At 32.9% G+C, this 72,089-nt stretch overlaps 3 protein-coding genes, 1 long non-coding RNA gene, 1 other non-coding gene and 1 pseudogene across 7 annotated transcripts; 4 read left to right on the forward strand and 2 right to left on the reverse strand.

The window, feature by feature from the left end:
• Window positions 1-13,524: 13,524 nt before the first annotated feature.
• Window positions 13,525-15,401, reverse strand: LOC108480564 (protein SMALL AUXIN UP-REGULATED RNA 12). 2 transcript variants are annotated; one of them, XM_053030257.1, is made up of 3 exons: window positions 15,040-15,401; window positions 14,060-14,617; window positions 13,525-13,967 (listed from the first exon to the last, which is right to left on the reverse strand). In XM_053030257.1, exons 2-3 carry the CDS (start codon window positions 14,528-14,530, stop codon window positions 13,953-13,955), a joined length of 486 nt encoding a protein of 161 aa, XP_052886217.1. In that variant the 5' UTR covers window positions 14,531-14,617; window positions 15,040-15,401; the 3' UTR covers window positions 13,525-13,952. The 2 variants fall into 2 exon arrangements, with proteins under 2 accessions (XP_052886217.1, XP_017639090.1); XM_017783601.2 differs by having other exon boundaries at window positions 14,060-14,576; window positions 15,040-15,398.
• Window positions 15,402-17,311: 1,910 nt separating this feature from the next.
• Window positions 17,312-20,976, forward strand: LOC108480983 (adrenodoxin-like protein 1, mitochondrial). Its single transcript, XM_053029371.1, has 8 exons — window positions 17,312-17,369; window positions 17,893-17,936; window positions 18,176-18,243; window positions 19,145-19,225; window positions 19,888-19,994; window positions 20,126-20,175; window positions 20,285-20,367; window positions 20,489-20,976. The coding sequence occupies exons 1-8, from the start codon at window positions 17,312-17,314 to the stop codon at window positions 20,601-20,603; spliced, it is 606 nt and encodes a 201-aa protein (XP_052885331.1). The 3' UTR covers window positions 20,604-20,976.
• A 933-nt stretch (window positions 20,977-21,909) lies between these two features.
• LOC108481708 (respiratory burst oxidase homolog protein E-like) lies at window positions 21,910-42,424 on the forward strand (annotated as a pseudogene).
• Window positions 26,261-30,693, forward strand: LOC128293900 (uncharacterized). 2 transcript variants are annotated; one of them, XR_008284025.1, is made up of 2 exons: window positions 26,261-26,391; window positions 30,469-30,693. It is a non-coding gene; the product is annotated as an uncharacterized LOC128293900 (long non-coding RNA). The 2 variants fall into 2 exon arrangements; XR_008284024.1 differs by lacking the exon at window positions 26,261-26,391 and adding an exon at window positions 29,685-29,731.
• A 5,890-nt stretch (window positions 42,425-48,314) lies between the features above and the next one.
• LOC108481707 (uncharacterized) lies at window positions 48,315-49,336 on the forward strand. Its single transcript, XM_053029473.1, has one exon. The coding sequence runs from the start codon at window positions 48,554-48,556 to the stop codon at window positions 49,121-49,123; it is 570 nt and encodes a 189-aa protein (XP_052885433.1). The 5' UTR covers window positions 48,315-48,553; the 3' UTR covers window positions 49,124-49,336.
• Window positions 49,337-56,488: 7,152 nt separating this feature from the next.
• Window positions 56,489-56,595, reverse strand: LOC128294743 (small nucleolar RNA R71). Its single transcript, XR_008285050.1, has one exon. It is a non-coding gene; the product is annotated as a small nucleolar RNA R71 (small nucleolar RNA).
• Between the last annotated feature and the right edge of the window lie 15,494 nt (window positions 56,596-72,089).

A 72,089-nucleotide genomic window follows, 5' to 3' on the forward strand; every position in this document is an offset into this window, starting at 1 on the left:
GGCCCCCTATTAATGCTACTGGACAGCAACTGTGTGTTGATTGTGGTAAATGCCACCAGGGCGAGTGTTGGAAGAGGTCTAGGGCGTGTATGAGGTGTGGATCATAGGATCACCATATCAGAGAGTGTCCACTAAGGGCTGATCAGATGCAAGCTCAGGGTACTAGTAATACACAGCCACAGAGGGTAGTACAACTGTGACAGCCCTAATTTGACCCTAGTCGAAAAGTGATTTCGGGACCACAAAACCGAGTCACAAAAATAATTAACCGATATATTCTATGTTTATTATATGTGTAAATGTATGTGTGAAAGTTTCATGCTTTAATTTTGTCATTTGCATGTGAAATTTATTAAATAGGGCTTATATGAGACATTTTGAAATATGATAGTTTATTTTTGTAGTGGCCAAATAATTGATAGTGTAAATAAATGGGTTTGCATGTCTAATACCCCACTTTAGTAGTAGTGGCCGGCCATGATAATGCTGGTAAGCAAAATATGTGTTGTATAATAATATTATATGATAATGGTTTAATTTATGAAATAAAATAAGAAAGAGTAATAGAAAAAGCAAAAGAAAAACAAAATATTGGTTTTCATCTTCTTCCTTAGGAGCCGAATGTTAAAGAAGAAAGGGGGATATAGCATTCGGTCATCTTAAGCTCAAAACAAGGTTAGTAATTCATGTTAGATTTTGAAATTTTAGCTTAATTTAAGTTAGTTACTAAGTTCTTTACTTAGCCCATGTTAAAATTTTGGATTTGGGTGGTGAATGAAGCATTCGGCCATGGTTGATAGTGAAGAGATTTGATTACTTTCTTTATGTTTTGATGAATAAATGTTGATGAGAGAAGTTTGAACTAGTTAAGAATTTAACTTGGTAGTATTTATATGTGTAATAGCCGAAATTGGATTTGCTTAGTTACTTGCACAAATGTTTTGTATTTAAATGCTAGAAGGTGAGTATTACCGTTTAGATGATTTGAAAAGAATAAGGTAAAAGTTTGAATATCTAAAGGTTCGGTATTATACATGAATTCTAATGGTATGATTTTAAATAATGTAAGAAATGGAATGTGAATAATGTTGATGCATAGGTGAAAACATTATGTTCAGCTATGATGGTATATTAATGTGTAATTAATCCATTTTGATAACATTATATAAAGTGATAAATAATAATGATTAGAAGTGTATTGGTTAAGTAAATATGATTTTTATTTTATTAAGTGATCAATGTCGTATGTGGTTGTGATTAGTTTAAGTGACTAAGTAATGTGTTTTGTTTCATTAAGGTTAAGTATATTTTTGGTATATGAGTAAGTGTATATCATGTACGTATTTATGTTTTGAGATGGCTGAATATAAATGGCAAAGTTTACATTAGGCTTATATTAAGGATGTAGTCATAAAATACATATATACCATGAATACATGTACAATCGGTTATATGGATTTTTATGTATATCACTAAGTTAATATGAATGCAATGAGTAAATTGTAGTAAATTTGCTTGGGGCAGCAGCTGTAACGTGAAATTGGAAAATCACCATAAATTGTGGTAGTGGAGTTAGAAGCTGATTAAATTATGTAATTAAAGCTTAATGAGTCTAGTTTCAAATGAAATCAACGAGAACATATTTTGACTTCTGTACAATTGGAAATTTGATTCGTAGTAAAGGGTGGTCGATTAGTCAAACAAAGTGAAACAGGGAAACTTTAAGAAAAATCTGGTATTGATTGGCTAAACTAAAAATTATGAAAATTTTAGGGATAAGAGATATATGAGTTTATTTTCAAGGAAATTTTACAGTAATTGATTTGGAGTTTCGTAGCTCCAGTTATAAATAATTTAGTGATTGTTGCTCAGGAAGACAACTTATAGTGAAATTGTGATTATGTGGTAAACAATGATAAAAAAAAAATTGTTAATGAGTTGCTTATTGTTTTCTTATAAATTTACTATGATCTATATGTGTGAAAATCGAATATGTATATATATTATGTTTTTGAAGTAATGCTTGAACAGTCGAATAATGACTAGTTTAAAATTGTTGAATTTAAGCTCAAGAGCATAGAGGGGCAAATTCGGATAAGGAAAAAGAGAAAGTAGTAGAATAGCCGATCCGAGACTGTTCGAAAATATTCGAGGTAAGTTTTAAGTACTTATATATATAATATTATTCGAAAATGACATGACTGATTATGAGAATTTAGTGCTACTTGTTAATTATGTACATGGCTGAACGGAAATTTGTATTGAAAAAAAAAAAGTGATATGATTTCATGATCAAATGGTAGTGTTAGATGAAAATGAGAAAGATTTTACGTGTAAACTATTATGTATTTAATCGTGAGTGATGAAATGTGATAAAAGTGAATGAGGTATAGAATGATTTATTTAAATGATGATTATACCTAAATAGGTGTGATGGTGATGTGTAAAACTTGTTGATTTGAATGTTGTACAAGATTATTCGCCTTGGAGCCTAGCAGCTATAATGTTGGTGAGACATTATTCGGCCTTTGAGCCTAGCAGCTATAATGCCGATGAGATATTTTTCGGGCCTCGAGCCTAGCAGGCAAAATGCCAGTGAATAAATTCGGGTTTTTAAAACCTAGCAGGCTGAATGCTGGTGAATTAATAAAAGTTTAAAACTAAAATGCCTCATGTTAGAACGACAAATGAATTTATTCAATACGTTAAGTTGGCAAGGTACGTATTATGTATTTATATGAGAGTATGATTAAATTGAACCATAAGAGTATGGTTTGATACATATGTGAATACATGTTATGTTTATATCTATGATTATGATATATTCGGTCACAGTGTGAAGGTACGTGGAAATGTTCGATTTATTTATGCCATATAAATTCGGTTTGAGTGAAATTAGAATGCTACGTATGTATTATATGCTTGTGAATATTCAGTCAATGATAATAAGTATATAAGAAATGACCTTTTGAGAAATTGAATAATTGATGTATAATTGAGTTTATCTGTAGTATTACTTAAAACTTACTAAGCTTATGAAAGCTTACTCCGTTTACTATATTTCTCTGTTTATAGATTATTGATTCCAGTTGCCTGCTCGGGGAGAGGATTGTCAGCAACCCGTCACACTATCTATTTTTTTTTTGGTACTGCTATATTTTGGTGTTGGTATGGCATGTATAGAATAGACTTAGGTGAATGCTATTTTCAGATGTTTTGTATATATTTGCCATGTGAATATGGCAACTTTTGAATATCGTTATAAGTTGAATTTTCTATCTTTGATGGTGTTGGCTATAAGTATAATTGCTAATTGAATTAGGCAAAGGTGTATGTACTACTGTTGAAATTCGGATTAATAATTCTTCATAACCCATTCCGGCGACGGACACGGGTCATAGGGGTGTTACAACAACAGCCACCGAGAGGCCGTGGTCAGGCTAGAGGTGATAATGGCATGGGCCATAGGCAGAGAGCACCAAGCAGAGGTGTTGGATAGACTGAGGCGAGACAGCCGGCTCTAGTATATGCTGTACATCACTGAGAGGATGGAGATGCTCTAGACATCATCACAGGTATGTTCCTTATTCATAATGTAATTGATAGATATAGGATCCACTCACTCCTATAGTAGCCCTTATGCTATGTATCCTGGCAAAAATAAGATGTATCGAGAACTTCGTAAGTTATATTAGTGGCAAGGATTGAAGCGAGAGGTTACTGATTTTGTGGCTAGATGTCTGACATGACAGTAGGTTAAGGCTGAGCATCAGTTGCTTTCAGGTTTACTATAGCCGATTAAGATTCCGTTATGGAATGAGGAGCGAGTAACGATGGATTTCGTTAGTGGGTTTCCTTTAACACCCACTAAGAAGGGTTTAGTATGGGTCATCATTGATCGATTGATCAAGTTTGCACACTTCATCCCAGTTAGGACAGATTATTCTTTGTAGAAGCTGGCGAAGCTTTATATTTCTAAGATAGTGAGACTGCATGGGGTACCGATTTCGATCATCTCTGATAGGGATCCTTATTTCACATCTCAATTTTAGAGGAAGTTACATGAGGCTTTGGGTTTAAGGTTGGACTTCAGTACTGCATTCCATCCTCAGACCGATGGTCAGTCTAAGAGGGTGATTCAGATATTGGAGGACATGTTGAGGAGCTGTGTTATTGATTTTCGAGACAGTTGGAAGGATTATCTGTGGTTAGCGGAGTTTGCCAATAATAATAGTTACCAGTCCAACATTCAGATGGCTCCTTACGAAGCACTATATGGTTGTAAGTGTCGCACTCCCTTATGTTGGACTGAGTTGGGAAAGCGACATGTTTTGGGTCCTGAATTAGTTTTCGAGACAGAGGATAAGGTTAGATTGATTTAAGATCATTTGAAAGCGACTTCTGACAGGCAAAAGTCTTATGCGAACACGAAGAGACGCGAGATTGAGTATTCTGTAAAGGACTCCGTATTTCTCAAGGTTTCACCACAGAAGAAGGTTTTGAGGTTTGGTCATAAGGGCAAGTTGAGCCCTAGATTTATTAAACCTTACCGTATTTTGAAGCGAGTGGGACCGATTGCTTATCAGTTGGAGCTACCTCCGGATTTAGATGGTATTCATGACGTGTTGCACGTTTCCATGTTGAGGCACTACTGCTCTGATCCCACTCACATTTTTCCTGTTGAGGAGATTTAGGTTAGGCTAGACTTGACCTTTGAGGAAGATTCGATTCAGATTTTGGATCGTGACGTAAAGGTTCTGAGGAGGAAGTCTATCCCTTTGGTGAAGATTCTATGGTGCAATCATAGCACTGAGGAGGCCACGTGGGAGCCTGAGGATGTAATGCGTCAGTAGTATCCTCATTTATTCTGATCAGGTAAATTTCAAGGCCAAAATTTTCTTCAAGGGGTAAAGTTGTAACGCCTCAAAATTTAAATTTTTATTTTTTCTAATATGTGACACAAATATCTGTCTGCTTGAGTGGTTAAGTGTTTTGGGTGTGTATGGGAGGTCTCAAGTTCAAGCCATGACTTGGGCAAATTTTGGTATTTTTATGATTAAAGCCCAATCTTTTATCAATAGGCTTTTATTTAATTGTTGATAAGCTTATATCAGAATAGGCCTACTGGTCTAGTGGTTAAGTAGGGCATTGGTATGCTGGTGGTCTTGAGTTCAAATCCCTGTGCGTGCAAAGGTGCTATTTTTGCTATTTGTGCTGTGTAGGAGTTTGCACTGAACTAAAATGTCGAGTAGTGGGAAGTGTGGGGAGCGAATTAAGGGATTGGGTTAGTGTTTTAGTTTAACCATTACTCCCTTCTCAAATTTGGTTTTCTCCCTCTAACTAAAGGAAATTTTTTATCTTTTTCCTCATCTTTTCCTGCCGAAATTTTGCCTTGCTTCTCTCCCTTTTTTGATTTTTATTTTGCTTCCTTCCTGTACAAGGGTTCTCTCCCCCTTTTCGGTAAGCTTCTATTTATAAAGTTTCTATTTGTTGCTTTTAAGTTGGTGATTAATGGGAGTTCGTTAACGTCAGTTTCGGGAAGATTTAAGGACTCATAATCGATTGTTGGAGATTTTAGATTAGTGAGAATCGCAGTTGTTCAATCGAAGGCAAATATAAACCGCTCGATAGAGGTGTATTTTGGTTCGGGTTCGGTAAGTCACCCTCGTCTCTTCCGTCGCGGTTGATAATGATTACTTAGTAATGCGTTTATTCTTCTGTTAATGGCATATGAGGAGGCTGTGGGTGATAAATTGCATATATCGTGTCTTGGTATCGTTTTTGGGGAGCTATTGTTGGGGGTAAGCCGAGTTTTATTCATTCCTAAGTATTGACTTCGCTTGAAAAACTGCAAAAATTGATATTGATATTTCGATTTTAGGCCTTAGAGTACTTAGGAGTGGCTTTTGCGTCAAAAATGATACAGGTGTGTATTCGATTGCACAGAAAATGAGGTTTCGACTAAAGCCAAAAACCTCCCTATTGATGCCACACAGGCGTGTAGTCGCCTGTATGGTAGGCCATGTACCATAACACGAGCGTGTGATCGATAAGGCCAGGCCTTGTGCACAAGACATGACCGTGTGATGGCCAGGTAGGCCGTGTGCAACACACGGGCTAGATTGATTTGGGTCGTGTGGGCCACACAAGGGTGTGGAAATTTGGGGTAGGCCGTGTGATCTACACGGGCCAAGGCCAATCTAGGCGTGTGGGCCACACGAGCGTATGGGTCCACGCGAGCATGTGGGTTCACATGGGTAGGCCACATGGGCGTGTAAGCCCATTTTTATTGAAATGACGTTAAGGTTGCACAAGTTGCCCAAGTCGACTATGAACCTTCCGTAGGGTCGGTAAGCACTACTTAGACCCTTAACTGTGTGATAATGATTGTGTGAATTATGTACTGAGCATGTTATATACAAGCATATATAGTGAATAGAATGTGTATCTGAAAAACTTGTAATAGCATGGCTTTCATTGTATGTTGCATTGCATTGGGTTAGGTTGATATTATTTGGAGAAGGTGTACTGAAAGGCTTTTAAGCATGATATACTAGTAGCTCAACTACAAATTACTGTTTTGTGCCGCATTCGGTACTATCTAGAGTGTAGGGATGGGTGGGTTGATTTAATCCCCACATGGAGTGTAGGGTTGGACGGAGATGGTGTGTAGAGGCTGGTTAGGTAGGACTTTGTTACTGAAAACTGCATGACTGATACTGATACTGAGATGGGTTAAGACCCAAACCGTTACTAATATTGAAAGGGGCTTAGGTCCAAGACTGTTTGATTGTTCACTGTGATTACTGATTGTTTGTTGTTTTCTACGGGATTACACACTGAGCTTATGAAAACTCACCCCTCTTTGATTAATGTGTACAGATAATCCTTAAACCTAGATGGATCGGTGCAGCGGAGGACTCGATGATGACTACAATTCTGGACTATCATGGTTTTAATTTATGATTATTGGTTTTATTTTTAGTCTATTTTTACTGGTTAAATTTTTGTGTTGTAATTGGACTTTCGTACTTTGGTTTGGTTTTGGGTTTTACTTATCTTTCCCTTATGGATTACAACTGCTAGTAGTAGGAAACCTCAGTTTTCAAAAGAAACAAATGATTTTTAGAAACGCCCGAATGTTTAAACTGTTTTAAAAGCTTCCGCAACGAATAGCTTTTTGAAACTATCGAATAAATGAGTAACACGATTTTGGAACTAATAAGATATTAAGATAAGTAATTCAATGGAAATGGTTTTGTCGTGACGGCACAGTTTTCAAACACCCTATCATGTGACATTGCTAGATCCGGCCATAACGTCTAGGCCGAGTTTGAGGTGTTACAATTTTCCTTGTAGATTTTGAACTTTTGAATTGTGTTGATCGGATCAATGGAGCTCACACCTACCATCATCTCTATTCAATAGATTTTAAAGTTTTGAAATATGGTTAATTGTGGCATGTATGTAGGATGCTCATTTTGTAAATGTTTGGACATGTTTTAGTACTTTGGTTATAAATAAACTTTTGTGCAAAGTTAGTATTTATACAAAATGCGTTGTTGACATATTGGTAATATGAAGTTATGGTATGTTTAATGGCATATATGGATGCCCATTTGGTAACAAATTTGGCATGTTTATTGTTAGTTAAATTGTTTGAATAGATGAATTTTTTTAGTTGTTAAATGTTGTTTATATGTGATGCCAACTAGAGCATATTGGTTAGGCACATAGGTTGATTGATTTTGGCATGTTTGATTGTATTTTAATGTATGAAAGTGTTTGGAAATGGTTTGTCTTGCTGTGTAAGAAAGGATTGTTGAATTGGCTTGTATTAGGGGTTATTTTGGTAGCACACGACCTGGGACACATTTTTTCACATGGTTGTGCGCCAAACACAGTCGTGTGTCATTTTAATTTGAAGTGCAGGATTGTTCACACGGTCTTAGAGAGTTACATGGCCTGGCAACACGGCCTTGTGACCTTACTTTGAATACAAACACAATCTGCAACACGACCATTTGACCTCACTAAAAATATATAAATGGGTTGGCACACAATCTGCAACACGGTCGTGTGACCTTATTTTGAATACTCATACACGTGGACACACAAGCTGGGACATGGCCGTGTGACCTATATTTCAATTTGTACACGGTTGGCTACATGGCCATGTTTCTGAGTCAAACGGTCTGGGCTTTTTTCACATAGCTTGGACACATAGTCGTGTGATCCCTATTTCTAAAATTTTTCAAGTTTTTAATATTTTTCTATTTTGATTTAAATTAGCCCCAGGTTGTTTCGAAAACATAGCCTCGTAAGCTTGATTTAGGGTTGTAAATTGATTTTGATATGAATGAAATGAAAATTCAAATGTTGTTATTTAATTTATTAAATGAATGATTTAACGATGTAAATTGTTCTGATATGTGCCATAATACTCCATAACCCAAATCCAGCGACGGAGATGAGTTAGGGGTGTTACATAAATAACAAGTTTTACAAAAGTTTTTCAAACTCATATACAACAATCAATAAAAGCCTGAGATATAAACTCACTAGCATTAGGAAAATGAATTTTCGTAATTGCATAATCTGAAATTAATTATTTAAACAAGAAATCTCGCGAATGACAATAGATGCATCTACCAAAATTATATAATATCAAAATCATCTATATGGTGGCCGAATAAGCACCAATTCATTTCAAAATGCAATACATTAAATCACAACTTTCACTAATGAGTTTCTAATATTCAATTTTCACTAAGAACAAGCAACATATGAGGATTCTTTAAATTAAAGAATCTTTTGGTTCTTTAATGATTGTATATATGAATTCTCAATTAATTTTCTCATCATATATGATCCAAAATAGTCTAATTGGTCATGCCAATTAATAAATGTGCAACAACCCATTTTTCAGTTGTGTCAAAAATAGCGGTTTCAAAGCCAAATTTCTAATGTTCAAGTTAGTAAATATTATTATTTAATTTTTACGAGGTTATTATAAAGGTTAATTAAAGTTTGGCCTCTTAATTTTGTCAAATGGATGGTTAGTTAAGGTACAAGGACTAAATTGTAAAAGTGGTAAAACTTTATCACTATGGATTTTTAAATTGTCGAAGGATCAATTGAGCAATTGGACCATTATTATTGTCCAAACAATGGTGGATACAAGTTTGAATCCACCAAAATGGTTAATTATGATAAAGATCAATTTAATTAAGTTTAATTAAACTAATTAAGATTATTTAATTATTAACTTAGGTATATGAGACAAATTAAAATGAAAACAAAAATTTTTATGCTCATCCTCATCATCTTCATGAAGCAAAAGAGAAAGTTAGGGTTTGGGAGCTTCAAGCTTTCGGTTATTAGTAGGTGAGTTCAATTTAGTCATTTTCTTGTAATTTTTATGATTTTGAGGTTGTGGGAGCTTGATTTAGCTCGCCCATGTACCAAGTTTCAAAAAATATTAAAGTTTCTAAAAGTTTCCATTGACGAGTTCTTGATGAAATTGGTGTTGAATGGTTAGATGTTAAGCTTAAATATGAAAAAAAAAAACTAATTTGTAAAGTGAAAATTGTTAGTTTTGAACCTAGGGACTAAAGTGTATAAATTTTGAAATTGGTGTAAAATTTCTATAATTATGAACAGTAGAGGGCCTTAGAAGGATGTAATTGAGTCGGTTTCAAAGTTGAATCTCAAATTTGAAAGTTATTGCAATTTCAATTTTAATGACTAAATTGAATAAAATGTATAACTTTAGGGGGCATTCAAATAATGAAATTGATCTAAAATATGCTTATAATATAATGATATAAGATGTGTGGAATTGATAAATGAAACTGAATTATTATCTAGATTAAGATCTGAACCAAATCGAGGATAATCGAGGAAAAGACAAAATTAATGACTAGTCTTTGCAATTCAACTTGTTTGCTGACTTAATCATGTAAGTTCATATGGTATGATTGTATTTGAATTGTTATGTATTTAAATTGAGAATATGTGTATATTTTTTTGAAATTTGGATTGTTTGTGGTTTGGTACAAAATATGATATATGGACTAAATTGTAAAGAATTTTTCATATATATGTGTGTTGAAAATGCTCGAGTGAACTTAGTAAAGGTCTTGTGTACACTGAAACAGATTGATTACCGAGATCTAGAATTTGTTGCGGACTCGAAGATACATGTGACATAGGTTTAGCTTGGACAAATAACCTGGTGTCGTTTTAAAGATTTAGCCTGGATGGGTAACCTTATATGTATAGTTTCAGCTTGGCCAAGAAATCGAATATGTCACTAAAGGTTTAGCTCGAACGGTAACATGACACGAATATATATATTCAACTCAAACGAGCATTTGGTATATCCAAGATATTTGAGACACAGGTTTAGCTCAAACGAGTAACCTGATGTCGTTTTAAAGGTTTAGCCCAAACAGGTAACCTGACATGTGTTTATATTTACAGCTCGGACAAGAAAATGGTGCATCAAAGATATTTGTGACAAGTTTAGCCTGGACTAGCAACTTGATGTCAATTTAAAGGTTTAGCCTGGACGGGTAACCTGACATGTATATGTATTTAGCTCGGATGAGCAATTTGTGTTTCAGGATTCATGAGTATGATATGAATTTGATATTCAAATGGTTAAAGGTTGAATTGATCATGATTATTAAATTGAAAAGTTAGTTTTTAGTTAATTGAATCGATACATGTTTGAATTACCGTTTGATGTGATCATATGTCAAACCACCTTTTTTATATATGTTGCCATGTTTAAGCAAACTTTGCTAAGCTAAGTAGCTTATTGTGTTTTACTGTACTATGAGGTAAGTTTTTTTTTTTAATACTTATGAACTTACTATGCATTCAAAATGCTTACCCTGTTGTTTTCCTTTTTCCTGTATATTGTCAAGTTGCGGAATGTGTCGTACGGATTTACAAGAAGATTCCAGTTATGTGGCATGTGAATAGGTGTCCATATATAAGTTAACTTGGGAATGATAATTTTGGTTTGAACTTTAGTTAATGTTGATTTTAGGAATACTATAGTTTATATATTTGCGTATGTATGTTTTGGTAATGTGGTAAGGTACATATACAACACTTGAATGAAAAATTTGTGTGTGAAATGGTATGGTAAAATGATGGAATTAAATGGCTAAATGTATGATTGAATAGGATGAATTTGTATAAGATGAGTTGATATGTTTGATACCAAATTGTGGAAATGGTTGATTGATATATTGGTCAGTGTTATAGTATGCTTTTCTGTAGGAAAAGTTGTGCACTTATGCATCAAATGGCAATATTGAAGGGTTGACATGAAATACGTACCAAATGGCCTAATTTTTACCAAAAACAGAGTTGTTATCTCGACGAGTAACTGTCATCATCGCAACATCAGTTGACAATATGTGATGTCACGACTCGAAAGTCTAGACGTCACAACATGACAAACTGTTTGGTAAAGTCATGATATAAAGGAAGCGACGTCACAATGTCGTTCCTGAATTTTTAAAACTTTACAATTTGATCTTATTTCATACTCGGGTCAACAAAAAAGCTTTCATAAGCTCTATTAAGGCTCGAATTTATATATGTATCATATTATAAATGTGTTTAAGACATAAATGTATGTTTGAATGATTGTTTACAATATCATTGACAATAGTTCCTCCGACAACAGATGTGGCATCCTGTAGCTCAGACACGACGATCAGGTCAGGTAAGGGGTATTACAAAATGTATTTGTATCAGTAAACTTCCGTTTACTTTAACATGCATTTCAATTGTACTAATAATGTCAATATAAATTGTGACAATTGATAATTTTATTGTCATTCAATATAAATTGTGACAATTGATAATTTTATTGTCATTCTTTTTACTTTGTATCCACATATAAGTACTATTATGTCATTTATTACTGGAAATGTCTAAATCAATAATAAGCCTATAATGCTACTAACTCAACAATATATATATAATTTCCAAACAATTATATGCAATATTCACTTCAAGAAATATGCCAAAATCTTCAAATGTCCAAATTGACTTTAATGATTAAAAGTGACTATAAAATTTATTATATTTATTGCAGACATTTACTTTAAGGAATGTGCAAAAACAATTCAAACCATAATGTAAGCATATATCATATTGCTTACCAATAAGATCATATAGATTTCATCCGCTTCAAGGAATGATTAATTAGTATAAATCATTGATCATTCTATTTTAAGAAGGAACATTTAACAACATTTTGAATTATCCATCTTTTATCAATTTGCCAATGATGACAATAGGTTCCATTTTCATAATTGTTATGTATTGCTACATTCACTTCGGGGAATGAAGCAGAACCAACGAAACAAATAACTCGTTATTTTGTTTAGCCATAAGAAGGCATAAAATCAATTAAAAAAACTTTTAAAATCCTTTGTACAAGAGCTTTGGATCATCAATTAACTAGAAAGAAATAGTTAAGTCATGCACGGAGTTTATTGTAAATCAAATGTATGGATAAAATTTACATCCAAAATATCAAACCTGATATAATACTAATGTTAGCAAAAATTTCATAAATCATTATAGACATACATGAAATTTACCTCAAAATCATACACTGCATGTTCACTAAAACTTTTCCATTTATAAGTGTTCATATCATTTCTCTCTTTAATTAAAAAATCAAATAATATAAAGTGTATGAATTACCTTTAATAGCTCTAAAAAAGTAACAAGTTTCTCAAGGTTGTATAGTAGGAAAAATATAAGGTATTTACAAAATCAAACCATACGAGTTTTTTTATGCTTTTTACCAAACAACCATTGATTAATACAAATGAGGTCCAATAAAAACTTTGCATCTTCTCATCAAAGATCTTGAAAATCATGGAGGATATTAATGAACTCTATAGAAGAGTTATTTATCGAAATAATATTTTTATCGATCTATTAACAACAAGTAGATCAACGCAAAGGAAATTAATAATTTGTCAAGAAAAGTTAGTACAAGAAACTGTAAATACAATTTTGATTTTGGAATTTAAGCTTTTAAAGTTTTTTAATAAAATATTTTAAACAACTAAATAAAAATAACTTAAAAGATTTAAATAGATCAGATAAGTTTAAAGCAATTTTTATAATTGTAATTATTAAAAATTTATAAATGTTATTTATATAATAACAATATTATAAAATACAAGAGCAACTAATGGATTAGAGAGGATAAAATTAACTGGTAAACATGATAACTATTCTATTTATTGCAGTGAAATAAAAGAAACACAAATTGTAAGCATCTTTTCCATTGAGCATTGGGGTGGCAATCTTTTGGATCATGTGCAGTTTTAGGATTCATTATAAAATATGAATAAATAAATAATCATATGAGCTTATAATACCAGATTGTATAAGTGTAATAACTTGGCAGAAATGGGACAGCTCAATGCTAAGATCTGGTTGGGGCATACTATCCAATCCCCACATGATATTTCAATGTTTTATATTAAAAATCACTTGCATTGCATTGCACCCCAACATTATTCATGCAACCAAATTTTACCATAGCATGTGCTTCCTCCACCAAAGGTTCCAAACATTCAATTTTGCCAGAAATTAAACCCACAACATCATTTTAGAATCCAACATTTGGAGACAAAACAGTGAATACATACAACCACAATACTGCCTGCTAAAGTCATAGAAGCATCTACCCATCTCGGCATCGACGGAAGTATCTCATTACTGACCAAACGTAAGATAACAGTCACATTCCGATACGGACAGAGAGGTTACATTCCCCCCTCTTAGACACCTGAACAATTTTCTTCCTAAAACTTTAGTATTGTTCATCAATTAACAAAAGAGAAAAAAAAAATTGCTTACAAAGTGAAATTGCTTCAACCCCAAAAGTCCATGACCAGTATTTAATGAATCTCCAGCTGCAAATCAGAACAAACTATGTAACTTGTCCCTTAAGCATGTGGAATAGCAAAGCAGAGTAAACGCTTTAGCTTAAACTCAAATGAAAGACCTGTTCAGAAACTGAGCTGCCAACTGGGTGATTGTTTGGGTGGTTCTCTATGCACTTGAGGAGATACTTGAAGGTCTCGATCTCACAAGGGAGGGTAAGTCCACCGTTGTGATCGTACCCGAATTCCTCCTCAGCCTTCTCCAGCAGAATAGTGAAGACAGGATGGCTGAGGTAGCTTGTCGGGATGATAAACCTTCGAAGCTCTGGTCCGACGTAAACTGCTAAATATCCCTTAGGGACATCGGGCGGCGGTTCGGAACCGTGGCAACTGTCCTCATCAGAATCAAAAGACATAATGTTTTTGAGCCTTTGGTTGATTGGTGGGCAGAAAACTCCATGGTTTTCTTCTGAATGTGGGGTATCCGTACTCGGCATCGTACATAACGTCATGGTTTGCCACTTCTGAAGGATTTCTTTTAGTCTAACAATCTGCCGGATCCCGGTCGACTTGCTACCACCTTGATCATCCATGATTGAATCTTCTGTGTAGTAGTGCGATGAAATCCAAGATTGGGATCTTCCATTACATGTCCATGATTAAACCAATGAATCAAATACCTTTAGAACAAACAAGATGAACAATTCAAACACACTATTGTTTCCTTCAACTAGATCAAAGAAATAGAATTCCATCCACTTCCATAATGTGAAAGTAAGCTAAGAAATAACATAATCAAGAGCATAACAAAGAATGGAAGTAAAAGACTTTTTAGGTTTTGTTTTAAGCCTGCACCTGCACTCAGATAACAAAATTTTGTTTATATAATCACAAGCTTCGGTTTAACATTGAGATCTGCAAAATTAAAGCTAGCCAAATTTGTAGATTGAAACCTTAAAACATTGTCAGCAATGATACATCAACACAAAATGGTCTCTTTCAGCTAAATTAGTTTTTCTTTTCCCTGTTAGATCAACATACCCCAAGTTTTAATACTCGGAAAAAAAATCTGAAAATTGAACCAAAAAGGAAATTTTCTTACCTGAATGCGAATATGGTGGGAGTTAGCAGAGAACCCGAAGAAGAAAAGCCATTGGAAAGCAGAAAAGGAGTATGGAAAGTGATTCAAAAGGAAAAAAAAAAAAAGAAAACAACAAAAAAGACAAAAATAATCGTTAGAGAAATCAGAGTTGGTAGTTCTTCTTGTTCTGGTTTTAAACTATTTCCAAGCGTTTTGCTGTTTCATTGACTGTCGTATCAACATTTGCTTTGGGTAAGGTGACTGTCGGAGGATGGTGTTTTTTGTTTTTTTGGTTCTTCTATCTCTTTCTTTTAGCTGCTACTTGCATCGGTTTCCATTTCCATAGATTTTAAAGCTCTATTCTCATATTAATTTAATTAATTAAATACCTTACATTATTTTTATTTTTTATAAAGTTTGATTAATATACATGATAATTTTGAGAAAAATTATTTAAAAAAAAGTAAATTCTGATAATTGTAAATCGAGTGATAAGAAGTTCCTTATCCTTTTAATTAAAATTTAAAATTTAAAATTATTTTTTATACAATATTAAAAGTAAAGATAAGGTGATAGAATTTTAACACTTTTCAAATAATTATTTAATAAAAATTTTAACCACAGGTCAATATAAATGAAGAATTGAGTTTCAATTTTATAGATAAGAAAATAGTTATTGAGAATTTTACCCTCATTGAGGTATCTGTATAAATTAATTTCGAATTTAATGAAGATTTAATAAAATGATAAAATTAGATTTATTTTCTAAATAAGTCTGATTTTTACTTATTTGGATTTAATAATTTTAAATCATTCAAATATGGTGAGGATATTTAAGGATAATTTTAAAAAAGATAGAGTAATGTATAGTTACTTGTAATTTTATCTTATAATTATAATAATAATAATAATAATAATAATAATAATAAAAAGAAGTGATATTTTTAAAAACTATTATTGTGTGGAGTGAGGAGGAGATCGATGGGAAAGAAAAAAATGAAAACGTACTTGAATAGATCAACTCAACTTTAGATGACGTGTCACCGTAATTGGACCACACATCGCTTTCGATTCTTTGCTTTTCTAACTTTGTGTGCACGTGCTGCCCCCTATTTTATTTTATTTTTAATTTTAAGTATAATAATTTTTTACCTTTTAACTTATAAAAATTTATTTTAGTCCTCAATTTAATTTTTCATCTTTTTAGTCTTAAAATTTATATTTTTTATCAAATAGCTCTAAAATAAATAAAAAATTAATTTTACTAACGTGGAATACAAGTAAATTGCCACATAAATGACACAAAAGAATATAATTAACTTTAAAATTTTAAAAATATATATTAAAAATAATATTTTAAATAATTTTAATGATTTTAATTTTAAAAATATTTTATATAATTTTTAAATTTTAAAAATTAATTAAATATTGATATGTCGTATATTGATATGTCGTCTATGTGTATTCCACGTCAGCAAGGTTAAATAATGTTAATTTTTCATTCATTTTAGTATAATTTGACAAAAAACACAAGTTTATAAGTAAAAGAAGCTTAAAAATTAAATAAAAGGTTAAAATAATTTTTTATAAAATTAAAGGGCCAATAAGTAATTATACCTTTATTTATTTTAGAATAAGCGACATCAACAATCATTTTCCTTTAGAAAACAACAACTTTACTTACACCGTCCAAGTATATACATATATATATATATATATATATATATATATTATTTATAAACTATAATATGCTTATTTTAAAATAGCCAAATCATCTTTCCGTTACAAAATTTATACTATTAATTGATTAATTATTTTATAATTTTTATGATTAGATAGAAAAATAGAAAAAAATTAGTATAGATATGTGGCCTGAGATGTAGTTTACGTTTAATTATGATGTCTAAGGTGATGTATGATATATAAAAAATAGAGTGATGTATAACTTAATAATTAAGTATTACTAAATTTAAATTATAAATTTTTTGACATATTGTTTAAAATTAAATAGTGAATGTACTTGATTGTTTGATAAATATAAATTTTAAGTTATAAAAATATTCTACATTTATCCTTAACTTTTAAATATTCCATTTTGTTTTAAACCAAATCAAAATTTAATAAAATTAAAATAAATTATAAATAGCTATTATCTACTTATCTTTTCACAGAAAAATTCTATTCAGTTATTTTTATTTTGTATTATCAAATATGTAAGAAATAAATCATTGAAAATATTATATTTCAATTGATTTAACTTTTTCAAAATGCGTATTAATAAAGAAGTTAGAACATGGTAAGCACGAGGGGATGTAGCTCAAATGGTAGAGCGCTAGCTTTGCATGAGAGAGGTATAGGGTTCGATCCCCCGCATCTCCACTGCAATAACATTTTATTTTCCTTTTCCTAGTGTCAAAGTTCCTTCAAACGGCGTCGTTCAATCTCTCATCTTCTACCCGGTACTCTCTACGGCGCATATTATTCTAAAGAAACTTGTTCATCTAACCTCAGCCAACTGCCCTCGCCGGCGGCCACCATTTGCCTTCAAAACTAGTCAGAGTTTTCGTCTTAAAGCGCATTAGAGATCACTGTCCCAGACCAAGTTCCAATTTCCTCTTCTCTCGTTACAAAAGGTCGCTTACTCACTTTTTTCGTTATGTCTTCTTTTCTGGAGATTTAAGTACTTGTCTATATCAATATGCAGCAGCTTAGATGAATACCCAGTTGAACTGTATTGATTAATTCGCTCTACATGCAAGTCCATTTAGACTTTGATGTGTTTGTTAAAGTTTGAAAAATTTTAGCTCTAAAGCCTTCCCCCCCTCCTCCTTAAATAGGGCCTGCTTTTCTATTTCGAGTTATGTTAATTTCTAGGCTTTGTAGAGTTGGATTTCGGGTTGCCAAGGAGCTATCAAGAGGTATACTTTTCTTTTCAATTTGACTTCATTTCTTATGGTTTGAATTTTAGTTTTATTATTTGCTATTGGCAATATTAATATTTAGAGATATTTCTAAATAAAAATGTGATACCCTTTTAGTTACTAAGTTGACAACTTGTTTTGATGATTGTGGTATAGTTTTTAGGCTCCTACAAATGCATGGTTTGTATGAAACTATCTTTTTGAGCAAGATATACACATTGCATTTTTTTTGGCAGGTGGATATGCATATATGTCTAGATCAAGATATAAACAAAGGCATTGCAGTCATTACCAGTGGTCTACGGTTAGTGATGATTATTTTCTTATATTTCAATAAAAAAAAATATATATATATATATATTTGGTAGTTGTTGACAATTGGCCAAGTTATCCTGCCGGTTATGACATGCTTGACCCTGTAGGGAATATTGGACTGTGGAGTGTAAATGATGGAAAACATAGCTGTTTATCAGGATTAAAGTGGAAGTTTTAGTTGTGAACTCTAATGAGATTAGCTTCTTTCATGGTTAGCTAGTTATGATATCAGGAGAAGAAATGTGTTAACTATGCTAGTGAATGAGCAAATGATTTTGCTTTAGATATTCTTGAATATATTCGTTGTTAACATAATGAAATTATTGTAGTTTTTTATGAGCTTATGATGACTTAGTGTAGATCAGTTTTCTTATGAAAGAACGGTCTCTTGTCTTGTCTACAGAAAGGAAATAGTATGGCATTGATTTTATTTTCTAAGGAGATGGAATGATTTGATTAACGTTGGTCATTGTGGCATTATTGGATTTGTCGAAGGGATAGCAAAATAGACTAATAGAGCTTAATCTTGGATGACAGTTACATTAGAAAATATGATTGAACTCAGACAAACATTTGATGAGATCTGGATACTAATAAGCTGGAGGTAACGATAGTTGCCAGGCTATTTAGAAAATAATTTCTGAAACATTGAAGTATGACACATCTATGGTTGGTATTAGTATAAATATTGAAGAACGGCATACATATGATTGATATTATGCTTTCAGATTTGGATAAGAAAGGATTTCAATTATAACTATTTATCTTGAAAAAAATAAAAGATTTTGTGTTCAGCAAATTATTAGGGAAATTTTCCCATCATCTTTTTCTTGTTTATTCAATTCTTTTTGGACAGCTTGAATTACTGCCAGAAACTAGAGCCTTTCAAGGTTCCATATTTCAAAAGCATCATGGTTTTTCTACCTTAGCTTCCGACGGTGCTTCTGCAGGAGCGATGAAGAGAAAGGAACGTAAGTTCTTTTTAAATAAAAATGTAACAACATGGTGTCTATGACCGTGGGATGAAGTGATGGATCTTTTATTTAGTGCTAATCTTCTTAGATTGGTGAATTGCCTATTTAGATTATATAAACTCGCTGATTCCTTTTTGTTTTTTAGAATGGACACAAACATTAAAGAAGAAATACACAAACCTAATTTTGATTTACAACTTGTCATTTTAAGCTATTCTATATTGATACTACTTAGGAAAAGCATTTCTTTGTCAGGACGAAATATTGTCTGACATATTTGGCATGCTTCAAAGCAAACTTGAACTTTGGAGGTCAATTAATGCCTTAGCAAAGATTTTAGGTTGTATAGCATCCTGAACTCCGGAACCCATTAATAGGACTTGCATCTATGTATGCATGAGCCTTCAATTAGTTGTGGATTTTGTTGGTGTGCTTTCTGGTCTACTGTCCATCTCTGCATGAAGTGGCTCTTCCACTTTTTTAGTTGGTGGGAGATTTAGATTGCATCTTATGTCATTCACAAACTTTGAAAGCGGACTTTGAGTGCCCCCCACATTTACTCTTTATACACTTAATGGATCCGATGCATTGCATCTAAAATTGATTTTTTTTTTTAAATTTGGTTGTTTTTTTTCACGGTAGATTGTCTTATTTGGCAGGATATCTGTCACATTTGTTTCAAAGGATGGAGAAGAAATTCCCATTCAAGTGCCTATTGGAATGTCCATGCTGGAAGCAGCTCATGAAAATGTTATAGAACTTGAAGGCAAGGATCATGATCCGTAATTGAACCCATGATTTTCTAGCTTTCCTTTGGAGTTAACTCTTCTTGGAGTAATTCGTTTACCGAACCCTTTCATTGCTAATAATTAATGTCTGTTTGTACTGACGTTTCAGGAGCATGTGAGGGTTCACTTGCTTTTTCAACATGCCATGTCAGAGTGATGGTATGCTATTGGCATTATATTTACCAAACATGTTGTTAATTGGTTTATGTTAGTACATACTAATGTTATTTCAACCTGATTATCCTCTAACTATTGACTCCTTTGTTAGGACATGGAGTACTATAATAAATTGGAAGATCCAGTTGATGAGGAGAATGACATGTTGGACCTGGCCTTTGGGCTTACCGAAACGTGATTGAGTTCTTCATAATCTGCCGGAGTGTTATCTTTTTTTTTTTTGTGTGTGTGTGTGTGTGCATGCGAAATTTAATCTAAATAGATTGCCATTTGCCATGTTCTTGAATGATCTCAGGTCTCGTTTGGGATGTCAAATAGTTGCAAGTCCTGAACTTGATGGAATTTGTTTAGCAATCCCTGCTGCCTCCCGAAACTTTGCTGTTGACGGGTATGTTCCAAAACCACATTAGACATGATCAATATCAATAAAACACCTAACTCAATTTAAATGAGCACAGAGGATCCAATTATCCAGTTTTGTAGCTTCAGCAATCCTATTTGAATCGGGGAGCATATATTATTCTCGAATGACTGCTTTTTCTATTGATTATTGCTTATTGAATTCCCAATAATCCTTGTGTGACATTGATTCTATATATCAAATGATGTCAAAGCTCCCATGACCACACTGTGTTCTGCACCTTTTTATATAGAGACCAGGGAACTCAATTTAATGTCAGTTATGATAGGATGAACGCAATATGCTGACTGTTGAATCATAATTTAACTGTGGATCACCTTCTTAAACACATGACCTTCATGATGGTCAAGAATTTAGTGAAACCGAGTGTGAAAACACGTCACTTGGATCTGATGCATCAAAAAGTAGTATCAGTCAAATTTAAAATAGTAACTTTAACATGTCGGATTCAAGTGTACATGTATAATATGATCATTGTGTTTTAAATAAGCTCAACATCATAGTTAAGGTGACATTTAAGGCCTAAACTAACGATTAGATTGAGAGATGGACTTGGTTGATTTAATATTGCTACTTTGAAAGTTCAATTAGAAATCTGAGGATGGTTTGAACTTGAAATAATTATATGAAGATGTTTAATGGGGCAAGTTTTGTGTTGTCGTTTGTGCGGTAACCTACACGAAATTGGATCCTTCGTTGAAGGAATGCAAGTTAATCGACACTAAATCAGTTGAGAAATAGTTTAAAACTACTACTTTTCATAAAGTAATAAATATTATTTTGATATTATTTTGTGTGTTTTTATCAGTATATATTTTATATATAATCTATAAAAATAAATGTAAATTAACGCATGAGAGTTGAACACAAGCTGTCTTGTTCCTATTTTAAAGTCTTAATTTTATGAGTTTAATTAAACTCTTATTTATTTTTAAGGTAAATTACACCAAGAGTCACTCAACTTTGAGGGAACTAACAAAACAGTCACATAGATATCATTCAGTCACTTAACTTTCGAAAAATAACAAAACAATCATTTTTACCGTTTTTTGTTATAGAGGTAAGGTAAAATGACATGGCAGATGACGGCTCCAGCTGGCTGGTTCTTTAGTATTAATTTTATTAATCCCCACATGCAAGCCAGGCCACATTCTTCTCCGCCTCTTCTTTTTCAAATAACACCAGAAAATGAAACGAAGTTGAAAAACCCAGAACAGAAAAACAAAGAAATCCTTTTTATTACTTTTTTGGAGAGATTTCTTTATTTGTTTTCTCAAATTATGGGATCTGTTACAATGGACCCTGCCGTTTTGGATAATATAATATGTCGTTTCTTGGAGTTTAAGCAGGAAAGGACAAGGGGCAAGCAAATGCAGCTGATGGACGGTGAGATCCGTCAGCTTTGCACTTTTGCAAGGGAAATATATTAGCTTTTTAATTCATATTTTCTTTTTTGGATTTTCCATTTGAAAAATGGTGGAAATTCATGTTTTGGTTCTTTGGGTATTTTAGTTTTAGGATTTGGGTGTTCCTAATTTTGACTGGTTAAGGGAAAAGTTGAAAACTTCGAAGAAATGTTATTAAGGGAAAAGTTGAATGCATTTGAAGGAATTAAGGAAATGTGTACGTGTTCCTGAATGGTTATGTAAGTGCTTAGGAGCTGCATTGAGATAATACTTGATTTCTTATTTAAATTGCATTAACTGAAAATTATTTACTTTTTGATGTTGTTCTTGGTATGATTTGTTTCTTAGCCTGCTTGCTAATTGATGTAAAATGGAAGTAGGGGATTAATTGTAGTTTAATCTTTAAAATAACTGCAAATGAGGTTAAGTACGTTTTTTCTTAGCTATTAGTCAACTCTGCCATGAACATAATCTGAATTAGATGAGAGTTATGGATGGTGCTAACTTATCACCTTCTTGGTGCATTGCATCCTTGTTTTAGCTTTTCTCTGGAATTTAATGTCTCGTCCTCTTCTTCTTCTCCTCCTCCTCCTCCTCCTCCTCCTTCTTTGTTATTAGGGGTCTTTTTTTTTTTTTCAATTTCTTCATAAATTGAGTGGAATTCCACTGTGGACATCCAACGTGGCAAGTTAGCTGCCCACATCAGCTAGTTAACTTGTCACATCAGCGGTCCCGTTAAGACACTAACGGAAATTGTTAATCAGTGACTGTTTTGTCACTTTTTATAACGTTAGTGATTGTTTTGTTATTTTTAAAAAGTTGAGTGATTGAAATAAAGCTTAAGTGATTGTTTTGTCAGTTATCTCAAAGTTGAGTGACTGTTGGTGTAATTTATCCTTATTTTTAATGTGCATTTTTTATTAAAAAATATTTCTTATATAATTTTTTTCCTATATAGCGTGTTATAATTTAGTAAGCATATTTTTCTTCAATTTTAAATATGGTTGTCAGTACTTATTATTTTGGTCCTAAATTGGTATTAAGTAGGTCTTAAAATAGGTTTAAAATTTTGGTCAAAATCATTCTAGATAAAAATGCTAAAGTTTGAGTTTGACCCAGTTCGTTCATATTAAATATTTTATATTCTTTTTTATATATACTTTTTTAAAAATATATATATCTAATACATCAAAAACATTAAAATGAATGTTTCTTAATAAATTGAAAATAAATTTAAAAAATCTTTATACTTAAAGTAACATTAAGATAGATGTAACTTAACAAGCAAATGCCTCTAAAACAGTAGTAAAATTAACAATAATATAAGAATTATACAATATTCAAATAATAATAACAAAATAGTAGTAACATGATAATAAAATAATATCAAAATAGTGGGAAAACAATTTTTTTTTTCTTTTTGAAAATTTGTGTCAAGCCTAGGCTATAAAAGCCTTCTCGAGGCTTGGCCTGTTTTCTAAACGGGTTTTATGTTTTTGTTTAAACCTTCTCACTTTTCGAGTAGGCCTTGAGCAAGTCGGGTTACTCGACCTATGAATAGGTCTGAATGTTTTAATTAAATCCTCAAATTATCAATAAAATTATTTTTAGTCTAATTGTTAATTTAAACATTAAATATTAGTTTAGATATAATATGAAACATATTTGAAACTTTTAGATCAAATTGTAAGACATAAAAACTTGAATTTAAAGTGTTGAAAAAGGTAAAACTATTCATATATATATTTTTACAATTTAATCTATGTAAGGATTAGATTAAGAAGATTAAAATAACTTAAATTAAAAAGGAGTCATTTTAATTTATTTATTTATCTTGGAAATAATGCTATTATTTGATGGGTGAAAATTGAGAAGAATTTTCAATAGTTACGTGAAGCACCTGCAGATTAAAAACCTAGCCGCCTATGGCCCAATTGACGAGGTTGCGAGTAACTTTATGCGTTCGAGGAGTTGATATGTTTATTTTACTATTAGCAATTTTTTTTGAGAGAATTATAATGAAAACAATATACGTGCCATGCAGCTGATTATTCTAACTTGGATTAAAAAAAATCTGTGCAGGGCTGACTGGGAGAGTGACAAAGGAAGAAATACAAGAGGTAATCAAACGCTAGTTATTTATTTTTATGGGATTATATTTTACATTATACATCATTTCTTATTTGTATTTGTATTTTTTATTAGATGTAATAGTTATATACTTAAAAATACAACTTTTCAGAGTTTTCAAGTTTTAGAATTAATTTAATAAAAATTCATAATTAGTTAATAATATTAGACATTAACTTTCATCAACCCTAAAATAAAAAATTTTATATTTATTACATTGTATTAAATTTAAAATTAAACAAATTCATAATTAACTTTTAATACTAAAATATATAATTTTTGTCAAATATAAATACCAGATTCGATTAAAAAATAACACATTTTGACTACCAAATGAACTTGAATAAGTTAATAATTAAGAAGAAAAAGGGAACAACTGGATGGTACCATTGCACTGCTGTTAATGGCACATCCTAATTATTTGAACTCCCAAAAAAAAATGTTTTATGGATTGATGTCCTGTAGTATATAATCTTAGTCGTTCTAATACAAAATCGAACTATAAATTGAAGTTTGGCTCAATTATCCATCTCAGCGTCATTAAACTTTGTTGGATCATTTTGTTTGATTTTAATGTTTTTAAACACAGCTTATAATGCTTAGTGCTTCAGTCAACAAGCTATCCAAGTTGAAAGAACAAGCAGAAGAATATTCCTCACTAATCATGGTTCATGGAAGTGCTGGATCCCGAGAATTTTGGGTACATTGAGGTAAATTATATATCACATATTTTAGCCCACAAATTGTGGGTATAATGTATGCCATGTTGCAAATAAAATTGGACCTCATTTTGGGTCCATTTTAGTTATGGCAGTTGGAAACTCTACTCCTACAAAGATACTTATATGAACTACAACAAGTGTTGAGTGGAGTCAGAACGTAAGTTCTGTTAGACTCAAAATCATAAATTAAGATATGATATAAAACTTAAGAAATTATAAATTAGGATCTATCATGTTAAATCTTCAAGAACAAAACAAGAATAAAACTATATACAGAAGTATACCTAAATCCATGAATTCCTTAAAGTTTTTTCGGATCTTGGGGATTTGATCTTTCAAATTAGCACACAAGAAATTCAGAGAATATTTGCTCTTTCTTTCCTAAGGATGGGGTATTAGAAAAGATATCTTGTATGTAATTTGGAAACCATAACCCTAATATTTATAACTTTGGCATATTAGCCCTAATTCCTGATTATCCCATCATAGAATTTGATTAGAACTTAATTTACTAGAGTATCTACACATATTTGACCCATACTTTATTTAATAATTAAAGCCCAATAAAACTTTAACCAAATTAGATCACTTTTAATTTGGTCTAACCTGTCATGATAGTAAATAATAAAATGTAATTACCCTTATTATATATGTGATGTTCATATTTTCCAACAATCTCCCACTTGGACTACACATATATATACTAATTACTTTATAATTACATGTCATTATATAACCTTATGAGCTCAAAAATTTTCCTATCATATCCAAAGGTATTCCTGACAATCTCGTCCATTAATTATGCTAACATAGAACCAAAGCGACTTTCATTACATATATCATAATTAAATCCATCCCTGATCACGTATATTAACACAAACAAATGACATAGATCAATTATAGATGTCTAGCATGGAAATTACATACAATATGATCTAAACATGTCTATTTCCAACTAGTTCTCTTTAAACTTAAGTGAGGTCAGTATCAAAATAACAAACAGAGTGAATAAATTGAATACTTCATTTCTGGTCAGAAAATAACCAAATACATAAATGTCTGAAAACAAACATAAAGTAAATAAAATATAAACTCCCACTAAATCATGATATCCTCAAACAGTGTAACACCTATGTGAGCAATGTGCTCATGAAAGACCTTGGGTGGTAAACATTTTCTGAGCAGATCCACTATCATGGAGTTTGTCCCAATGTGTTGTATGGATATTTGACCATTTTGCACTCTTTTTTTTCACAACTAGGAACTTTATGTCAATATGTTTTGAATTAGATGAACTCCTATTGTTATTGGAATACAATATTGTTGAATTATTATTATCATACAATAATTTGATTGGTCTTTCTACATTCTCCCTAATGTGCAGCCTAGTGACAAATTTCCGCAACCATATTCCATGGTTTGATGCCTTGTAGTAAACTACAAACTCTGCTGCCATAGTGGATGAAGCTACAAGTGTCTGTTTGACACTTTTTCAAGATATGGCTCCTCTAGCTAATAGGTAAATATAGCCTAATGTAGATTTCCTACTATCTTGGCACCTAGAAAAATCAAAATCAGAATACCCTACGACCTTCAAAAGATCTGATCTTTTATAAGTAAGCATGTAATTTTTTGTTCTTTGAAGATATCTCATAACCCTTTTAGCTGCTATCCAATGGTCTATACCAAGGTTGGTTAAATATCTGCTTAACATCCTAACAATGACGCAATATCTGGACACGTACATACTTGAGCATACATTAAACTTTCAATAGCTGATGCATAGGGAATCTTTTGTATTTCCTGAATTTTAAGGTTACTTTTAAGGCATTGAGTAAGACTAAATTTGTCTCCTTTAGCGACAGGGCTGTTACCTGGTCTACAACTTTGCATGTCAAACCTTTTAAGTACTTTATCGATATAGCTCTTTTGTGATAATCCAAGAATACCCCGAGATCATTCTCGATGTATCTGAATTCCTAAAATAAAATAGGCATCCCCAAGATCTTTCATCTCAAAATACTTAGATAAAAGCATCTTGGTTCCGTGCAATAAACCTATATAATTAGCGACAAGTAAATGTCATCGACATATAGAATCAGAAATATGTACTTACTCCCATTGAATTTGTGATACACACAATCATCAACAATATTCATCTCAAAAATGAATGAAATAATTACTTGATGAAACTTGTGGTACCATTGATGGGAAGCTTGTTTGAGTCCATAGATCGATTTTGTCAATTTGCAAATCATATTCTTTGAGTCTTCCGACTCAAAAGTTTTCTTGTTGCACTATATAAATTATTTCTTTAATGTCGCCATTAAGAAACATAGTATCAACATCCATCTAATGTAACTCAAGATCAAAATGAGCAATAAGCGCCATGATTATCCTAAAGGATTCTTTCGATAAAATTGGAGAGAAAGTCTCTGTGAAATCAATGCCTTCTTCTTGAGTATATCCATTAGTTACAAGACACGTCTTATACCTCTTCACATTACCATTTGCCTCCCTCTTGATTTTAAATATCCATTTCTAACTAATTGGTTTTGTGCCTTTAGGTAATGGGACAAGTTCCCAAACTTTATTGTCTTGCATAGACTTATACTCATCTTTCATGGCATAAATCCACTTTTGAGAATTAGAACTTTTCATGGTCTGATGAAAGTTGATTGAATCATCTTCCATCATTCCATTATCATCCTCATGTTCTTGGAGAAATACAACATAATCATCTAGAATAGCATTTCTCATTTCTTTTGTGGACCTCCTTAATGACACTTTTGCATGAAGTTGTTGAGTTTGTTCTTCTGGAATAATTACCTCATCTTGAATAAGGAGTTGTTCAACATTGTCTTGTTGAGGTTCTGGATTCACTTCTTGATCAATAATAGGTATGAGAACTTGAACATCATTAAGAGTGATAGTAAGAATTGAGTTTGAATCAAATTCCTCCTCAAAAGCAATGTTTCTAACCTTATTTCTCCCCCCAAACTCAACATCATCAAGAAATGTTGTAGTTTCCGTCTAAAAAATATTCCTTATTATGGGATCATAAAATTTATAGCCCCTAGATCACTCAGAATAACTAATAAAATAGCTACTCACTATTTTGGAGTCCAATTTCTTTTCATGTGGACTATAAGGCCTTGCCTCAGTTGGACATCCCCAAATGTGAAAGTGCTTTAAACCAGGCTTTTGACCTGTCCAAAACTCATAATGTGTTTTTGCAATTGCTTTATTGGGCACTCTATTCAGAATGTAACCTGTTGTTTTTAATGCTTTTCCCCAAAGGGACTCAGGTAAGGTAGAATAGGTAATTATGCTCCTTACCATATCCTTAAGAGTCTTGTTTCGTCTTTCAGCTACACCATTCATACTAGGTGGCGCTGGCATGGTATACTGTAGGACAATACCGCATTCTTTTAGGAATTTTGTAAATGGTCTTGGATATTGTTCACCTGAGTTATCATATCTACTGTAGTACTCACCACTACGATCAGATTTAACATTTTTAATCCTTTTGTTGAGTTGATTCTCAACCTCAACTTTATAAGCTTTGAGCACATCTAGAGATTAAGATTTCTCATGAATGAGATATAGGTACCCATAACGTGAATAATCATCTATGAATATTATGAAATATTGTTGATCATTCCAGGATGTTGTAGGGCATGGCCCACAAATATCAGTATGAATAAATTCTAAGACGTCTGAAGATCTGTTGGCACCCAATCTCTTGGTTTTGGTTTGTTTTCCCTTAATGCAATAGATACAAACATCAAAGTGTATGAAGTTAAGGGACTCTAAAATACCATTAGATGTAATAGCCCAGTTTAAACCCTATTCAGAACAGTGATTTTGGGACCACAAATTTGAGTCAGAAAAATATTTTAATATTATTTTTGGTGTCTACAGCATGTTAATTTATATGTGTGAAATTTTCATGATTTAATTTTATCGTTTGAATGTTCGATTTAATAAAACGATTTAATCGTATAAAATGTAAAATTGGCTAGCTATTTGTTAAAGTGTTAAGTTGCTATGTTCTTTATAATGTGGGGTCCTTATGTTGATAATTAACCATTGGAAATATACATGGACGGTAATAGGCTTATATTAATAGGTTTTATCATTATATTAATAAGGTTAAATTTGTAAATGTTTAATATTATGTAACAAAAAAATAAACAAAACAAATGGCCATGCATTTTCATTCATCTTTGGCCGAAAGTTCAAAGGAAAAAGAAAGAAAAGAGAAAGTTAGGTTCAGCCCTTGTGTTCTTCAATTTAGGTATGTGTTTAGCTCGGTTTTTGATAATTTTTACGTTTTTGATATCGTTGCTTCGAATACTAGCTAGCCCGTGCTTGAATTTTTTAATTTGATGATGTATTCATGAATTGCCATTGATGATAGCTTGTGGTTTTTGTTGTTTGATGATGGAAAATAAAAATATGTTGTTAGATTAATATGTTTAATTAAGTGATTTTTTGTAAAAATGTCTATATAGGATTAAATTATAAATTTTGTAAATTGATGGGTCAAAATGTGAAATAAATGAAAGAAATGTGCTTCTATGAACCTTAGTAAAATTCAGCTATACTAGATTTTAATGAAATTATGTGTATTTTGTGTTTTGTGAAATAGGGACTAAATTATGAAAAATGTGAAATGTTAGGGGTTAAAGTGAAAATTTCCCTTTTATGTGTTTTTGGGTGAATTTGAGTACATATGTGATTAAATAAGTCTAATTTATACTAATTTAGATCAAGAAAAGAGGAAAAATGGATTTGGATTGGGGGAAATCAAAAGTTGTTGAATAGTCGCTCCGGTTTGTTCGTCTCTGTCCGAGGTAAGTTCATAAGTAAATAAATGTCGTTAAATTTGAATGTATATATTTTATAAGTGTCGAATTGAATTATTACAAATATATGTATATATGCTGAATTGAATTAAGCATGGGAGCATTACATACGAGCTTGAATTGATCGAATTACGATGTCCGAAAGCCCCGTACGAACCTTAAGAATAGTTAGGATACATATGTCATGACATAGGATTCTGATATGTGATTTCGTGTAAGACTACGTCTGGGACGTAGGCATCGATTTGTAATTTACGTGTAGTGGTATCGATAGTTGATTACATGTAAGACCACGTCTGGGATGTTGGCATTGTATGAGCTTTTCGAGTTATCCGAGTATCCTTATCGATTTCGAATGGCTCAACGGGCATATCGAGTTAAGATTAAATGTGAAAACAAGCTAAATGGTTCAAGTACGTGTGAAGTTAAATAAATATGAAATTAAGGTAGGTTTAGTCATTGAAATGATGAAATAAACCATGCATGATATAAAAAATGACTTATATGTACATGTGATTGTTCATATTCGGCCAAGTGATAATATAATGCTAATGTTCATGTGTTGATATATAAATTTGCAAGTATGATAAATGTATATGTGGTTAAGGCTTGCATGATTTGGCCTACTTTAATTGAATTATGTATGTCCTTGAAATGATTTAATTTCTTATGACTTACTAAGCTATTTAAGCTTACTGTGTGTTGGTTCGTTCATTGTTTTATAGATTTTGGAAGCTAGTTACGAGTTCAGGGATCGTCAAGGATCGATCGTTGTTTTGGTATTTTAAAAGCTTGAATTATGAACTTATGGCATGTATAGGCTAGCATATGTTTTGGTTGGTTTTGAAATTGTAAATATAAAGCCATGCGAAAATGGCTAGAAATGATGCTTATGATTATGTAGTTTTGATCATGATATATGTTCATGTGGGGAATAAGGTTTCATGGTACTTGTATGTGATGTGTTTGATATATGAATAAGTTTGGAAATTGTTTATAATGTGCTTGTGTATTCGGTTATGTGATGAAAATATATGTGATGATTATAATCAACTTTGTGATTCGGCAATGATGGTTTAAATTATTTAGTCAAGTGTTTAGCAAAATGTTAATTGAATTTGTTGTATTGGTCATGTGTAGACTAGGTTAGGCTTTAATAATTTGATTAAAGAATGTGGTTATTTTGAGTCGATTTGAAATAGTATGTCGGTATTGGTGATTTGGTTAGAAATGATGAATAATGTGTATAAGCATATCAGCTAAGGTATTGGACTCATATTGTTAAGTATGTGATATGGTATTTGGCATGTAAAATCGGTGTACTTTTAGTTGTTATTTTTGCTCAAGAGGGTTTAAATTAATGTGGACATATACGCATAGTTTTGTGATGGGTGAAGAGGTATATTTGGTCTTATTATAAAGATTGTTTATGTGTAAAATATATGTGTTTACTATGCAGTTAAAATAGTTTAATTTAGGTTATTGTGCTAGCTGAATAGTTCATAAGGTGAATAAATAGATATATGTGGTTTGGCTTGATTATTGAATTTGTAAATTGAGTACACTTTGATTTGTAGTATGTGTTTTAAAATGGTTTATGTTACTTAGTTAAAATGAGTACATGACTTTGATGTTTAAAAATTTTATGCTTGATCATTTGGGAGGTTGTTTATGCCGAATGTGTTTTGGTTTATATGCCATGTGGTATCGCATATTAAGTATAATAAGTGCATGTATTGGAATAAAACGTTTGATAGTTAGTTATTGAAATGTTTGTTTTGATATATGCACGATATATGTTATATAATAATTTAGACTTAAATAATATTTTTAATATGTGATTGATGTGAATATTGTAGTATTATGATTAGAAATTTGAATTGGATAAGTGCATTGATATGGTTAATTTACGAAGCATGAAATGTAATGAATGCCTGTTTGAGCTGTGTTTTGTTCGGTAATGCCTCATAACCTTAATCTGGCAATGGATATGGGTTAGGGGTGTTACATCAGACACAAGACGTTCAACTCTAACTTTTGATATATGAACTAAGCGCTTATGCCATAATGATACTGAATTTTCCTTATTTAATTTGTCTTTACTACCACGTGATTCCACATGCAAGGTTTCATTATAGGATGCAACTGTTTCTAGCAAATAAATGTTGTCATAAGTATTTAAATAACCAGTTACAACAATATTCGAATTTAAAGACAAACTAAATTGATTGTTTCTAAATGAACAATAATATCCAAATTTGTCCAATGAATAAACATAAACTAAATTCCGTCTAAATGACGGTACAATAAAAATGTCTTTTAAATCCAAATAAAAATCTGTTCATAATAACAACATAAAATGCCCAACCGATTTTCCATCGCCCACGAAGATGTGTCTTTCACCATCACTTGGCTTTCGGTATCTTAGGCAATCCTGCATAAAAACACTTATGTGAGTAGTAGCACCAGAATCTATCCACCAAGTGTTTTAGGTACTGAAGCTAAATTAACCTAAAAAAAGACCAAATTAAGAATTATACCTTTCTTTGCACGCCAAGCATGATATTTTGTACAATCTTTCTCCATGTGTTCAGACTTGTTACAAAAGAAACAACTCTCTGTAACTTGTTGTTATTTCTTTTAAGCTAGACCCTTAGCAACTTCATTCTGATATTTTCTTTTCTTGCCCTTGTCTTTAGGGGATTTGGCCAAATGAGTATTTTCAGACTTATCACGCTCCAACCTTTCTTCCTCTTGCACACAATGAGAAATGAGCTCATTTAGTGTCCATTTCTCCTTTTGACAGTTATAACTAAATTTAAATTGATTAAATTGTGCAGAAAGTGATACCAAAACCATAAGAACAAGCAATTCCTCAGAGAACTCGAACTTAAGTGCCTTAAGTATTGAAGCAATATGGAACGTTTCTATAATGTACTCTCTTACGTTTCCTTGACCCTTATACTTCATACGTATCAAAGAAGACAAAAGTGATGTCATCTCAACCTTGTCGTTTTTAGCAAAACGTTTCTCAATTTCGTCAAGGAAACCCTTGGCCTAAGTAATCTCTTTAGACTCTGTGCCCCTAAAGGCTTCTGGAGTGTTGTGCTTCATGATTATTAGACTAATGGAATTTGAATTATCTCACATCTCGGAACCTCTCTTAACATTAGGGGTGCTTTCTACAGTGAGAGGTGCAGGTTGTTCTTCCCTTAATGCAATGTCTACGTCCATACAGCCAAGCACTATAAGTAAGTATCTTTTCCATTCCTTAAAATTAGTCCCATTAAGCGTGGGTATAGAATTTATATTAGTAGATATTATGGCAACAGAAGATGAACTAGCTGAATATAGAACCAAAAAAAAAAAAACAACCTCACATCAATATTCATAAGTAAACAATAAATTCAAGATAATGGTTAATCCCACCTCAAGATACCAAATACAACATTAATATCAAGTTTTTGGACAATAATATTAACAATAAGCGATACTTTTGCTGTAACAATCAAACATTGACAATAAATCATGTCAAACAATTAATTAATCTTTGGACTAACTTATTATTCACATAAAATATCTTATAATTGTCACACATTTATCACCATAGATGTTGAAATTTTGCCAATTATTAACTTACCTTTGGGTCAATCAATAAACACACGAATCACAAAAATATATATTCATCTTAATATTTTAAGTAAACTAATCTATGCAAAAGAGGTCACTTTTGGCGGCATTTTGTTTCAACTAATCTATTTAAAATATTAGACATCCTTAATTAAAACCCAAAGCCAAAATTTGAATTTATTTGTTTGAAAATATTTCTTTTAATTTCATCTTTCAATCAAATTAAAAGATAATCATATATATTTATATAATTTTCCAAAACAACATACATTAAACCAATCAAAACATGTATATATATTTATATATATAAACGAAACATCTGAAACATAAATATATGAATCAATTTCTATCTTGTGAACTTCTTTTCCATTTTTTTTATTAACTAAATGTCATATAGGTTTTTTTTTAATAGAAATTGAAACACTTGTAAATCAAAATTGAAACAAATGACCAACGAAGAATGAATTTCAAATAAAAATCTTGGATTTAACATGATCATTCGCTGAAGTAATATTATACAAATATTTCAAACTCTGTAATTAAATTCATCAATTCTGTAATGCGCCAAATCTTCCCGGGCCCAACAACCAAAAACCAAAATTAAAAAAAAAAAACCAAATAGTCCAGTCCAAGTCCATTTACACACCAAAAAGGCACAAATTAACCCAATTACAACTAAGCACTAGCCCAGAAATACAAGGCCCAAATAGCCCAAAATCAAAACACTAACAGAAACCCTAGGGTTTACCTTGCGCCGCAACAAGCCTCCAGCAGCCTCCGTACACTGTACACCATACACCGTACACCTCCACGCCAAGCGCCAGCACACGCCCTTACCCCGTACTTGCAAACAAACAAGGAAAACACAGCAGCAACAAAAAACAAAGAAAGAAAAAGTGTATTTTTTATTTTATTTTGAAATTCAGCTATAAAGCCTATTAGTTTTGATTGTAAAGGGGTTCCTTTTTAGGCAATATACGCACATGGAAAAAAGCAACCAAAAAATCAAAGAGGTGATTATTCGGCTTTGGCTCTTCTTTCTTGATTATTTTTCCCTTCTTTTCTTATTTTCTTGGTTTCATACGCTGTTATTTCGAGCATAAAAAGGGTAAAAAGAAGCAAGGGGTTTACCTATACTACCGAACCGTAGGAATCCTCATCTTCTCTGCTTTAATCGAAGTTGGGACGGGGTTTGAGGTCTGAAATCGGGGGTCCTTAAGGCAAGGACCCAAACGGGGTTAGTGAGCGGGCAGATCTCCCTCTGTTGATCACCGTTCGGGGTGATCAAATGGCGGCTAAGGCCTCTTGAGACTCGAACAAAGGAGTAGGATTTAAGGTTTGGTAAAGAAGAGGAAAGGGATAGTGGTTCAGCCGAATGGGGTGTTCGGTTAGGGGTTTTAAGGGACTAAAAAACGACACTGTTTAGACCAATCATAATGGTCTTAAATGACACTGTTAGACACTAACCCGATGACCCGGCCCATGTTTGGACGAGATCCGTGCGTTTGGCCTTGGAGGGTTAATTGTGCATTAAGTCCTCCACATTTGCATAAGCATTCAATCGCACCTTGTGACAGCCTTAAAACGACCCTAGTCGGAATGTGGTTTCGGGACCACAAAACCGAGGCATAAAAATAATTTGATATTTATTTTGATGCCTATAATATGTGTTAACTCATGTGTGACATTTTTGATGCTTTAATTTAGAGTTATTAATGTGAATTTCACTAGAAAGGACCTAGTAGTAAACTTTAAAAGTATGAGGGGGAAATGTGTAATGACTAGTTGATCATGCATGCAAAAATGAGGGGTTTGCATGTCAACTTCCTCATTTATTAGCTAACGGCCGGCCATGACAAGGGTGTATGGACTAAACATGTCATGAAACATGTTTTGTTGGTGTATTAGGGAGAAACAATAAACAAATAAGTATGGGTGATAAAGAAAGAAAAAAAAAATGTGTGAAGCTTCTCCCCCATTGCCGTGAGTAGAGGAAAAGAGGAGAAAAATTTTTGTTCATCTTTTTTCACTTTCTTTGAGCTGAAATTCTAAGGAAGAAGGAAGGGTCTTGCTTCATGCTTGGTTTGGAGGGGATTAGGAGGAGGTTTGGCCATACTTGTGTTGAGATTAAGGTAAGTTTGATGTTTTGCCATGAGATTCATGTATATTTTAGTAGTTAGCTTGAGTTCTAACTAGCCATGGTTCAAATCCTCACTATGTCATGGAGATGATATTCGCTAAGGTGAGATTGTGTTGACATCATTTGCATGCTAAAAGTGAAACTTTGTAATGGTGCATGTGATGGTGGATTGATGATTTTGAATATTCTTTTAACACTTTTGAGTGAGAGTTTGATAGATACTATGAGATTAAACTTCATGACATTGTAAGCTTGTAAGTTGGATGATGAAATCCATGCTTTGTGATGGTAAATGGTGTGGAAGGAACATTCGCCATGATGAAAATATATGGGATAGTTATAATCAATTTGAGATTCGGCCCTTGCACCTACATGCATATATGTTGCACATGATGTATTGGTATGACATATATACTATCTCAAGGTGCATATTTGCTTGTGATGTTGTTTGGTTATGAAATAAATGAGAGATGTGTATAGAGCTACAATATGTAATGCGTTAATTAGGAAAATGTATGCTGTTTTTTTGTGTAGTATTAAGTGTAAAATTGGCCTCAACATAGACATGCATATTCGCCAAAGGAAGTAGATTGGTGTGCATGTATTCGGTTAGAGGCAACCATATTGAAGCCTTATCTTGGTTTAGATTGTTGACCAAATGGGTAATAAGTGAGGATGGTTGCGAATATACAAACATACATATGCATGTGTAATTGAATTATGAATGTTTAGCAAGAGGGTTAAACTAGTTGATTTATTGATTAAGCTCAAGGAGTTAAAGAAGGAGAATCAAGCAAGGGAAAGACGAAGGTCATCGAGTAGCCGACTTGGACTATTTTACCCAACACAAGGTAAGTCATTAAGCATATATTTGATATTGCTTAAATGATTGTAATATCTATGCAATTGTGGTTAATGAGATGAAATATATACAAATGTATGTGTATGAAAAGATGATATTGTTGAACGTAAAAGAGATAGTGAAATGTGTAGGAAGTTTGCTTCGGCACTAAGTGTGCGAGAAATAGATGTGTACGGGGACGAGATTGGCACTGAGTGTGCGAGCTTGTAATGTATGGCACTAAGTGTGCGAGTTTGGACTATATGGCACTGTGTGTGCGGGCTTGAATCACATGGCACTAAGTGTGCGTTATTGAGTATTAAGCACTATGTGTGCGAACTCTACACATATCTCCGATTGAACATTTATATGGAGGCGTGACTTCATCAAGATGAGTATGGACGGCGGAAAGAGTAAGTACCTTGAGTTCATGGCTAATAGATGCTATGTTCATGCTCGGGTGGAGTTGGTAAGATTTAAATCTATGTGATGATTTCAATTGCATTCCGTAAATAAGGTATCGTGGAATAGATGAAAGTTCATTTGATTGCATGATTGTTGCGGAAATGAAATGATGTATGGAAATTGCTTCAAATATCCTATTGAACAGTATATGAAATGTAAATGTATGACTTGGTATGAGATTGATCCGAAAGATCTAAGGAACTATGGTATAGTTCGGTATGGCTGGAACACTTGGCCTTGTTTCATTATTTCATTTTATGATAATTGTATTAATGGATGGTTGTGGAATGCTTATGACTTACTGAGTTATAAACTCACTCGGTGTTTTCTTGTCACCCATTTTAGGTTTCTTGGACTCGTCTCCTTTTGGGTGTTCAGAATCACAACGAAGTCATCACACCGTGAGCAATTTTTGGTATTGTCTTCTTAGTCAACTTAGGAGAACATTTGGCATGTATGGGCTATTTTGTTTTGTTAAATTTTGGGTTGTAAACTTTAAGCCATGTGAAAATGGCCTATGTGGTCGTTTGAGTGGGATGCTAGAATCTATAGCCACGAGTCTTAGAAACCTTAATTTTGATAAGGTGGCCATAATTTGTGTCACGTATGATGGATGATTAGTAAGGCTAAGGAAGGATTCATGAAATTGGCATAGTCTACTGCAGTAACTGTTGCGGACGGCAGCAGTGATATGAGATCGAAAAATCACTAAAAATAGTAGAAGTGGAATTAATAGCTAAAAAAATTACGTACTCGAGGCTTGATGGGTCTATTTTCATTTGGATGAAACGAAACGACCATATGAGCTGTATTTTAAGAGATATCCAAGATTTCGTGAGACAGGGCCAGAACGGTTTCTGGATTCCCTGTTCCGACTTTGAAAATCCATTATAAATTAACCAGAGATAATTAGGAGTCATACCACATATGTATAAATTCCTCTTTGAGTCTAGTTTCTATAGAAACAAACGTCATCAGTATTGAATCCCTACACAGGGAGTTATTCCAGTTGTAACGCACGAAGGTCAGTGTAGTCGACCCCTGTAACATGGGAGACTTTAACTAATAAACTGTACTAATTGGCTTAACCAAAAATTCTAGAAAAAAATCTGTAGATGGACATATGAGTCTAGTTTCAGGGAAAAATTACGAAACTGATTTTTGAGTTGTAAAACTCAAGTTATGATTTTTGAAGCGACTAGTACACAGATTGGCAGCTTGTCTGGAAAATTCTCAATAAGTGGTTTGAAGTCTGTTAACACCTCGTGTTCGACTCCGGCGACGGTCTCGGGTTCGGGGTGTTACACACCTTATCTGTTTAGTTTCGTTTTTCTAAATTAGCTCGTTAATTTGGGTGCTTTTGCATTTTAGCCAGCATCTCAACGCAGTGTTTTGGGATCGGGGAAATTATCAGTTTTGGTCCCTGTGGATTCGCGCATGTTGTGCATGAGTCCTTATTTTAATATTAGTAGTTCGTTTATTTATAAATTATCTCTATTACTTTACATTCATTTTAATTTAGTTTTCTATCAACACCATGCAATGTTTTTCTTGATAATTTGTTTCTTTAACCTTTTATTCTGTTGAAATAATAGTAATAATTTTACTTTGTTTTAAAAAATTGTTATTTTAAAATCTTCATATAATGATATGTTAATATTATGTATGGTATTTTATTGGAACATTTGTATATATTTGTACATATATAGTATTTTAGTTGAGCTTTTTATTTGAGCAGCTTGCCATTTTAAAATTCATTTAATATTCTTATAAGTGTTAATCTATTTTAACAATTTTGCTTTGTTTTTATTTGTGTAGTTATTTGAAATTCTTTTCCTTATATTATCTACACATTTTGTATAACGTCACATTTAAATGTTTTCATGTATATGTGTGCATATATTATTTTAATAGAGTTTTTTAATACTTCTTGTTTTAGGATTCATCTAATGTTTTATATATATGTAAAATTATTCAAGAACTTTATTTTTGTACTTAAAATTGTTGCTTCTTTATATTAGGTTATTCTAATATTTATTTAGTATCTCTTTAAAATGTTTTTTGAGTATAATGGTATGTACATAAGATAGACTAGTTAAATTTATATGCATTATTAATTTCATACTATTCCTACTGAATAATCGTTCTTAAACCTATTTATATGCATGTTTTATGAATCATTATATACATTACGTCTTATCATGTGCTTTATTATTCTTTCATATTTTATATATATATATTATTCAAAATATTGTGTATATTGTTAATTTTAAATGAATTTGTGTTTAAAATATTTTGCATATTATTCAATTCAAATGTTTTATGCTATAATATTTATTTCAATAATTATATTCCTAGTTCTTCATGTAAATTAATCCACTCATATAGTATGTATATTATGTATTCATTAATTCGTTATTATTATAAAATGGTCTTATACCACATCGTTTGCTAATTTCCACTTCATTAATTCGTTATTATTATAAAATGGTCTTATACCACATCGTTTGCTAATTTCCACTTCATTTTGTACATGTTTTGTGGATCGTTTTATATTATGACATATTATCGTTGCATATTATTTATTCATTTTATTGTTATATCAATTGCTCTCCATCCATGTTTAGAAGTTCGATTACATTTGTCTTAGATTAGTCACACTTGATTATTATTTTGTTAATAGGCGCTATATTTTATGTGTTTACATCACCCCATGATCATTGTTTTCCTTTGGATTTACGAAATACTGCTTTACAACTTTCAACTCTTTAAAACTAAGTATTTCGTTTTATTCCAAGTCGAGTTAAGGCATTTTAAGCTAGTTTTATAATTATTCATTTAAAAACCCTTTAAAACCAAGGTGATGTTCGATATTTGGCAATTCGCGGAGTCGTGCCCTATCGTGTTGGGTTGCAACTTCTCGTTTGCTCCAAATAATCGAATGTCCTTTTAGAATTTCACTCATGTTTTCTAAAAACTCTTTGAAACGAAGGAAATGTTCGATGTTTGGCAATTCGAGAATCGTGCCCTATCGTGCTGGGTTGCAATTTCCTATTTGCTCAAAACAATTGAATATCCCTTCGGAATTTCACTCGTGTTTTCTAAGGCGAGGCAATGTTCAATGTTTGGAATTTCAAGGAATCGTGCCTTACCGTGCTGGGTTTCGGTTTTTCGTTGGACTAAATAATTGGGCATCCTTTTGTAATTATCAACTTATAAACTTTTGGAAGTCGAAATTTATCGTGTTTTTGAGGGTATCAAGGATCGTGTCCTATCGTGCTGGATGTGATGCTATATTCCTCTGAAACAAGAAGATTTTGATGACCAACTCGAGCTATTCAAATGTTATTAAAAGGAACCACATTTCAAAAATATTTTTAAATTTTAGACATAAGGACAGTATCTAATCGATTTTGTATCAATTTTGGGCGAAATGAGGGTGCTAATCCTTCCTCATACATAACCGACTTCCGAACTCGGTTTCTCATATTTTTGTAAGACCAAAATCGTTGTTTTAGTAAAAAGAAATATTTTATTAAAATAACCAAATTTCTAGGTGATCTGATCACACCTAAACAAAAAAGATTGGTGGCGGCTCCACGTTTTATTTTCAAAAAAATTGATTCCCATTTTGTTTTCAATTTTGAAAAAAATTAGGTTTCGACAAATTCAAAAATCACCAAAATTAAAAATTAAAACAAAACCCTAAAATTTTAATATGAATTCAAGATAATCAAGATCTTAAACAAAATACTTTAATATAAACCTTCAAAGATAAACATATATATTTGAAATATAAAGCCCATGAAAGTTCATAAATCAATCATTCAAATGAAGAATCTTAATCAATCCTCAATGATTTGATATGACAAGGTTCTGATACCATTTGTTAGAATCATAAATTAAGATATAATATTAAACTTAAGAAATTATAAATCAGGATCTGTCATGTCAAATCATCAATAACAAAACAAGAATAAAACTAGATGCGGAAGCGTACCTGAATTCATGAATTTCTTGAAGTTTTTTCGAATCTTGTGGATTTGATCTTCAAAACTAGCATACAAGAAATTCAGAGAATATTTACTCTCTCTTTGATATTAGAAAAGATATCTTATATGTAATTTGGGGACTATAACCTAATATTTATAATTTTGGCATATTAGCACTAATTCTTACTTAATTACTATAGTATGTACAGATATTTGACTTACTTTATTTAATAATTAAAGTCCAATAAAACTTTAATTAAATTAAATCACTCTTAATTTGAGTTAACTTATTATGATAATAAATAATAACATGTAATTACCCTTATTATATATGTAATGTCCATATTTTCTAACACCAAAATCATGTTTTTAAGAGTGTTGTTTAAGCTCCGGTGTTTGATATTAGAAAACTGGCAAAGAGGATGGATTTTGTCAACTTGGGTGATGGCAATGGCTACCTTATTCGCCTGGAAATTCCTGCAATATAAAAACAGGGCAGCATTTCAAGTCATGGGATATTGCTTGTGTACTGACATAGGGGCTGCCGAGACTCTCAAGCTCAATATGGCTCTAATCATTTTACCGGTTTGTCGAATCACATTGACTTGGCTTCGCTCCACAAAAGCAAGGTCATTTGTTCCTTTTGTTGAAAACATTATTTTCCATAAGGTAGAAAACACTACTTAATGGACTTAGAAAGATCATTCTCGCACACACTTGCTAAGTTATTTTTAACCAATTTTTAGTTCCATCAATTTCACAGACAATTGCATGTCGTATAGCCATTAGAGTCTTGGTTCATGCAGGAAGCCACTTGTCCTGTGATTTTATCCGCTTGACTAAGGCTTCACCAGAAAGATTTGCTCTCATAGCCTCTGATTTCAGTCATGGCGAAAGACCCACATATTCAGAACTCTTGATTGGCGAAAGACCCTTCAACGGATTGACAGGCTTCAATGCCTTATGGTATTCTCATCATCTTCTTGGTGTTGTCTACATTTTGCTAGTAATCCTTGTGGGGCTAGGAATTGGGGCCACCGCTTTCATAAGCATCCTTAGAGACCTTTTAAACAATTCAAGAGCAGAAGATCAAATGGTATGACCTTCAAGTCACCTCGCTATAGGACTATTTCCTTCTCTGCTTACAATATCTGTGGCTTTGAATGTTTGATGGTATAGGATTTAACCACGGAGACGACTCGATCAGATGACAGTCGGAATAGTCTTGCATCTTCAAGTTTTACAGCTAATTCAAGTTCAAGCGACGGTGGAAAGAAGAGGCCTCAAAGGACTAGAAATGCTTATTTCTATAGGTCACTCGGGAACCAGGGTCCTTTGAATGGTTTAAAGGAGTTATTGATGAAGTTGCAGAAATGGATCATAAAGTAATAGCAATGTACACAAGTTTTGAGCAGTTTTGCATGAATCTAAGCTTACAGAAGTAATACCTTATTGTTGTTATTTCTACTGTGAAACAGGATCAGATTGAGCTGCACAATTACCTTACAAGTGCTTATGAAGAAGGGGATGTAAGATCAACATTGATTACGTTGGTCCAAGCTCTAAATCATGCAAAACATGGCGTTGGCATCCTATCAGGAACCCGAGTATGATCTTTCATTTTCTACACAACTTAATAAAGTATAATATAAACATAATAACACATAACACGGTTTTCTGTAAAATAAATTAAATACTAGTAGCTAAAATTAAATGTCTAAAACTTTTTTCTTTATGAATGTATGGTTTGTATTGAGGGGTTGGAATCTCTAACACATCTAGTATTGTGCCCTTGGGATGCCTCTGCTCCGTTTTAACTTTGAAATTTTATCTTTATTGGGTCAGTGATTGTACCAAGAGTCCCAAATGATACTTAAATAGGTCAAATCACGAAAATAAATTTAAACTCTTTATCTTTAACTTAAAGGTTATTTATGATTAAATATATTACCACATGAGATAACTCTGAAAAATCCTGTAAGTTGAGATAATTAAACGTTCAACATGCAAAGGTTTCAAATTATGCGAAAATGGAAGTATACATTTCCTTTCCTGGCAGCCAAACAACCATTTCGAAAACTCAAACTGTTTTAATTGTTGTGAGAAACCCTTTTGATGTGTTTATAATTTGGCAAGAGAAAAATAGGTTGAAAACATCCTGATGCCACCGTAGGTAAATACTGAGTAATTTTCAAACAAAGCATCAACAAGAACCCATTCAATTCAACCTACATCACGCAATCAATTAATAAAAGAAGAATAAAATAAATTCATATTAAATTGCTTTATAAAAAGAAAAAATAATAGTAAGAAACTTGAGCCTTGTTTACCTATCACCTAACTGAAAAGAAATTGAAAAGCAACTAATACTCCCTACTACCGAATGTGTATATTTAGAAAGCATTAACCGACCATGAAGGAAGTATCCAGGGTTAGAAAGCAGAAATTCCTTTTTCAAACTCACTATAATTAAAAACTAAAGAGATGGGTTTTATTTATGACAACTAACCAATGCCATTAATTAATGTTTGGATTTGTTTAACTCAGTGCGAGATTAAAAAGTTTAGTTGGAATCAAAAACAAGCTTTCATGTCTAGGGCCGAGAGGTAGTTAATTGTTATAATCATGTTATTAATATTAATTTTGACAAGTATTTTTATTGTTTGTGTATTTGTATCATATAATAATTTTTAAAATTGTTAGGTCTAATTCACACTATTCATTATATCTGTGTCATGTATGCGATATTTTACATGCCATAATTTTATTCAAGATATTATATATTTATATAAATTTTAATACATTAATTTATTTTGTATAAATTTTAACATATTCGTGTATTCATATCATCACATCAAATCTTATTTTAATAAATATATGTGTCATTTTTCAAATCTATCTTATATTTTATATAAATTATGATTAAGGATATATTCTGGTTAGCAACAATAAATTTTTGGTGATTGTAATCCTGACGGTGGGTTTGAATCAAGAACATTGTTAAAGGAGAAGATTTGTGATTTTGTTAAAATAAAAATGCACGAGTATTGTATTGTAGAATAGCGGTGTTGGGAAAGGATTTAACAATATTATTGGGAAGAATACATGTATCACATTGTAGAATAATTTCAAACCCGCGTGTGAATAATGTGTCCATCTTTGCAGCAGTAATACTTGTTTACTTGACCTAAACATGATAATTACTATCATTCTCCTCTCTTCATCATCATTATTGTTTTCTTTATTTTATTGAAGTAGGAGCTCCAAATCTTCTCTACCTACCTCTATTCTTTTCAAACCTCACATCTTTCAGATATTTGACTTATCCAAGGATGATTTCTTATGAAGCTCTATTGCTCCTAACGCACCTCACCCACACGTTTATGGGAGGAAGTACAGGCTATATATATATATCTTAAAAGCAAGGTAAACGTGACGCACTGCTTTTTTTAACCGACCATTCATCGGTCCCCACGAACCTTACTCTCAGCCAACAGTCACGTCTGCTTTTGGACTCCCTTAAAATCAGTATTTTGAAAAGTAAAACATAATCATTTATTTCACCATTTAATTTAAAAATATATATATTTTAACTTTTTATTTAATTATTTTTGTATTTTTAATTTTTATATTTGTGTTGTTTATTAAATCATATGAATTACAATGTGGATGTTATATGATTGATTAATTAATTAATTTTAAAATTTAAAATTTTCCAATAAAGTTATAAAAATTAATTTTAAAAATTATAAAAGAATATTTAATTTTTAAATTATAAATATTAATTAAATTACTAACGTGGCATATCTACAAAGTTAACAAATATTAATTTTTTCATTCATTTTGAGGTGATTTAACAAACAATATAAATTTAAAGATTAAAATAGATAAAAATAAAATAAAGAGCTAAAATAATTTTTTAATAAAGTTGAAGTATCAAATAAATTATTATGCCTAAAACAATCTCCATTAAGCCATTAAATTTCATAATTAATTAATTAAAAAATATAAAATATTAAAATATTTATTAAAAATAAAACAAGTACGATAATTGATTATTTATCTCAGTTTTATTTTTATTTTTCATCTATTCACAAAGGATTTAGTTTATATTCAATTTTATGTGATTGGTTGAGCCACTTAATCTGATTTGATTGATAGATTTGATTCAATTCTAACATAAAAAAGAGTTATAAATATTTATTTTAAATTTTGAATAAATAATTTATTTATACAAATAAATAAGGTCTGTTTTTTTTATATATAGGATTAAGGTATAATTTTAGTTTTTGAAAAAAGAAAAATAGAGAGTAATCTATTTTGATTGAATATAATTTTATCTCTTTATTTTAAAAATATTATTAATAGAGTTATTTTCACGTATAAAAGAAAAACATTCATTTCATAACAAGGATTTGATTACAACAATTCTAACTTGCTCGAGTACTTGGAATTCCAATCAATAAGTCTGACATATTGCTTGTTTTAGTGGGGTTTTTTACTAAATTAGTATAAAAAATTAAAAATTCTAAAATAAGACATCAAAAAAACTAATTACGAAAATGGTATAGTCGAAATTGGTCACGCCACTCGGCGAAATTTCCTACGATATGACCATCAACGATTGCTGACATGATAAAAAAAAACACGAAAACAAAAAAAAGTTAAAAGCGAAAAAAAATAATAAAAAAGGGTCATGTGGGTGCAGGCGGCTTTTGGTGTTACCTCTGGCAAAATAATTTAATAGATCTTAAATTACTAAAATATAAAATATATTTTAAAAAATAAATCTGAAAAAAAATCTGAAGAAAGTGTCAAAATCAAGGTTATTTATTAAATTAATATAAAAAAACATTTACATAATACATTTGAAATATTTTTGCTAAAATAATATAAAAAATAAAATCGAAAATAATATATTTTAAAATATAATATCTGAAAAATCTGAATTTTTCTAAAATCGGGGTTATTTATGAAAAATATAAAATACTTAAATAATACATTTGAAACATTATTTCTTCAAATAATATGAAGAAATAAAATCGAAAATAATATATTTTAAAAAATAAGTATCTGAAAAAATTTTCAATAAATCAAAATCGGGGTTATTTATTAAATTAATCGATTTTTACATTTGAAACATTTTTTTTATAAATATATTATTTGAAAATTTTATTTTTTATAATATTTTGAGCAAAAAATTTTAAAATGTATTATGTAAGTGTTTTTATATTAATTTAATAAATAACCCCGATTTTGACACTTTCTTCAGATTTTTTCAGATCTTATTTTTTAAAATATATTATTTTATATTTTTTTATATTATTTTAGCAAAAAATATTTCAAATGTATTATGTAAATATTTTTATATTAATTTAATAAATAACTTTGATTTTGACATTTTTTGTATTTTTTCATATCTTATTTTTAAAATATATTTTACATGTCTTAGGTGCACACTGTGGGACCCATTAACTAGTCTTGCTTCCGCCAGAAAGCAACCTGGTGCCCTCGCACCCACATGACCCTTTATTATTATTATTTTTTCGTTGTCAGCTTTTTTTTTTGTTTTCAGTGTTTTTTTTCTGTTTTGCATGCCTGTTGATGGTCATGTCGGTGATGTTGCTTTGTCGAGTAGCGTGACCACTCTGATTATACCATTTCTGTAATTAATTTTTTCGGTGTCTTATTTTAGAATTTTTTAATTTTTTTATACTAATTTAGTAAAAAACCCTTTTAGTGGCTTTAGCCTTCCGGACCCATTCTACAGTCATGTCGTATTTGCGATTACAATGCACAAAGGAAACATACATACAAAAGGACAAAACCATCCATATGTGGTGGAAGATGGGATACAGGCATTTTCTTTGAGAGCGATAAGTCTTATCATTTTGAGTCACCCATTCTTACAGAAAATGTCTTCCCCTAATCTTATTGCTTGGTCCTCAACAACCAATGCGAGGATTTTGTCATTTCTTTCATCCCCTAATCTTACTGCCCTTTTGTTATGAGCACTAAAATTTTGAAGGTCTAACATCTAGGGCTGCTAACACCTTACAATTCGCCAAGCATCTATACGTGTAACTTTCATCACCAGCATCTCCGCCCGCCGTCGCATGACCGAAGTCCCCACCGCTCAAGGCCTATCGTTTTTACCCTTTTCCAATGGCTACGAAAACGGAGTCCAAGCCGGTGATGACACAGACCATTACCTGTCTGAACTTAGGCGACGAGGCAAAGAAGCCATCTTCGAGTTTATAACAAGCAGTAAGAACGAACGCAAACCATCACTTGCATTGTCTACTCCTTGTTCCTTCATTGGGCCACGGAGTTGGCGCGTAAACATCACATCCCGACATCTTTATTTTGGATTCAACCCGCCACCGTTTTTTGCATCTACTATTTTTACTTTAACGTATATGAATCCGCCATTAAAGCCCAAGCTAATGAAACAAACCCCAAGTGTTCTATAAAATTACCAAGTTTACCGCCACTCGCCACCCGCGACCTTCCGTTGATCGTCCTCGCTTCAAACGTTTACCATTAGGCACTGTTGTTGTTCCAAGAACAAATAGACGTCCTCGCCGAAGACATTTAGTGCTTTGGAACACGAAGCATTAAACGCCATTGAAAAGTTCAAAACTGTTGGAATCGGACTTTTAATCTCATCTTCGTTCCTTAACTCAAAAGTCCCATTGGATAATTCCTTGAGAACAGATCATTTTCAATCCGATTCAAAAGATTGCACGAAGCATTAAACGCATGTTTTTTATATTAACGCTGAGTGAACGGTAACTGCAGTTATAACCAAATAAAACAATCCTTCCACGTCTTGAAATTGAGAAACTGTGATTTTATGTCGTGATACTATCTTTTTATGTTACTTTTTTTTTTATTGAAAATGGACAATGATATTATGAAATAGTTTCATATTATCAATTTCTTTTTAAAATTTGAGTGGAGGGCCCAAGGGAGGAGATATTTTCCATACTTAAGTCATATATACAGGAAGGGTAAATTACTTAATTCCAAATTATAACTTTTAGAAGTTTACAAAATAACTATTAAATTATTAAAATTTTTATCTAAATTATTTAATTATTAAAATTATTATTGTATTATCTTTTCTGTTCACATTGTTTCTACTAATAGAATGTTTTTCTTTCTCTTTTCTTTTATAAATTAATATTTTTATTAAACTATTTTGAGTATCATGAATCTAAATTAAAATTTAAATAACTTAGTAATTTAAATAAAAATTTTAAAATAATTGAATGATTTAAATAAAATTTTAAATAATTTAATAATTATTTTATAATATTTTAAAATAAAATAATTAAAATATAAACTTACTAATAATTTAATAATTACAATTTACCCTAGAAATCGTTATATATTCTGCTGCAGTAAACGAATGGTCAGCTTTTTACGAGAAGGGCAAGGGACGGTAAATATCAACCCTCCTGATTTCACACCTGCCCATGTTTTTTAATTGGGTATAAGTAAATGGATCAATCTTAGCAAATTAGCATCTTTCCTTTCGATTCTCAGCATCTCCATTAATCTCCTCAACTTGCTCTCTCCATCTATGGCCTAGCTTTCTTTGTCGTGTTCTCTTTCTCCTCTACCTTACCATTTCTATAGGCCTCTGATTTTTAGTTTCCCTTATAAAACACAGAAACAGAACCAAGACTAGAATATCTTCAGACAGCCGAATTTTAGAGTTGGCGGACCAAACAAAAATGAATCAGGTGTTGGAATCTCCACTCGAAGCTTTGGCATTTAACTATGTGAGTTTTGGGATTTTCACGGTTATTCATAATCTGTGGACGTGGATTGCTGTTCTCACTGCTGCGGTTAGTTTTTGGAGGATAAGAGCCGTCGTCGGCGCCTCCGTTCAAAGTAATGACCAGAAGCTCTCGGTGTCTATTTCTGATCGTGCCCATGATGAGTCTCGACCGATTCTCGGCGCCGATGAAAAGCCGACCCCTTCAGCTTCGGCTTCAGTTTCAACTCCCCCGGCCCCTCCAGCTTCCGTCTCAGAAACAAGCGGTTCGCAGTTGGTGACCAAAGGAGGAAAAATCAAGTTGACTGTTTATTACGTGGATGATGACGTAGACGTCGACGGTGGGATGACGGTAACGGAATGGAGTGACGGTGGTGAAGGGAGGTGCTGCGGGGAGTGGTGGGAGAGTTGGGAAAGAGTGTTGAGGTTGAGGAAAGGGGAAGCAGGGTGGTACCGTTATCAGGATTTGACGGCGTTAAACGGCAACGTTGTTAGGTTATGGGATGAATCATGCAGGAGGTGGTGAAGAAGGTAAAGCTGAAGCTGTGCTGTAATGGCGGTTGGTGGTGGTGGCATTTTAGGAATTTAATGTAGATGGTATAATGTTTTTAATTGTTTTTCCTTTTAATTATTTGTGTTAATGACATTGGGTTTAAGGTTGGGGATACTTGTAAATATATTTGTCGGAAATGACAAGCTTTAGAAAATCCAAAAGCAAATGCTTCTAAGGTTACAATAATTTTCCTACTCTTTGCTAATTATTTAGCATTATCAGATATTATGAAATATTATAACCCAAATTTAATTTGATTTTAGGGGCCTAAGTCTCTCTTGAATTTGGAAGTTAATATAAGAATAATATTACATTTTAATAGTTAATTGACTAAACTATAAGATGATAATTTAACAAACAAAATGTAAATAACTCAATTTTTAGTTGTACTAAAGCTAAAATAATTTTATAATTTGAATAGTCCAGTAATTTAGAAAGCGAGAGCATCTCGGAAGTGGTCACCTAAGGAAATAGTAGTCATTAATTCTGGTATCAAAATTATATATGATTTGAAGTATAATATTGGGGCAACACTGATGATGTTAAGGAATTCTGGAATTAATAAGTTAAAGTGAACACATAAATTGGTGTTGAAGTGAACATAAGTAGACAACCTCTTTCCAAAATTGCTACCACAATAACAAATAAATTAAAGGCTCAAAAAAGAAAAAGGTAGGAGCAGTTGGGAAATAGTAATTAATTGGGTTTGAGGGATCATGGGACAAAAAACCAAGATGTGATATAAATAAATATGTAGTAGTGGTAGTACGTACTAGTGTTTGTTGATAATTTAGCACACCGGAGAATAATGCCTATATTTTCTCCATAATCCTTCTTAGTTAATTTCACAATAAAACAATATTAAAACTAGGGAATCAAATTGCCTGGATGCCCATATACCAGCACGATAGCATTAACTAGTTAGCCTCTAGAAAGCTTGGTTAGAAATAAACAAAATTTGAGTTTTATAAACTATGCTGAGAAAATTATGATTTTCAAAATTTATAAATATTTGATATTGTTATTGATATATTCATACTGAAATCTTTTATAGTTACTTATTTTTAATTTATTTTTTTTAAAAATGTTAAAATAAACAAATGAAACATATGATAATTTTTATTCACATTTGTATAGTTTATCTTAGTAAAATTTACATAAGTGAAGATAATAAATTTATTTCATTTAAAAGTCAACTTCTACTTTAAAGAGTTCTACTTAAAAAGAGTCAACTTTAAAGAGTATTTGATGAAGTTTTATATCTTATTAGGTCGAGTTATAAATTGTTACAAATTAGAGCTTCTTATTAATCTTTCTATCAACTTGTAGGCGAAAATGTGATATTTTGGAATCATAAAAGTTAAAAAGACAGATCGAGTTAAAAATTATGACAAATTAGAGTTTCGCCTCAATCCTTCTATCAACTTCTAGGAGAAAATGTGATATCTTGGATTCCTAAATATTAAAAGAGTTGATAGGCCAAACAAATATTTAAGAGTAGAGCTAGGAAACAATAGAAGTAGAATGATTTCTTCCGGATATCAATGATAAAATTAATAACAAATTAACACTATGGAAAGCGATTGCCAAGTGGAAGGTTAGCTTTGATACCTTTTTATAGGTTTTCCTCCTTTAAATCTGCGGCTTGTGATACAATTGATAAGATTATTTAATTCTTTTGGTGGGGGGTATAATATTAGCCAATTGAAACTGTATCTGTGTAGTTGAGAGAAATTATATACCCTCATTTCAGAGGAAGGTTTGGGTATTAAGCAAGCAAGCGTGGTGAATAATAACTTCATCGGATCCTTTAATCTCTCTATTATTTAAAGCGAAATATTATAGATCAATCCCCTTTGAGTTGATGCAAGATAGACCAATAGGCACATGAGTTTGGAAGGGAATCATTCGGGGAAGAGACATATGCAACAAAGGGAAATATGTCTAAATTTGGAGTAGTAACAATTGTTGAGCTAACCCTTCTTGGAATGGACTTTAACTTAATACGATTAGGACCCATAAATCCCTTATCCTGATAAGTAATTGGTAGAGGTGGGTGTAACAGTCTGATTTTGGGCTTAGTTGGAACAGTGGTTCTGAGACCACAAATCCGAAGTTAGAGAAATTATTGAATTATTATTTTGGTGTTATAGCATGATTATGTCAGTGCATGAAAAATTTGGTGAAGTAATTTTAACGTTTGTGAGCTTAATTTTGAAAAATGACTAAATCGCATAAAGGGAAAAAGTTGTGATTTGCTAGCAAATAGTGTTAAATGGCCGTGGATTATAAATTAGGAGTATTTAAAGTGCAAATAGACCCTAGGATGGTGCTTTTCCGACCATGAGACAAGGAAATTAAAATAGTCAAATGTTAGGTGAAGTTTGGTGACTTATTTGGCAAAAAAGAAAATAAAATAAAAGAAAGATGATATCATCCCTCTTTCATCTTCTTCTCCACCGAAAAACACCAGAAAAATAGAGGTTTGAAACCTTGAAAATTTCAGCAACTTGTAACCCTCACAAGTAAGTGATTTTGATGGTCTTTCTTCATGATTTTTGTACTTTTAGAATCCTTGTAGCATGAGCTTTCAAATAAGAGGACTATTTTGCAAAATGGTTAAAAGCATAGGCTTTTACCATGAGAGTGTTCATGTTGTTTTCTGAAATTTTATGGAAGAAAATGAAACATGGTTGTGAAATAAACAACTTTTGTGAAGTAGTTTTCATGGAAACCTAACTAAGGACCATTTTGCATAAGTTGTAAAATAGGTAATAAATGTGTGAAATAATGAGAATTGTGGGCTGCTGCTAGTATAAAAAGTATTCGTCTAGGCTTGATTAATGAGAAAATGTGATAAAAATAGATTTTCGGGTCTAGGGGCAAAATGGTCATTTTGCCCAATTATAAATTGTTGAGTACATAGATCGATAAAATGATTAAACTTGTGAATTCTTATTATTTTAGATTAAGAAATACAAAATCTGAACCTAGACCGAGGGAAGGCCAAGCAAGTAGATTAAATCGTCTAGTCCCTTACATTTTGTAATCCGAGGTAAGTTGTATGTTAATAATGCAACTATATTGCTATGATGTATGATTGAATTGATATTGCATGAATTGCTGGATTGTGATTATGAGAATGCATGTCGAGAAATTAATGTAGTAAAGACTTCCGGTTGAACATTTGGAATAGACTTGGATATTTGTACCATGACATTGGGTGGTATGTGAGCTAGTGTAAGACATGTGTGGGACATGCATTGGCCTCGAGATATACAAGATAGTGTACGACCTGTCTAGACATGGCATCGACACCGATAGATGAGAGCTAGTGTAAGACCTGTCTGGGACATGGCATCGGCCTCGATATATGAAAGCCAATGTAAGACCTATTTGGGGCACGGCATTGACTTTAATGTGCTAACCAGTGTAAGACCATGTCTGAGACATGGCGTCGGCATCTTACCCCAGGCTCAGGGTTATTGAGTATCCGGTAATATTCCAAATGATTCAACGAAAGATTTATGATTTGTATCAAAATAAGAAAATTTATGACCATGTGGTGAGTGGTACAGGTACCTACTTGAAATGTATGAGATGTGGGCTCAATATATGCTATATGAATTGTATTGGATGGTGATGAGTAAGTTGTACTTGTGTCCCTTCATTGTATTCATGGACAAGCTATGAAAGGTTATGAGCATATTGTGTATGATAATTAGTTGATGTTTGTTTTCATGCAATTTACTAAGCTTTACCCATTTTCCTTTCCATTTTCCTTTAGTGTCGTCAAAGTAACCTGTAGATCATCGCATACGTCGGAGAAGCTAGTCACACTATCATCTGAAGCACTTGGTATAGTTAGTTCTTTTATTTTGATTATAGCATGTATAGGATCTTTACTTTTGAGTTTTGTGTCATTGTTAATTGGTATGTGTTGGCTTAATCTAATACTTGACTTATTTTTGTATAAGGCCATGAAAAATGGTCGATATTGAAAGTTATTATATGAATGCAAGAAAACCTTTCATGAATACGAAATTGTTGGTGTGGTTGAATAAATGAAATGTATATAAATTTTAGTTATGATTACTTGGTTGAGAAATCATGTTATGTTAGATTTTGGTATGAGGAATGATGTTAGATGGTGTTTTAGGGTGGCGAAGGGCTTGGTATATAGCCTTATATCGTCCACACGGGTAGACACAAGGGCGTATGTCTAGGTCGTGCGTGACGTACGTCAGCCCCATGGGCGTGTTGTTTGGCCGTGTGTCCCCTGCACCTCGAATTCGCAAGTCAGTATGCATGGTAGTAAACACACGGGTAGAGACACGACCATGTGTCTCAGCCGTGTGTAAGGCACGGCCTTTAGCCATGGGCATGTGCCTAGGCCGTGTGCCCCAAATTGTTGCTGACATCAGAAATAGAATGTCAAGGTTTTTAGACAGGGCTAAAACACGAGCGTGTCATGACCGTGTGTGGGACACGGGCCATGGACAAAGGCGTGTGTCAGGCCATGTGAAAACTCCTGTAGGTTCGAATCCAGTGTTTTCTCCATGGCTTGACTAGTTTGCTCCACTCCTCCTTCTCTGCTTGTGCTTGTCGAACCGAGGCTTCTACGAACACTTGAATGCTACTAAAAATGGTGGTTGAGTGACTCTGACAAAGGCTACATTCTTGGAAATTTTCAAAGGTGTTTTTGAAAAAATTCTTTTCAATTTGTGCATTACTCGGGACGAGTAATGAATTAAGTTTGGGGGTGTGAAAACACAAAAATATACACACTTTTTCATGCCCTTTTTAACCCAAATTCATGCAAGTTCGGTAAAATTCTTGTTAAAAAATATATAATTATTATAAAATAATTAGTTTGTACTTAAATTATTAACATTATGAATTTTAATTAATTTTGGTTATTTTCGATTGATTTGCACAAAGGGCGAAAAATGGCTCGACAGACACTGCTAGAAGCATAAAACCGAGAAACAATTTTAAGCATGAAGGTGAATTAATTTTTCAGCCTAATACGGTCCAAATTATGTGTATTAATTCATAACATAATTAATTTTAATTATATCCAATTTAATTTGGGTTAAATAAATTATTATTAATTAATTATGAAAAGTGGCCCAGTTGAGTTGAACTGCGAAAACCGAATTGATCGATTACTGGGCAGCCCAAAACCGTCCGACATGCTGACCCAATTAGGCTTGTTTGGCTAATTAATTAGCTTGCAAAATGGTCCTTTAAGACTTGTTCAAATTGCAAACAAACCCCTCCATTATTTGTGCCTTTCTAGATTTGCCCCTACCTTAATATATCAAGTTTGAAAACTTCAAACTTGCCACATGTGTGGCCGGCCATGAGAGGGCTCTTTGGCTGCTGATTTTGGCTATTTTTAGGAGCCCTCTCAACCTATAAACCCCCCTTGGCTTCTAATTTCAAACACACCTCAACTTTCTCATCGTTTCTCTTCTCTATCAATTTTCTCTCTTTATTTCCCATCCATTTTTATTTATTTTCTTGCCGATTTCACCTCTTGAAAAAGAATCATTCATCCACCATTTGGAGCAATATTAAAGTGTTTGTAGCAGCCTCGGTTCGACAAGAACAACCAGAGAAGAAAAAGTGGAGCAAACTAGTCAAGCCATGGAGAAACACCAGATTTGATTCTTGTTCCCTATCCTTTTAATTTTTGTTGTTTCTATGATGAACATGTCTATGAATATTTATGATGTTAAAATGTTTAATTTAATTAATATGGCTTAAATTTAATTTGTGTTAGGTTGATTGCATTTCATCTACTTAATTTATTAAAATTGTGTTTGTGTTGTTATAGGCCTCGGTAAGATGTTTGATTAAGTAAAACCATGACTAAGTTATTCTTGCGTTACAATTGTAAGGTAGCTAATGAATTAATTATTTAAACGGATTGAAATTGTAATTAATTGACATGATACTTAATCAGTGTATGTTTAATCATCTAAGGTAGCTGAGGGTTAAATTAGCAAAGGTATCTAGCGATACATTTGCATTGCGTAACTTGCAAGGTTATTGTGATTATATTGTTTCAAGGTAGAAATACATTGTTACCTCATGTAATCTTTTATGTGCTTATAAGATTGAATTAATTGTTTGAATTGGCATAAAGATATGTACAAGAGATTATTTTAATTTTATAAGTATGTATGTGCAATAACACATTTGCTTATAAAAATCTATTTAATCAGTTGAATTGACATAGAGATATAGTCAAGAGATAAATGTGTTTTGGTAGGTGAGCATGTTCATAAGTTAGCAAATTACCAAGTTGCTGTAAATTTATTCGTAACAACATAAACATGAGTTTAATAATTCTAAGTTAAGAAATGTAATTGATCTAACACAATTATGTCATCTTGATTAAAATCATCTTTTGAAATTGTGCATTGGAACTTTTATTTTCTCTTTATTAATTTTACTTAGTTAAAAATCTTAGTTTTTAATTACCTCCTCAAATCAAATATTTTTCCTCACCAAAGTGTTTTACAATTGCATTCATAAATAACTCATTTCATAGTCCCTGTGGATACGATAACTCGACATTTACTTGTCATTTTATTACTTGTTGAGATTGTGTACACTTGCACATTTTCGTCATTCTAAGTTTTTGGCACTGTTGTCGGAGACTATTTTAAAATGTCATTATTTGTGAATTTGTTAGTTTTTGCATTTTGGTATATTTTTATATTCAATATTAACTTAATTAATTTTTCTGTGATTATTTCAGGCATTTATGAGTATTGACGAAATTATCAATTTACTCCCTATAGACCTTGAGATTGAAAGACCTTGAGATTGAAAGAACTTTTCGACAGTGAAGAAGACAAGCTAGTCAGAGAAGGACCGAAGAGATGAATTTTGAAAATCTGAATCAAGGAAACGGATTAGACCCTGCTCAAAATCCTATCCTTATTGCTAATGATAGGGATAGAGCTTTGAGATGGTATGCCATGCCAGTGTTTCATGATCTTAATCCAGGTATTAGGAGACCCGAAATTGAGACACAACAATTTGAGCTGAAGCTAGTCATGTTCCAGATGCTTCAGACAGTCTGTCAATTCAGTGGAATGCCTACCGAAGATCCTCATCTTCACTTAAGACTGTTTATGGAGGTGAGAAATTCTTTCAAGTTAGCTGGGGTGCTCGAAGATGCATTACAATAAGCTGTTCCCATATCTGCTAAGGGACAGAGCTCGAGACAGGTTTAACTCATTGCCACCAAATTCAATTTCCACATGGAAAGAGTTAGCGGAAAGATTCCTTATGAAGTATTTCCCACCCAGCAAGAATGCTAAGTTGAGGAATGAGATCACTGCTTTCCAACAAATGGATGATGAATCCTTGTATGAGGCATGGGAAAGGTACAAAGAATTATTACAGAAGTGCCCTTATTACGGAATCTCACATTGCATCCAACTTGATACGTTTTATAATGGTCTTAATGCACGCACGAGGATGGTAGTAGATGCTTCTGCTAATGGTGCTCTCTTTTCTAAGTCTTATTATAAGGCTTGTGAAATCATTGGGAGGATTGCCAGCAACAATTATCAATCGCCAACGAATTGAGTAGCGTCAGGAAGATGAGTCACTGGAATACATGAAGTAGACGCTCTTACTTCACTCGCATCTTAGGTATCCTCAATATTCTCAATGCTTAAAAATTTTACTGCTAATGGATTTAATAGTTTTGCGGCTCAGCCACCGAATCAAGTTGAAAATGTAGCCTGTGTCTATTATGGGGAAGGACATTTGTTTGAAGAATTCTATCGAACCCAAAATTTGTGTATTACATGGGTAACCATAACCAAAATCGAGTAAGGCAAAGACTACAATCCAATTTCTATAACCCATTATAGTGAAACCACCTGAATTTTTCCTGGAGTAACCAAGGGGCTGGAATAAGTAACACTTACGCCTAACCTAGACTGACCCAGCCACCTGGTTTCCCCCAACAAGTTCAGAAACCAACCCAAGCTGAACCATCCAATAGCTTAGAGAATCTATTGAAGGCATACATGGCAAAAAATGATGTCACTCTAAGGAATTTAGAGAACCAAGTGGGTCAGCTTGCAACTAAACTCAGAAACTGACCATAAGGTGCTTTACCTAGTGATACGGAGAATCTGAGGAATCCAGGGAAGGAGCATTGTAAAGCATTGACATTGAAGAGTGGAAAGACTTTAGAACCCAACACCGTCGAAGTTGAAAAGGAGCCAGCTGATGTTCAAGACTCAGAGGAAATTTAACCAAATGTTGAAATACCAGATTCATTGGAACCAGAATATGCAAAATCCAACAAGGAAACTTTAGAACCAGCTAATTCTGATAAACTAACAACCTAGTTAGATGTAGAATTGCCACAGAAGACAAATCAACCTGTTTCAGTAAAAAAGCCTCCACCACCCTACCCTTAAAGACTTCAGAAGTAGAAGTAGGAAATTCAATTCAAGAAGTTCCTAGACGTACTCAAGCAACTTCATAACAACATCCTTGGTTGAAGCACTTGAACAAATGCTGAACTATGTCAAATTCATGAAGGATATCCTGTCAAAAAAATGAAGACTTGGAGAATTTGAGACGGTAGCCCTAATGAAGGAATGCAATGTGTATCTTCAAGAAAAACTACCCCGAAAGTTGAAGAATCTTGGATGTTTTACCATACCTTGCAACATTGGAGCAACATATTATGGTAAAGCACTATGTGACTTGGGTGTGAGTATCAACTTGATGCCCTCGTCAATATTTAAGAAGTTAGGGATAAGTGAAGTTAGACATTCTATGGTTACACCTCAATTAGTATATCGATCCTTAGCACATCTAGAAAGAAAAATTGAGGACGTATTGGTACATGTAGACAAATTTATTTTTCCTACTAACTTTGTGGTTCTAGACTTTGAAGTAGACAAAGAAGTGCCAATCATCCCAGGAAGGCCTTTCCTAGCAACTGGAAAGACCGTTATTGATGTGTAGAAGGGCAAGCTTACTATGAGTGTTCATGATGATTAGGTAACATTTGATGTTTTTAAGTGTATGTGATTTCCTGACACAAATTATGATTGTTCTGTAGTACTCGATTTAGAGGATTTAATTGTAGAAAAGGAACGCAACTATGTTGAGAACCCATTGGAACAAATTTTAACATCAGACCCTCCAAATAATGAAGAAGAGGATGAATACTTAGCTTTGCTAGAAGCTAATCAAAGGGGATTTAATTCGCAATCCCATTTTGAATCTTTGGAGTTGGAGAATAGGGATTATGCCCAACCAAAAGCGCCAATTAAGGAGCCACCTAAATTAGAACTCAAGGTACTTCATTCACATTTGAAATATGTTTATTTAGGTAACGCTTCTACTCTGCCTGTGATTGTTTCAGCAGAATTAACTATTGAGCAAGAAGAGAAACTCATCCTAGTATTGAAACAATTCAAGAAGGCTATCGGATGGACCATAGCAGATATTCGCAGTATTAGTCTGTTTGTATGCATGCACAAGTTTATCCTGGAAGATGGTGAAAAAATGACAATTGATAGACAACGAAGACTAAACCCCATCATGAAGGACTCGGTGAAAAAGGAAATCATCAAGTGGTTGGATGCGGGTATAATTTAACCCATCTCAGACAGTTCATAGGTAAGTTTGGTCTAGTGCGTGCCAAAGAAAAGAGGTATTACGGTTATTGAGAATGAGAATAACGAGTTGATACCAACTAGAATGGTTACGGGATGGAGAATATGCATCGATTACCGGAAGCTGAACAAGGCGACTAGGAAAGATCACTTTCCTTTGCCATTTTTGGGTCAGATGCTGAATAGACTCACGGAGTGAGACTATTACTGTTTTCTCGATAGATACTCGAGGGATAATTAGATTACAGTAGCACCAGAAGATCAACAAAAGACAACATTCACCTACTCGTACGGTACATTTGCATTTAGACGCATGCCATTTTGTTCATGTAATGCACCTGCTACATTTCAAAGATGTATGATGTCTATTTTTACTGATATGGTTGAGAAATACTTGGAAGTCTTTATGGATGATTTTTAGTATTTGGAGATACTTATGATGATTGCCTAGTCAATCTAGCCAAGGTACTAAGGCGATACGAAGAAACAAACCTTGTACTCAACTGGAAAAATTGTCATTCCATGGTACGATAAGGTATTGTTCTAGGGCATCAGATAACGAGACATGGAATCGAGGTAGATAAAGCAAAGGTAGACGCTATTGAGAAACTCCGACCTTCAACATTTGTAAAGGGTGTTAGGAGCTTTTTAGGCCACGCCGGTTTCTATCGAAGATTTATCAAGGACTTCTCCAAAATTGCTAAACCCTTATGCAAATTATTGGAGAAGGACACGATGTAACACCCCTCACCCATATTCAATGCTGGAATAGGGTTACGGAGCATTATCGAACTTATAACACATTTAAACATACACTTTAGATACAAATAATCAATTCATATACATTTCATTACAACCAATCATTTTGTTCCTAATACGAGCCTATGAGGCTCTAAACATGCATTGGAAGTGGTTCATGACTGAATCGATAACTTTGGAAACTTTAAGAACACTAATAAAATTTTTCTCAAAAACAAGGACACACACTCGTATGGCCTGGCAGAGTGTCTCACATAGAAAACAGACAAGCTCGTGTCACAGGCGGTGTGGACATTCAAAATGGGAGCACATGACTGTGTCCCAGTCAGTGTCCGACCCCATGTAACTCTCTGACTTGGGTCACACGACCAACACACATGCTTGTGTCGCTAGCCCCTGTGCCCTAAAAATGTCTATACACGCCCCTGTGCCAGGCCGTGCCAAACCTATAGGGTATACTGACTTATGCCACACGGTCAAGTCACAAGCTTGTATGTGAGGCCGTGTAGGGCATACTAACTTGATTTTAATTTCAACACCAGGGGACACATGACCGTGTACCGCACATGGCTGAGATACACACCCATGTGAACAAAATTAGACTATTTACCAAGCCATTTTGTCACCCAAATCTTTATGAACCTATACCACATCAATTGGCACTAAAACATAACATATATAAGCATTTAAACCAACCAATTCAAATGTAAATCATGCACATTCTATACTTCCATTTTACCTATACACAATTCACCAACACATGCCATACTATTTATACAAAACTTTACTTCTTCAAATCATCAATATGACCACTATCCACAAATCAGCCATTTGATACTCATAATGCCTATTACAATTGAGCATCACACAACCTTCATTCAACATATTTCACAAGACATAGACACATATATATACATGATTAAAACATACCAAAATAACCAAGAATGAGCCATCACTCATGGCTATATATACAAACCAAAACATACACATTTACAAGCCAATTCAAATGGCTAAATTCATTACCAACACATAACCAAAATGACCGAAGTCCCTATACGTGCCATATACTTAAAACATAAGCTCAAAAGTACCAAATTGATAGTTGGATAGTGTGATGAAGTCTCCGACGATCCCCGAATCCGAGCTAGCTTTGAAATCACTATGAAACACGGTAAAATAAACAAAATAAGCTATATAGCTTAGTAAGGTTGTATGAAATAACTCAATCTTAACATAAATATACAAATCATAAATTTGAACATATCAACATGTAGTTCATTTTACTAACAAACCTTTCACATGTTCAATCATAGTCTTATGTATGAACTTTACAACTTCTTCAATTTAAGCTTATACGGTTCATGTATATACCTGTACCATCTTTTATCAATCTCATACACAACCACATCTTTCATTTGCTCATTGAACCATTCAGAATACTATCAAATTGTCAGGAAACTCGAACCGAAGTGCCAATATCATGGCCCGAAGCCAACTAAATCTCATATCACATATAATGCTCACCTAGAGCTATCAACGGGCTTGTTCACACAAGCTATAGGTTAAGACGTAGCTACATAGTGCTGCTCACACAAGCTTTCAAGTAACCGTAAAACATGCCGATATACTCAGCCACCAGTAGGACGTACAGGACTAGCACCCGGATCACATAATCACAACAATCCCTAATGACATGTCACTAGTATCCAAGTCTATTCCTAAAGTTCAACTGGGATTTTGAATGTCGAATCATTGTAGAATCGTTGTCGAACATGTCTAAAGTCTTGTATTCATAGTTTATGCAATATCAAAGCATTTAAAATACATTTATAATGAAACTTATTACATACGAACTTACCTCGGATGTAAAAACTGCTAAATTGGTCGATTAGTCTAGAACTTTGTTTTTCCCTCGATCTAGGTCCTAGTTTCGCTTTTCTTGTTCTATATATAATCGAAATTAACTTATTTAATTATCTCACTATTCAACTTAGTGCAAAATTTCGCTTTAAGGCATTTTTACACAATTTACCCTAATGTTTCACATCTTTTACAATTTAGTCTTTATTTCATAAAAACACAAATTAATGCAATTCAACCACGACCCATGCTATCTGAATTTCAATTAGGTCCCTAGCAACACATATTTTTCATTTATTTCACATTTTAACCACAAAGTTTCCACATTTCACAATTTAATCCCTAATTTGCATTTTCACTAAAAATCATTTTATAAAACTTGTATAATTCACAACTAACATTTATAGTCTATCATCAAACATCAAAACACACATGTATTCATCAATGGTATCATTCAAAATCTTTAACAGTTTTGCAAAATAGTCTTTGGGCTAGCTAGACCTAGTTGCAACGTTCTCAAAAACATAGAATTTATTAAAAACCAAACAAAAATGGACTTACATGCTCAAGAAGACAAGTCCGAATACTTAAGCTCCTTCAATGGAGTTTCCTATCTCACAATTCAGTGGAAGATGATAGAAATTAAAGATAATTTTATGTTTCTTTTATTTTTATTAAGTTATTTCTTAATTTACTATTTTACCCTTAATTAATAACCATCAAAACACTAAATAAAATGTCCATATATGTCCACTCAACTAAGAAATGGTATAATTACCACATAAGGACCTTAACTTTATGGTTCTATAGCTATAACACTTTTAGCTAATAGAACAACACTTTTGCTCTTTACACGATTTAGTCTTTTATATCAAATTGACCATTCAAACGATATAATTTCTAAACGAAACTTTTGCATAATCATATGTTCATGCTGTAAATATTAAAATAATAATAAAATAATTATTTTGACCTCAGATTTGTGTTCCAAAACCATTATTTTGATTTCACTAAAAACGGGTTGTTACAACTCTCCCCCCTTAGGGATTTTAGTCCACGAAAATCTTACCAGCTAAAAGGTTAGGGTACTATTTTCTCATAGCTTCCTTGAGTTCCCATGTAGCCTCTTCGACCCCGTGACATTGCCACAAGACTTTCACCAAACCTATATATTTATTTCTCAACTTTTTAACCACTCGAGCTAAAATTCTGATCAGTTCTTCGTTGTATGTCAGATCAGGTTGAATTTCAATCTCTATCAGAGAAATTACATGTGATGGATCTGATCATTATCAACAACATCGACACATGAAACACGTTGTGGATATTTTCTAATTCTGACGGTAAAGCTAGCTGATATGCCACTAGCCCTATTCTTTCAATGATCTCATACGGCCCAATGAATCGTGGACTCAGCTTGCCTTTGTGACCAAATCTAAGGATTTTCTTCCATGGAAATACTTTCAGAAATACATTATCACTGATCTGAAATTCAATGTCTTTACGTTTCAAATTTGCGTACGATTTCTGTGGATCTGAAGCTATTCAGACTGTCGCGTATTACTTTCACTTTTTGTTTAGTCTCTTGAATTAAATCAACCCTGTGAATCTTTTTCTCACTCAGTTCAGTCCAATACAATGGAATTCGGCATTTGCGACCATACAAAGCTTCATACGGTGCCATCTTTATACTCGATTGAAAGCTATTGTTATACGCAAATTCAACCAACGGTAAATATTTTTCCCAATTGCCTTTGAATTCCAACACACAACAACGAAACATATCTTCGAGAATCTGAATTACTCTCTCAGATTGACCATCGATTTGCGGATGAAATGCTGTACTAAAATTTAACCTCGTACCTAGAGCTTCTTGCAATTTCTTCCAAAATTGTGATGTAAACCTCAGATCTCTATTTGAAATAACTGAAATTGGTACCTCGTGCAATCTAACAATCTCTGAAATGTACAACTCAGCCAATTTATCAAGCAAGCAATCAGTACGTACTGGAATGAAATGTGTAGACTTCGTCAGTCGATCAATAACAACCCAAATAACATCTTTATTTTTCGGAGACAGGGGTAATCCCAATACGAAATCCATTGTAACTCTATCCTATTTCCACTCTGGTATCATCATAGGCTGTAGCAATCCTAAAGGCATCTGATGTTCAACATTAACTTGTGGACACACTAAACATCTCGATACAAATTTTGAAATGTCTCTTTTCATACCCGACCACCAATACAATTGTTTCAAGTCATTGTACATTTTGGTACTTCCCAGGTGAACAGATAGATAACCACTGTGTGCTTTGTACAAAATTTTCTGAATGAGTTCAAAATTCTTTGGCACGCAGATTCTATTTCAGAACATTAAACAATCATTAGCTTCGATCTGATAGTCTGAATCACTCTTCGACTCACATTGCACTCATTTAGCTTGTAACTTGGTATCACACTTTTGAGATTCACAAATTTGCTGAAGAAAAACCGATTTAGCTTTCAACTTTGCTAGCATCGAACCATCATTGGATAAAGTCAGTCTTGTATTCATCACTCTCAAAACAAATAGAGATTTTCTACTCAAAGCAGCGGGGACTACATTTTCTTTCCTTGGATGATAATCAATTACTAACTCATAATTTTTCAATAGCTCAAGCCATCTCCGTTGTCGTAAATTCAAATATCTCTAAGCCATTATATATTTCAAGCTCTTATGATCAGTAAAGATGTGACACTTTTCACCGTACAAATGATGTCGCCAAATTTTTAATGCGAAAACAATAGTGACCAACTCTAAATCATGTGTCGGAGAGTTCTTTTTATGCGGTTTCAATTGTCTGGAGGCATAAGCTATAACTTTTCCTTCTTGCATCAAAACGCAGCCTAAACCATTCAATGATATGTCACTATAAATCACAAATTCTTTACCTGACACAGGTTGAATCAAAATTGGTGCTTCGGTTAACAATGATTTCAATTGATTAAAACTCTGTTGACACTTCTCGAACCACTCAAACTTCACATCTTTCTGTAGCAATCTAGTCATCGGTGTAGTAATCATCGAAAATCATTTTACAAAACATCGATAATAACCAGTTAACCCCAGAAAACTTCTAACTTCGGATACATTTCTCAGTGGTTTTCAATCAACGACTGTAGAAATCTTGCTCGGGTCAACTCATATGCCTTCAGCTGAAACAATATGTCCCAAAAATCAAACTTCTCGAAGCCAGAATTCACACTTGCTGAATTTAGCAAATAATAGCTTAACTCTCAAAGTTTGTAGTACAATTCTCAAATGCTCAGCGTACTCAAACTCATCTAGTGAATAAATCAGAATGTCGTCAATGAATACAACAACAAATCTGTCTAAATACAGTCTAAAAAATCTGGTTCATCAATTCCATAAAGACTGCAAGAGCATTAGTCAACCCGAAAGGCATAACAAGAAATTCATAATGTCCATACCTCGTTCTAAATGCAATTTTCAACATATCTGAGTCTTTAACTCGCAACTGATAATAGCTAGATCTTAAACCAATCTTCGAAAACACTATTGCCCCTTTCAACTGATCAAACAAATCATCTATTCTCGACAACGGATACTTATTCTTTATTGTAACCTTATTGAGCTGTCGATAATGAATACACATTCTCATTGACTCGTCTTTCTTCTTTACAAACAATACTGGCACACCCTAAGGTGAAAAACTAGGTCGTGCAAAACCTCTATTTGTTAACTCTTGTGACTGAGATTTCAACTCTTTCAACTCTGTTAGAGCCATTCTATACGGAGCTATAGATATCGATGAAGTTCTTGGTACTAACTCAATAGCAAATTCAACCTCTCTGATCGGTGGTAACCCCGGTAATTCTTTTGGAAACACATCCGGAAACTTACAAACTATTGACTCTGATTCAATCTTTGATTCAGACACTTTTGTATCTAAAACATAAGCAAGATAAGCTTTGCACCCTTTTCTTACACATCTCTGAGCTAACATAGATGAAATCACAGCAGACAATTCATTCGATTCATCTAATTCAATTCGAATAATTTCACTATTCTGACATTTCAATTCAATAATCTTTCGTCTACAATTCACAATAGCATCATGCAGAGTCAACCAATCCATACCTAGAATTATACCGAACTCATCAAATGGCAAAAGCATCAAATCCGTAGGAAAATAGTAACCCGAGTCATTAAAGGGCAATTCTTGCAAACTTTATCAACTAGCATATACTTGCCTAAGGGGTTCGATACTTTAATCACAAACTCAGTAGACTCAACAAGCAAATTCTTACTAAATACTATTCATACATATATAAGAATGAGTTGATCCAAGATCAATCAATGCAATCATATTAGTTTCATAAAGAGAGAATGTACCGATGATAACATTAGGTGATGATGCCTCTTCACGAGCACGAATAGCATAAGCTCTAGTAGGTGCTCTAGCCTCGGATCTTACTGTAGAATCTCTCGTAGTACCACAATTACCACTCGTATTTCCCACATTTCTTGGTGGCCTTCCTTTATTAATTGTGTTACTCAGTCTTGCATTCTGAATATTAGTTTTCTCAGCTAACTCTAGGCAATCATGTATGAAATGATCTTGTGAACCACATTTGAAACAAGCCCGATTATTCATTCTACATTCATCAAGATGTTGTCTTCCACATTGCTGACATTCAGGTCTATAATTTCTCACACTGCCAACACTCGATACTTATGTAGCTTGAGCTTTAGGATTGAGAATTGTTTTCCATGATTTTTGCTCGAATGCCCGATTGAAACATTTGGACGAGTGAACGAATCTTTGAATTTCTTTGACGAAGATTGATATGGTTTATTCATCAGTCTTTTTCTCGAGTCTCTAGCCTCTGAATCTGCTTTTCTCTTTTCTTTACTAAGTTCTTCATCTTTGCAAGCTTTATCAACCAAGACAAAAAATTCTTTCAATTCTAGAATTCCAACTAGAAGTTTAATATCCTCATTCAACCTATCAACGATCCTCTTGCACATGATTTCTTCAGTGGAAACATACTCCCGAGCATACTTGCTCAACCGTACAAATTCTCTTTCGTACTCAGTCACAGTCATACACCTTGTTTCAATTCTAAAAACTCTTTGTGCTTTTGATCGAGAAATTTCTGACTTATGTATTTCTTTTGAAACTCAGTTTGAAAGAATTCCCAAGTCACTCTTTCTTTCGGTACTACAGATACTAGAGTGTTTCACCACTGATATGCAGTGTCCCTCAATAATGAAATGGCATATTTTAAATACTCGACTGAAGTGTACGAAAGTTCATCGAATACCCAAATAGTTTTTTCAAGCCAAAATTCAGCTCTATTGGGATCGTTATCAACAGTAGCTCTGAACTCTTCGACCTTGTGTTTTTGGATATTATCAACTGGCGGCTTATTCAGTCATTGAAGTTCCTCAACTTGAGGAGCTATGGGAACAAGTTAAGGATTATGTGGGGGTGGAGGTTGTTGAACAACCAGATTTGTCCGAACAAACTCCGTGAACCACTCACTCATCATTTGGAAAAAGGCTTCTTTAGCCTCTCCTCCGCGATTACTCAATACATTTCTAGATTCAAAAGGCACTGCCCCTTGAGCGGGAGCTGGTGTATTACTCTCGACATCATCAGCCACAGCTCAATTGGGATCCATTTACAATATGAAAATTCAATTTAAATTGTCAGGACTCATCACACTATCTATATGGCATGTATACCTAGACTCTCACACATGCTACGTTAGTCTGAGAATTTACTAACTGTAGCTCTGATGTCAATAAATGTAACACCCCCAACCATATTGAATGCCAGAATAGGGTTACGGAGCATTACCAAACTTATAACACATTTAAACATACACTTTAGATACAAATAATCAATTCATATATATTTAATTACAACCAATCATTTTGTTCTTAATATGAGTCTACGAGGCTCTAAACATGCATTGGAAGTGGTTCAGAATTGAACCGATAACTTTGGAAACCTTAAGAACACTTAGAAATTTTTCTCAAAAACAGGAGACACACGCCCGTGTGGCTAGGCCGTGTGGACATTCAAAATGGGAGCACATGGCTATGTCCCAATCCATGTCCGACCCCGTGTAACTCTCTGACTTGGGTCACATGGCCAACACATAAGCTTGTGCGGCTAGTGTGCCAGTGTGCCAGTGTTCCAGGCTGTGTGCTAGCCTGTGCCAAACTTGTAGGGTATACTGACTTATGCGACACAGCCAAGTCACACACCTGTGTGTGAGGCCGTGTGGGGCATACTGACTTGATTTTAATTTCAACACCAGGGGACACACGACTATATACATGACCGTGTATCACACACGACTGAGACACACACCCGTGTCTCTACCCATGTGAACAAAATTAGGTTATTTACCAAGCCATTTTGCCACCAAAATCTTCATGAACTTATACCACATCAGTTGGAACCAACACATAGCATATATAAGCATTTAAACCAGCCAATTCAAACATAAATCATGCAGATTCTATACTTTCATTTTACCTATACACAATTCACCAAAACATGCCATACTATTTATACAAAACTTTACTTCTTCAAATCATCAATATGACCATTATCAAATACGCATCATTTGATCTATTTTCTCAAGCAAACCAATATCCACAAATTAGCCATTTGATACTCATAATGCCTATTACCATTAAGCATCACACAACCTTCATTCAACACATTTCACAAGACATAGACACATATATATACATGATTCAAACATACCAAAATAACCAAGAATGAGCCATCACTCATGGCTATATATACAAACCAAAACATATACATTTACAAGCCAATTCAAATGGCTAAATTCATTACTAACACATAACCAAAATGACCAAAGTCCCTATACATGCCATATACTCAAAACATAAGCTCAAATGTACCAAATTGATAGTTGGATAGTGTGACTAAGTCTTCGACGATCCTCGAATCCGAGCTAGCTTTGAAATCACTATAAAAAAGGGTAAAATAAACAAAATAAGCTATATAGCTTAGTAAGGTCCTATGAAATAACTCAATTTTAACATAAATATACAAATCATAAATTTGAACATATCAACATGTAGTTCATTTTACTAACAAACCTTTCACATATTCAATCATAGTCTTATGTATGAACTTTACAACTTTTTTAATTTAAGCTTATACGGTTCATGTACATACCTGTACCATCTTGTATCAATCTCATCCATAACCATGTCTTTCATTTACTCATTGAACTGTTCGAAATACTATCGAATACTCGGGAAACTCACACCAAAGTGCCAATATCATGGCTCGAAGCCAACTAGATCTCATATCACATATAATGCTCACACTAGAGCTATCAACAGGCCTCCTCACACAAGCTGTGGGTTAAGACGTAGCTATACGGTGCTGCTCACACAAGCTATTAAGTAACCGCAACACATGCCGATATACTCAGCCACTGGTAGGACGTACAAGACCAACACCCGGATCACATAATCACAACAATTCCTAATGACATGTCACTAGTATCCAAATCTATTCCTAAGGTTTAATTGGGATTTCGGACGCCGAATCATTGTACAATCATAGTCGAACACGTCTGAAGTCTCGTATTCACAGTTTATGCAATATCAAAACATTTAAAATACATTTATAATGAAACTTATTACATACGAACTTACCTCGGATGTAAAAATGGCTAAATTGGTTGATTAGTTGAGAACTTTGTTTTTCCCTTGATCTAGATCTGAGTTCCACTTTTCTTGATCTATATACAATCAAAATTAACTTATTTAATTATCTCACTATTCAATTTAGTCCAAAATTTCACTTTAAGGCATGTTTACACAATTGCCCCTAATGTTTCACATCTTTTACAATTTAGTCTTTATTTCATAAAAACACAAATTAATGCAATTCAACCGCAACCCACACTCGCTGAATTTCAAGTAGGTCCCTAGCAATTCATATTTTTCATTTATTTTCCATTTTAACCACAAAGTTTCCACATTTCACAATTTAATCCCTAATTTGCATTTTCACTAAAAATCACTTTATAAAACTTGTATAATTCACAACTAAAATTCATAATCTATCATCAAACATCAAAACACACATGTGTTCATCAATGGAATCATTCAAAATCTTTAATAATTTTGCAAAACAGTCCCTGGGCTAGCTAGACCTAGTTGCAATGATCTTAAAAACATAGAAATCATTAAAAACTGAAAAAAAAATAGACTTACATGCTTAAGAAGACAAGGCCGAATACTTAAGCTCCTTCAATGGAGTTTCCTATCTCAAAATTCGGTGGAAGATAATAGAAATTAAAGATAATTTTATGTTTCTTTTATTTTTATTAAGTTATTTCTTAATTTACTATTTTACCCTTAATTAATAACCATCAAAACACTAAATAAAATGTCCACATATGTCCACTCAAATAAGAAATGGTGTAATTACCACATAAGGACCTTAATTTTATGGTTCTATAGCTATTGATCACTTTTAGCTAATAGAACAACACTTTTGCTCTTTACGCAATTTAGTCATTTATATCAAATTGACCATTCAAATGATATAATTTCTAAATGAAACTTTCACACAATCATATATTCATGTGTTGAGGCTGAGGCATATTCGAAAAATGATGCTAAGGTTGTGATGAAGTTTTTACAGAAGCATGTGTTCACAAGGTTTGGAACCCCAAGAGCCAACGTTAGTGATGAAGGGTCCCATTTTGTGAACAAGTGGTTGAAATGGTTACTTGAAAAACATGGAGTGAAGCACAAGGTTGCCACAGCTTACCATCTGTAGATGAATAGGCAAGCTGGAATGGCAAATAAAGAGATCAAAGGCATATCTGAGAAGGTACTTTGCTCGAACCGACGAGATTGGTCCAAAAGACTGGATGATGCTTATGGGCCTACAGGACAGCATACAAAACACATTTAGGGATGTCACCCTATAGGTTGGTCTTTGGGAAAGCCTGTCACCTGCCCTTGGAGTTAGAGCACAAAGCTTACTGGGCTCTTCAACAATTCAACTTGGAGCACAAAGCTTACTGGGCTCTTCAACAACTCAACTTGGATCTTAAGCTTGCTAAAGGGAAACGGATGCTCCAACTAATGAGTTAGAAGAATTTTGAATATTCTCATACGAGAATGCCAAATTACTCAAGGAAAGAATTAAGAAATGGCATGACAAATACATTCGAGTTCGAGAATTTGAAGTAAGTCAGCAAGTCTTGTTATTCAATTCTAGATTAAGGTTCTTTCTAGGTAAGTTAAAATCATGTTGGTCTGACCCATTTACTATTCACCGAATTTATCCATATAGAGTTATTAAAGTTCAAAGTAAGGGAGGTAATTTTCGAGTCAATGCTCAGCACTTAAAACATTACTAGGGGGATAAAATTGAACGGGATCAAATCTCGTTCATTTAATTAGATAATTAATGGTTCTTTTTTTTCTTTTTAAATAAATGATTTAGGGTATATTTTCGGGATTAGTATGTTTAAATAAATTCTGTCTAGGAGATTGGAACTTAAGCGGGACCATTTGTAACCCTCCAATCTTTCTTGAGAATTGATTTTAACATTATTTTTTGAGAAATATTCCCTAAATGGAAAAATAAATTTTTAGTTTTTAAAATAAAAGTGTCAATTTTGGTCTAAGTTTTAAATTGCAACTCAATTTCAAATTTTCTTTAAGTTTAGGTACTTAATTGAATTATTTCCAAAATTCAGTTGCTATTTTTTGTAAATATCAAAAATAGATGTCATTTTGTAAATAATTTTAAAAGGCATCTAGAATAAATGTTTTTAATTTAATAAATAAGATGATAATCATTAATATATAATTATATCCATTATAATATATATTAATTATTATCAACTTTGCATAGAATTAGGATTAGTTTAAATTTGATCATATTTTATTTAATAAGTATTTATCTTCAATAAATTAATAGCAAATAATAATTTAATATTCATTATATTCATTATTAATTGTTGTTAACTTTGCATAGGATTAGAACTTAGAATAGTTTAATTATTAAATTGTTCTAAGAATTCTACTTTAACTCTTACTCCCCTCATTATAAATTCCACCAAACTTCTTCATCATTCATCACTCAAACCCTATTCCCACCAAATACCAAATCACCTAGTGCTGCAAGCCTCTAACTCATTAGTCGCAACACCGCCCAACAACCATTCGGCCAGCAGCTCACCCCGCACGCACCTGCTTTCATCGTGTGCTACACATCCTGCTCCACGTGCCTCGTGCTGCTCCTAGCCCCAGCTCATGCTTGCCCAAGCTGCTGCCCACTCGTTGTTGTTGCCTGTGACCCACATAGCTGCCCATGTCAAGTCTCACTACTCCCATGGACATCTGCCTCATGCCCAGCAGCGTCCCAGCATCCATGCGACACACCAGCCTTACACCAACATCCTTAGCCGATAACCCTCCAACCTATCCTAAATGACCTCTTTTGATTTATAATTATTCTTTTAGAAGTTCTTGATTTTTATAAAAAAGGGTGGTAAGACAAATTTTTCTCCTAAATTTTAATTTTATTTTATTATTCAAAATTTCAATTTATTGAATT

This window comes from Gossypium arboreum, chromosome 6 (assembly GCF_025698485.1).
Source record: "Gossypium arboreum isolate Shixiya-1 chromosome 6, ASM2569848v2, whole genome shotgun sequence".
Classification (NCBI taxonomy): Eukaryota; Viridiplantae; Streptophyta; class Magnoliopsida; order Malvales; family Malvaceae; genus Gossypium; species Gossypium arboreum.

Coding starts and splice junctions, on each gene's coding strand:
- LOC108480983 (XM_053029371.1), top strand. CDS start 17,312: ATGGTAAGCACGAGGGGATGTAGCTCAAATGGTAGAGCGCTAGCTTTG. Junction 17,370..17,892: donor GCTAGCTTTGCATGAGAGAG/GTATAGGGTTCG, acceptor GTTAATTTCTAG/GCTTTGTAGAGTTGGATTTC. Junction 20,368..20,488: donor GCCTTTGGGCTTACCGAAAC/GTGATTGAGTTC, acceptor GAATGATCTCAG/GTCTCGTTTGGGATGTCAAA.
- LOC108480564 (XM_053030257.1), bottom strand. CDS start 14,530: ATGGATGATCAAGGTGGTAGCAAGTCGACCGGGATCCGGCAGATTGTT.
- LOC108481707 (XM_053029473.1), top strand. CDS start 48,554: ATGAATCAGGTGTTGGAATCTCCACTCGAAGCTTTGGCATTTAACTAT.